The sequence below is a fragment of the Crocodylus siamensis genome, chromosome 1 (assembly GCF_052110815.1).
Source record: "Crocodylus siamensis isolate JL-2025a chromosome 1, ASM5211081v1, whole genome shotgun sequence".
Classification (NCBI taxonomy): Eukaryota; Metazoa; Chordata; order Crocodylia; family Crocodylidae; genus Crocodylus; species Crocodylus siamensis.
The window spans coordinates 75,299,321-75,371,409 of record NC_143395.1 but is presented as its reverse complement, the minus strand read 5'-3'; positions in this window follow the sequence as shown (position 1 = coordinate 75,371,409).

Sequence of the window (72,089 nt, the reverse complement as noted above, 5' to 3'; positions counted from 1 at the left end):
GACAGTCAAAAAGCCTGAGGCTGAATCAATTGAATCTTCACAGGTTAATCTAAGCTGCATAGATTGAACCGATAAGCAAGGGAACAGATGTTCACTTTTGATCCCAGAAATCCAGCCACCTGCCTGCAGTCACCCAAGCCAGAAGCCAGGGAGTGCTAGAGGAGACCTCACTGCTCTGCTGGGGCAGACAGCTTGGGCCAAGGCTAGTCTACCCCCACTGCAAGGGGGGCTTTTGGGGAGGTGCAAGGCATCCCGGGATGTTGAAGGACTGTGAGTTAACTTGAATCTGGAGGGGATCTGGGACAGAAGTTCAATAAATTGTTTTAACCAAAATTTATTCTAAGCCTGATACTACATCCATCCAAGTTTATCTTAAACCATTTTTAGCCATTTTGAAACTGTGTTTTTGTGCACTGAACTTCTGTTGTGTTATAGATTTGAACCGGTTTCTGATCACTTATAACAGTTTTTGTGTAATTTCTGTACCTAGCCTTAAGGTACTGGTAAGGAACAGTTAATTTATTTTATAGATTCCAACAGCTGAAACAAGGGTGGTCCTCTCCCAAAACAAACACCCATAATAAAAGGTACACATGGGTTGCAATTACTGATGATCAGGGATTTGGGTTTTCCATTTCCCACAGAAAAATGGAGAAACCCACGTATTTCCTGCTTTTGCAAAAAGCTCTGCAGGCTGGCAAGTTCCAGCCTGCAAGAGCTGATTGCAAAAAGGGGTAGGAAAGCCCAAACCCTGCTCAGAGGGGAAGGGGAAGGGGAAGGGGGAGTGAAAGGGGGAAGGGCAGGTCCTGAGGCTTTTAGCCAGTCCTAAGGGTTGGGTCAGGCTCACTTTCCTTCTGGAGCCTGTAAGGTAAGTGGAGCTTGGAGAGGTCGGGGGGGGGGGGCAGGGGGGGCAGGGCTGGGGGGAAGTCTGCCTGGGGGCTGAGGCATGGGGGAGGTGTTGGGAAAGACACAGAGTGCCTGGCGGGCTGCACATGGAACACGAGTGGCTTGATTGGCTCGACTGGGCTTGATGCCTCCATGTGCAGCTTCCCTTAAGGGCATGGAGGATCCGAGCTGGGTCAGGCAAATCAAGCCACTTATGTTCCATGCACTGCCAGCTGGGCTACTGTGTCTTTCTCCAACACCTCCCTGTTCCCTACTGGAGTGCCCAGACGCAAACTCCCCCCTGCCCTATTTTTCATCTGCCCCTGTCCCAGCCCCTTCCCTTCCCCCCCGCACACACTTACCTGTTGGGGTGTGTGACTGTGCCTGTGCATGTGCCTGCATGTGTGTGTGTACCTGCAGGACTCTTATGCGGGGGAGTGAGGGGCACCAGCAGGGCTGGGGAGGTTGTGTAGAGGGGTGAGGGGCACCAGCAGGGCCAGGAGGGCTTCAATTTTAATCACAGATTTTGGGGGGTTTATCAGAGAATTTGCAGTTGTTTATCAGGGAAAACCAGGATCCCTGGTGATTATTTGTATGCCTTTGAAAGGAAATCAGAAAATACTAGTTTCTACTATGAAACTCAAAGAAGCCAAAAAGAACAGGGCAAAAAAAAAGCACTAGTACAGCATGAACAAATACTGCAAACATGGCCTTAAATAAAGTCATAAGAAGGAGGAGTTAGGAGGGACCTCACAGAGTCATCTAGTCCAGCCTCCTGCTCAAGAGACGGTCATCCCTGATAATCCCAGTTAGATTATCCCAGTTAAGTGTCTATTTACCCTTCTCTTTAAAACTTCCAAGGATCAAGCTTCTCTAGGTAGTCTGTTCCAATGCTTTCCCCCCTCAGTCAGAAATTCATAGATTTCATAGACATCAGGGCTGGAAGGGACCTCGGGAGATCATGAAGTCCAGCCCCCTTCCTTTTACTCTACAACCTAAATTTCCCCTACTGAAGCTTTAGGTTATTGCTCCTAGTCCTCTCCCCTGCAGCCAAAGAAAAGAGTTCATCTCCATCCTCTAGCACCTCAACTATTTCAAGACTGTTAGCAAATCCCCTCTGTCTTCCCTTCTCCAGTTTAAATCATTCTTCATAGGTCATGTTTCTGAATCGTGTTATCAATTTTGCTGCTCTGCACTGAACTCTATCCAAACTATCCATGCTCTTTTTGGAGGGTGGGTCCAAAAACTGGACACAGTACTCCAGTGCCTCACCAGTGCTGTAAAGAGTGAAAGAATCACTTCTCTTGATTTGCAAGTGATACCTCTGCTAATACTGCTCTTGGCTTTTTTGCTATAAGAGCACACTGTTGGTTCACATTCAGTTTATATTTCCTGTAATCCCCAGATCCTTCCTTGTGGTACTGCAACCTAACCAGTCACTTTTCAGTTGGGTTTTTGTGAATTCAATTTTTCCATCCCAAATGTAGGACTTGTCCTTGTTGAATCTCATCTGACTGATGACAGACCACTTCTCCAATCTATGCAGTTCAGTCTGGATTCCAGCACTGCTCTCCATAGTGACCAGGGAGCCAGCAAACAGGGACTGCAAATGGGGGGGGCGGAGTTTGCAAGTAGTTGCAGGAGGCAAGAGGAGAAAGGAGAAGAGAAGGAGAAGAGAAGCCAGGCACCAGATCCTGCCCAGGAAAGGTAAGTGATCTAGCTGCCTGTACCTTCAGTTTTTCTGGGTGTTTCTTTGGTGGGCTGTGTATGTTTGCGGCATGTGCTCTGAGAAGCTCCCAGTCACTGGGAGTAATTGCTGACTTCTGAGTGACTGCTGATTGTTGTGGAATTGCTGGCTGCTGTGTTATTACTGCCTTGGCCTGACAGAAGCCCTAACAAAGGGGTGAGTCAGCCCAGGGCCAGAAGAGTATAAAAGGAGCCAGGTGGCCAGGGAGCCTGTGACCAGGGACTGCAAACAGGGACTGCAAACAGGGGAGGCAGTTTGCAGGCAGATTGCAGGCCAGTTCCTAGGCCAGTTCATGGGTAGTAGCATAGCCTATTATCATACAATGGTGGGGACATGTCATACACCACACCTTCCCACCTTGGCCCCACCTGGTTCTCCCTTTCATGGCACCACTGAAGCCTCCACCTACATGGTACCCATGATTCTGGCCTCCACCCAGATGGAGGCCCTGGCACTGGGCTGCAGGGGATGCCTGGCATGGCTGCCAGCAACTGAGAATAGGAGCAAGGTCACCCCCCACTTGTGGTGTATGCTTCTTAATGATGTCCCTGGAGTCCCAAGTGACTGATCTCCAGGCCCAGGTAGGCAGACTTCATTCCATCAGGGCCCACAAGCAGGAGACTGATGTCTAATACAGTTAGGCTTTTCCCCTGAAGAATGAAGAAGAGAAGAAGACAGAGCAGAAAGTGGCCAACAAGAAGGCTGGCTGAAAAGACCCACCCAGAGCTACCTGAAAGACAGTTGTTTCAGGCTCCAGGACATGCAAGACTAGGGTTCCCCCTCCCCTGCCATTGCACAACAGGTATGCTCCTTTCACCCTGCACGAGGAGGCTCTGATGGATACACTAGAGGAGAAGGTGGGTAGCCAGTGAACTGCCACCCCCAAGAGGAGACACGGGATGGTGGGGGACTCCCTCCTGGTGAGGAGTAATCTGGACCACATCATAAGCAACTACAGGGCTCTGAGGGCTGGGCTCAAGGGTCAGGGGTGCAGGTAGTCCTTTCCTCTGTACTCCTGGTTGTGGGGCATAGACCTAGGAGGGAAGGAAATGAAATGTGTCAAAGAAATGAACTGATGACTCCTGCAGTGATGCTATTGAGAGAGCTTAGTTTCTTTGACCACAGCACACACTTCATGGAGAGAGGACTCCTGGGAAGGGATGACATCCACCACATGCAGTGAGGTAGTCCCTGTGCTTGGCCAGGATGGCTGATCTTCTAGATAGGACTTTAAACTAAGATCACTGGGGGATGGGGAAACAGTGAGTGGAACATGCCCGGGGACTGGCACACAAGAAAGCTCTGAAGTTGGGGACAATAGGAGAGCCGCTTTTGCAAGAGCACATTCTCCAATGAGCATTATAATCTAGTAGGGATTACGGAGACCTGTGGGACTCTTCACATGATTAGAATGTAGCCATAGAGGGCTACACCCTTCATGGAAGGGACTGAGTAGGGAAGAAATGTGGAGATGTAGCTCTCTATGTGAGGAAGCAGTACGCTTCCTTGGAGGCTAATATCGGCTTCAAAGAGGAGTGGCTCAAAACTCTCTGGGTCAAACTATGGGGGTGGAAGGGGCAGTGTGAGAGACCTAACTGTAGGTATTAGGTCTCTCTCATCAAACCAGGGGGAGGAGCTCAATCTGGAGCTCTCTCAAAAACTGGCAGAGGCCATGAATGCAAGGGACACAATCATCATGGATGACTTCAGTTACCCAAATATCTCTTGGAAGGAACACTTGGCTAAGTTGGATCAGTTGTGCTGCTTCCTGACCTGTATCAAAGAGCTCTACCTGATTCAGGAAGTGCACAGGCCAACCTAGGATAATGCTTTCCTAGACTTGGTCTTGGCCAAAGGAGACGATCTGATGAGTGACTTGAATATAAATAGTAGCCTGGGCAACAGCGACCATGAAACCTTCACGGTCATTGTCCATTTGCAAGGCAGGCAAATCAGCTGGCAGGGCTGAAGTTCTGGACTTCAAAAAAGTGAATTTCAACAGGCTCAGGGCAATAGTAGGGGAAGTGCTGTGGGACCAGGGACCAAAGGTGAAAGGAGTGCATAAAGAGTGGTCATTCCTCAAGGACACAATCCTCAAAGCACAAAAGAAGTTCATTCCTATGCAGAGGGAAGGTAGCAGAAGGGCTAGGAAGCCCTCTTGGCTTAATAGGGATATCATGGTCCTTTTGAAAAAGAAGAAAGAGGCATACAAACAATGGAAGTTTTGGACAGTCCCCAAGGAAGACTATTCAACAATGACCCATACTTTCAGGGAGCAGATTAGAAAGGCTAAGGCGGTGACTGAATTTAAACTAGCAACAGAAATCAAGGAAATTAAGAAGTCATTCTTTAGGTATATAGGGAAAAGGAGGTAAACAAATGAATGCATGGGCCATTGCTTAACAACTCAGGACAGCTGGTTACCGACACTCAGGAGAAAACTGAACTCTTGAATGACTACTTTCATCAGTATTTCAGAAGAATAAGTGGAAAATCATACTAGATAAGGTTCAGAATGGCATAGTGGGTATGGGTGCCTTCCTACTGTTGGCATTGAGTTGGTATAAGATCAGTTAGAAAAGTTAGACATTTATAAGTCAGTGCTGGATGAACTTCATCTGAGAGTGCTGAAGGAGCTGGCTGAAGTCATCATGGGACCTCTGGAGAAACTATTCCAAAACTTGTGGAGCTCAGGGGAGGTCTCTGAAGACTGGAAGAGGGCCAATGTTGCGCCCATATTCAAGAAGGGGAGGAGAGAAGACCCGGGCAACTATAAGCTAATTAGCTTAAGTTCTATCCCAGGGAAAATCCTGGAAAAAATCATCAAGAAGCCTATGTGCAATACGTTTGCAGAAGGTAGGATTCTAAATGATCAGCATGGCTTCATCATGGGCAGGTCTTGTCTTACCAATCTCATCTCCTTCTATGACCAGGTAACTCACCACCTGGATAAGGGAGAGGAGGTCGCCTTTGTATAACTAGATTTTTAAAACGCCTTTGATCTGGTATCCCATGATGTTCTCATGGGAAAATTGGAGGATTGCAGGCTTACCTGCCCAACAGGTTGGTGGGTAGGAAGCTGTCCTTGATACATCATGGAAATACATCAAGGACTCCGCAAACTGCTGTTCACAATGGAAGTTTTGGACAGTCCCCAAGGAAGACTATTCAACAATGACCCACACTTTTAGGGAGCAGATCAGAAAGGCTAAGGCGGTGACTGAATTTAAACTAGCAACAGAAATCAAGGAAATTAAGAAGTTGTTCTTTAGCTATCTAGGGAACAGGAGGAAAACAAATGAATGCATGGGCCATCGCTTAACAACTCAGGACAGCTGGTTACCGACACTCAGGAGAAAACTGAACTCCTTTGGGGAAAACCAGGAATAATGGCCACAAACTCCTGGAAGACCATTTCAGGCTTAACGCTAGGGAAAGCTTCTTCACAGTCAGGGTGTCCAGACTGTGCAATAACCTCCCTCCACCTACCCTGGAAATCTTCAAGAGGAGACTGGACGGTCACCTTGCTGGGGTCAACTGACCCCAGCTGTCTTTCCTACCTATTGCAGGGAGGCTGAGCCCAATGAACTTTCAAGGTCCCTTCCAGCCCCTTAAAATCTATGAATCTATGTGTCTGTAACTCTACTCAACTTGGTGTTGCCCATAAATTAGCTAATCCTGGACTCAGTCTTATTGCCCAAATCATTAATAAAGATATTTAATGACACCAAACCCAACACAGATGCTTAGGGAACTCTACCTGATATCTCCTCCCAACTAGATATTGAGTCAATGATGACTACTCATTAAGTATGATGAACCAGCCTGTTATGCATCCACTTCACATTACTTTCATCTAGTCTGTATTAGCTTAGTTTGCCAATGTTAATATTGTGGGAAACGGTGTCAAAAGCCTTAGTCAAGCAAGGTATATCATATCCACTGCTCCCCCCTCATCCACACAGCCTGTCACAACCTTATCCGAGAAGGAAATCAGGTTGGTCAGGTATGGTTTTTTTCTTAGGGGATGCATCCAGATGATCATATTCATGTGGTATGTGGTGCTGCAAACATGTTTGCAATGGCACATACCACACAATCTGATGTTCTCCACACTGCAAGGGGTCACTGGTTGAGTGTGCGCTGTGCCGGGTTTTTTTTCCCGTGGTGTTTTTTTGACTGCGTGGCATGGGCATTCCCCAGGGACAAATACTGGATGTGCAAGGTGTGCTGCCACTACTTGTCCCTGGGGAACCAAACCTCCACGGACATCTGGATGTACCCAGTGAATCTATGCTGGCTGTTCCTCATCGCTTTGTTCTTTAGGTGCTTCACTATAGGTTCCTTGAGGAGTTGCTTCCTGACATTTCCAGATATTGAAGTCAGACTGAATGGTCTGTAATTTCCCCCTAAAAGGGGATCCATGAGCAAAGAGCTATCTATTTGTGTCTGATTCTTTCTATGAACTTTGTACATTATTTAAAGAGAAATAATATTACATCAAAGATACATTCAGGTTCCCCTTGTCATACATATATTTATACATCTATTTCTCTTCCTGATTAAGATCACTTGCAGGACCCCAAACTTGGACTGTTCCCTCAGATCCAAAAAGGTAACAGTAGTATAACTTTTGGGTTTTATAAAAACTTAAAAAAAAGTTGTGAGCTACTAATACGTTCCTGTATACAGTTCAGTCTATGTAGCTTGTAGGACTAAACACTCTCAATGTGCTATAAAGCCAATGCATACTTACTGGGCACATCTACATGTTCATTAATGTTTTCATAGATTTCATAGACATTCGGGCTGGAAGGGACCCCGGAGGATCATCTAGTCCAGCCCCCTGCCCAGGGGCAGGAAGTCAGAAGGGATCATAGGATCCCAGCAAGATAAACATCCAAAAGTGTCTTGAAGGCATTCAAAGGAGGTGCTTGAACCACCTCCGGCGGCAGTCTATTCCAAACCTTGGGGCTCGGACAGTAAAGAAGTTCTTTCTTATGTCCAGCCTGAACTAGTAGCAGAGGAGTTTGTGACCATTTGATCTTGTCATCCTTTGGGACACTCTGGTGAACACACCTAATAAACTTAAACAGATCCTGGTGAACACACCTAATAAACTTATAGGTGGCCACCAGATCTCCCCTGAGCCTGCGCTTTTCCAGGTTGAAGAGTCTGATGGCTCTCAGCCTCTTGTCATAAGGTTTGTTATCCTGACCTCTGATCACACATGTGGCTCTCCTCTGCACCCTTTCAAGCTTCTCCACATCCTCTTTGAATTGTGGAGGCCAAAACTGGATGCAGTACTCCAGCTGCGGCCTCACCAAGGCCGAGTACAACAGGAGAATGACGTCCTGGAATTTACTTGAGAAGCATCCATGGATGCAAGCCAGCATTTTGCTCACTTTACTAGCTGCAGCATCACATTGAAGCTCATGTTCATCTTGTGGTCAATCATGACCCCCAAGTCCCTTTCATCTGTAGTGCTGACAAGCATAGCACTAGTGAGCCTATGTGCCTTGGTTACTGTGCATTTAACTTAGTGCTTGCATAATCGAGTACTAAATAAATGCTCAGTAACTGGAGTTACTGAGCAGTAGCACTAGAGAATGCTTTTTAAGTGATGCTATTGCGCACAGCACTGTGCTGTGATGCGCTACTGCACAGTATTATTAGGCTACTGCACTGTTAGTGCCTCATGTAGACATGCCCACTGATAGGATTTGATTTATACCATTCATAATCAGTTTCAGACAAAATATACTTTTTTAAGAATCCAGGCAAATAACATCCTTTTACTTTAACAACAACTAAATATAAGACTTATATGACTATGCAAACTTAGGTCATTTAGTTGAAAGGACTACAAAAGTCACATGAAAAGGCTACAAAAGTCAAGAGAACATGAGGAAAAGAAAAATAAATGCTAAGTTTTTTTTCCCTTTAACTACCCACAGATATTTTTCCTGAAACTGAATGAAACCTAATGGCATTTGAACCTTCCAATTTTATATCTCTGGCTTTTTTCTTGTACAAACTTTACCTGAATTTTAGGATGGAAAGGCACTTAGACTGATTCTCAATAAAATTCTGTTTTGTACAGAAGGCTGGAAGAAGGCCACCATTTAAATCCTACTTAAAGCCTCAAAACCAGATGCTATAAATGGGACTTAAGTTGAGCATAGGCTGGGCACTGGTTCAAGCACAAAGGTCAGGTTCCTTCCTCTATGATTTCAACCCAGTCAAGATCTTGGATTTATTCCTTTTTATGTTTATCCTTCTTCACATGCCCATCTTCTTGATTTAATCCATCCAAGAAATGGACTATCTTGATAGTCAACTCTTGAATGGATCAAATGCATTATCTGGTCTTGAATAAATAATTATTACATATACACACACGTGTTCACACACATACATATGGTATTTCATAGTTTCATAGTTTCTAGGGTTTGAAGAGACCTGAGTAGATCATCTAGCCCGACCCCCTGCCATGGCAGGAAAGAGTACTGGGGTCAAACGACCCCAGCAAGGTGTTCATCTAACCTTCCCTTAAACCCCCCCAGGGTAGGAGCCTGCACCTCTTCTCTTGGAAGTTGGTTCCAGATCCTAGCCGCCCTGACTGTGAAGTACCACCTCCTGATATCAAGCCTAAATCTACCCTCTGCCAGCTTGTGACTGTTATTCTGGTCATTCCTGGCAGTGCTCGGGGGAACAGGGACTCCCCCAATGCCTGCTGATCCCCCCTGACTAGTTTATAACAGGCTACTAGATCCCCCCTCAGCCTTCTCTTTTGGAGGCTGAACAGGTTCAGGTCCCATAGCCTGTCCTCATAGGGCCTGCCCTGCTGTCCTCTGATCATACAAGTGGCCCTCCTCTGGACCCTCTCCATGTTGTCCACATCCCTCTTGAAATGCAGTGCCCAGAACTGGACGCAGTACTACAGCTGCAGCCTGACCAGTACCACATAGAGGGGGAGGATCACTTCTTTAGACCTGCTCGAGATGCATCTGTGGATGCATGACAAGGTACGGTTGGCCTTCTTGACTGCCTCCCCACACTGCCGGCCCATGTTCATCTCAGAGTCAATGATGACTCTGAGATCCTTTTCTGCCTCTGTGCTGACAAGAGGGGAGATCCCCAACCCGTAGGTATGGTGCCGGTTATTCCTCCCCAGGTGCATCACTTCTCTGTGTTGAATCCCATCCTATTCTCATCCGCCCATGCTTGTAACCTGTCCAGGTCCGATTGTAACCTGTTGCTTCCTTCTAGCGTGCCCACATCCCCCCACATCTTAGTGTCATCAGAAAATTTGAACAGGGTGCTTTTTACCCCCTCATCCAAGTCACTGATGAAGATGTTGAGCAGTGCGGGCCCGAGGACCGAGCCCTGCAGAACCCCACTGCCCACGTCCTTCCAGGTTGAGAAGGACTCATCCACTCCCACCCTCTGGGTGCGGCCCTCCAGCCAGTTGGCGACCCATTTGACTGTGTGGGCATCGACACCACAGTCCTCCAGTTTCTTAATGAGAACGGGGTAAGAGACAGTGCTGGACTTCTGGAAGTCCAGGAAGACTATGTCCACTGCTACCCCTGCATCTAGTGATTTGGTGATCTGATTGTAAAAGGCCACCAGGTCGGTCTGACAGGATCTGCCACTGATGAACCCGTGTTAGTTGCCCCTAAGCATGCAGTCCTCTGCAGGCCCCTCGTGGATGTGTGCCAGAATAATTTTCTCAAACAGCCTGCCTAGGATTGAGGTAAGACTAACTGGCCTATAGTTTCCTGGGTCCTCCTTTTTCCCCTTTTTGAAGATGGGAACCACGTTGGCCCTCTTCCCGTCCTCCAGCACCACACCAGAGCACCACAAGTGCTCGTAAAGCTGTGCCAGGGGTCCTGCAATGACCTCGGCCAATTCCTTTAGAACTCTAGGGTGGAGATCGTCCAGACCAGCTGACTTGAATACGTCCAGTCCCTCCAGAAGTTCCCTAACTAGTTCCTCACTAACCCGTGGCCCAGGTGTGCCTCCCCTGGGGCCTGGGGGGGGCCAGCAGGGAGGTGACTGTTCTGGTCCCTACTTAGGAAGATGGAGGCAAAAAAATCGTTAAACATGTTAGCTTTGTCATCTGGTGTGGCGACCAAATTCCCCAACGCATCCTGAAGGGGGCCCACCTTACCCGGAACCTTCTTTTTGCTCTCTAAGTATTTGAAGAAGGACTTCTTATTATCCTTAATCTGGGAAGCTGGCCCTAATTCCATCTCTGCCTTGGCCTTCCTGACTGCCCCCCTACATCCCCGAGCAACTGCAGTATAGTCATTCCTGGTGATGTCCCCTTCTTTCTGTTGGGTGTACACCTCCCCTTTAGCAAGGAGACATTCCTGGATGCTTTTGGTGAGCCATGGAGGCTTGTGTGCCCTCCTCCTCCCTTTGATCCTCATTGGGATTTACCTTCCCTTGGGCTTGGAGGATCGTCTCCTTAAAGAGTGGCCACTGTCCTTGGACACCTGGCTCCCCTCCCCTCCGGGACCTCAGCGCTTCCCCAATTATCCTCCTTAGCTCGTTGAAGTTTGCCCTCCTGAAATCTAGGGCTGCTGCCTTACTGCAGGGCTTTGCCACCTTGCGCTGGATGGTGAATTCCAGCAGGCGATGATCACTGTCACCCAGGTGGTCGAGCACCCGCAGCCCCCTCACCAGGTCATCACCCGTGGCCAGCACTAGGTCCAGCAAGACATCTCCCCTGGTGGAGCTGTGCACCTCCTGGGTTAGATGGAGGTCCTGCACTCTGTCTAAGAACTTATGTGAGCGGTCAGACCTGGCTGACTGCTCTTCCCAGGAGATGTCCGGGAACTTCAGGTCCCCTATGACTACCACATCCTTAGCCTTCACTACCTCTGTGAGCTGACCTAAGAATTCCTGGTCAAGCTCTTCCCCCTGGTTGGGAGGTCTGTAGTAGACTCCCACTGTTAAGTCCCTTTCCCCTCGACTGCCTTGTACTCTAACCCAAAGCACTTCAGAGTGCCCTCTCTCTGACTCCTTACTAATTAATGAGGATGTGTAATCCTCCTTAATATAGAGTGCCACACCCCCCCACCTCTCCTTCCTATCCTGTCCCTCCTGTACAGCCTATAGCCCTCAACATTCACTGCCCAGTCATGCGTTGAGTTCTACCACGTTTCAGTGATCCCCACTATGTCCGGGCTGGCGTCAGCTAGCAGGATGGTGAGTTTCTCCTGCTTGTTTCCCATGCTACGAGCGTTTATTCCACAGGGTAGAGCACTGTAATGGTTTTGTGCCAGTCAAACCACTGACTGGCACAAAACCATCTAAGAACTAAAAAGAAAGTGCACCTCCAGCTTGAATGAAACTTTGTGTAAAATCTCCAAAGAAACTGAGAAAGCAAATGATGTTAACTTCTTGCCAGAGGGGAGCTGAATGGTCTGGTTCCACTTTTTTTTAAACAAAGGAAATAAATTTTAAGTTATACTGCACTCAGAAGCAACTGTCATTCTTGATGTGGTTTGTGCAAATTATTTTTCCTGTTTTTTCTCACTTGTAATAAGGAGGCTAGCACAGTAAATTGAGGGAAAAAGGAAAGGAATTTGTCGAAAGGATCTCTAATGATTGCTTACCACAGCATTCTTTGCATGATGGCTAAATTAACTGCTTACCATATATACCTATTATCCTTGTAAATATGTTTTGAGAACAGCTTTGAAAATGTGAGGGGTTTTTTTCCCCCCACAATATCTTTCCTCTAAAGTTCTTTGCATTAGGGTCCTAGACCTATTATATTTTGTCCACAAAAGCTATCTGTATGTTATTATAATGCACCACCCAAGAGCTGCATTCCTGAAGTTGGCATGACTATAACAAAAGTTCTGTACTGAAGGCCTGGTCATGGAAGCACTTGTGTACCTGAGTTACTGGTCATGTAAGTAATCTTCCTAGGATAGCAAAATTACATGCTACTCCTAAAGCCTTTATCAAAAAATTAATGTTATATTTCCCTTTGTTTTGTTTACCATCGAACATGTCTTTCTTACCCATGGCTACTTGGGTTTTGTTGAAATTTTATAAGAATTAAACTGATTCCACAATTTGGCAACAGATCAATTTTTCTCTCTCAGACTGTCAAAAGTAGATAAGGATAGGATTCCGTATGGACTGAAAATTAAATAAAAGTCCAAGTGTTTTGCTGAATTCACAGACTCATAGCAGGAAGATCCTGCCTGACTAACCTTGCTTCTTTTTATGACCAGGTCACAAAATGCTTAGACACAGGAATCAAGGTGGATGTCATCTATTTAGATGTTAAGAAGGCCTTTGATGTGGTATCTCATTATATTTTCATACATAAACGGAGTAACTGTGATGTAGATGATTACACAGTCAGGTGGGAGGGCCATTTATAAGGTTAGGGGCCTGCAGGCAAAACCCTCCAAGGAGAGATTGAGGGCCCTAGATATCTTCAGCCCCTGCAAGAGAAGGCCGAGAGGGAATCTTGTGGCTGCCTACAAATTCATCGGGGGGACAGCAAGTAATAGGAGATGCCCTGTTCACCAGGGCACCCCTTGGAGTAACTAGAAAGAATGGCTACAAACTGACGGAGAGCAGATTTAGGTTAAACATCAGGAAGAATTTCTTCACAGTTAGGGTTGCCAGAATCTGGAATGGGCTTCCAAGGGAGGTGGTGCTCTTCCCTACCTTGGGGGTCTTTAAGAGGGTACTGGACAAGCACCTAGCTGGGGTCATCTCACCCCAGTGCTCTTTCTAGCCCAGGGCAGGGGGTCAGACTCAATGATCTGCTAAGGTCCCTTCCAACCTAAACATCTATGAATCTATGAATCAAGGACATTGTGGGAAAATTTAAACTAACTGGTTTGTTCAGAAGAACTTGAATAGCAGCATTCTGTTGAAAAAACAATTATGAGAAAAACAATATGGAAGAGTACACCAATTTGCACAAAGACTATTCCACTTGGCTTTTAGAATTCTTTTATCCTAACTGACATTTTATAATAAGGTTTGGTTACCAAGGTTAAGTATTCTGCTGCAGACACATATTTTATCTCCTTATTTAGGCCTTGTTAACAACAACATAATTTGGGGCTTGAAAATCTTAGCTTAAAGGTAACCCATTTTGAATATCAGATAAATCCTGATAGGCTTTGTATGTGTTGTGTACAGTCCAGGTTGTCTCAACCTTTTTAGACTTGAGGCATACCTGGCTAAATTAGAGGCACCTCTCAGAAAATTCCAATTTTTGCTTTTCACCACTTTTTTCTGACAGAAAAATAAGAGCTGTTTTGTTTTTTTTCCTGTTGCAAAGAACTGAGAAAGACCATAGCTATAGATTTCTATTTGAAATATCTGGGTTCATCTCGTGCTTCATGTTTGTAAACCGAACAGTGCTAACACTGTGTAGCAGCTCACAACACTATTGAAAATATTTCAATGTACCCCAGGGTGCCATGGTGCCCTGGCTGAGAATTACTGCTCTGGATCATTGACACCGGGTATACTTACACTTGCAATTACCCCAGCACAATAAACTCAGGTGCTGTTCATACTGGAGTCAGCTTCTTCTGGGTGCAACATTTACACATGCACTGGCATTACAGCAATTTGAGCTAGGGTGGGGCCAGCCCCAGATGGGCAAGAGGCCTGGGGCTCAGCCCCAGGTTCTGGATGGCAACATCAGATGGTGGAGGGGCTGGCTGGGACACAAGGATGCTGCAGTGCAGGGCTAGGCAGCAGACAGCACCCATATTGTAACACCCTCAGGCCCCAGCCAGCCTCACATGCACTGTGGCAAAGTAAATTACTCCACCGTAGGATAACATATAGCCTGGATAGTACTATCCCATGGTGGAGTTAATTAATTTACTGCACCTTAATACCAGAGCATGTGGAGAAAGTTATGCTTTACTGCAAAGCTAATTAGTCAGCTGCACAGTAAAGCACTGTACATGCGCACAGTACATGTAGATGCATCCATTAATAGTTTAGTTAATCTCCATAGAAATTTTCCCCACATTTCTATTGTATACTTTAATTATTATACAGAATTATTATTAAAACAGACATTTTTTTCAAGATACTGTATTAGCCCTACCTGGTAATATTTCATTTAGTCCATATTCTAGGAAGGCAATAGAATGGGCAGTACAAGTTACAAACCAAAGCACTGTTAACTTGATTAACTTTGGGGGTTTTTTTAAACCTGAAAAAGTTTTGGAGCTCTTCAAAGACAGACAAATGATGGTCTAGATTTCCAGCTAGTGTAAATAACTATAGTTCTTTTGAAATCAATTGAGCTATGTCATTTTACATGAGATGGGAGGATCTGCACCAGTAACTCTGGTTACTGAACCAGTCTTTATATACAACTGCACTGCACAATGCAGTGCAGTGTTAGCAATTTCCGAGCTAGCAAGATAATTTAGTCTCCATGCTGCTGAGCCAGACCACATAGGTACCCAAGCTTGTTCATTTAGAATAACTCTACACTGTGTATTGTTCCTTACAGACATATCCTTTGTGTCTGCAGCCAGTTTAGTTAAGGAAAAACTAAACTGTACTGAAGAAAGCTACTGAAATAGGGAAGCTGCATTCAAGCTATATCTGTATTAATGACTGTAAACTTGCAAAAAAAGAACTCTGTCTTCCTATTGAAGGCAAAGCTGGAATCCAAAGTAGGTCAAAAGAACACCTGATTCAAACCATAGCTCCAAGACTATAGCTGAAAAAAACCCAAAAAACCAAAACACTGAACTGTGGAATAATCACTAATAAAAATCTGAACTTAGGTGGGAAGGTTTCCTTTTGGGTACCACAAAGGGAATGGGTGGGAGCAGTTAAAAAAAGAATACACTAGCACAAGCCTACGTTAAGAGTTTCTTATGGCTCAGCTCTGATACCCCTCCATCAATCACAACCAATGTCTGTATTACATTCTAATTCCTAAGACACATCTCCTGTCATCTGAAAAGATCAAAGGAAAGGCTTGCTCAGGGACAATGAAACATGTTAATGGCAATCCATCCCCTTTGTTTGTAAATCCTTGCAAGGCTCTGATTGTGGTGAATTAATTAAATTGGTTCTCAGGCAATAAGACACACTGATCCTACCTATATATCCTTTTGCTTTCATTTTTATTCTATTTTTCTTTCTTTAGAATAAATATAAATTACATTATTTTTAGAATGTCAGTGTTTCAAGGATATGAATATGATCTTGAAGTTTAATGATTACAGAGCTGTTTGAACCAACGTGTATTTTCTCTCCTTTGAGAACTACATTAACATTTCACTTATTTAACCTCCCAGTAGAGCTGTGAGGGATCATTTATGAGAATTGTATAGGTAGAATAGAAAGGAGAGAGGACTGATTGATTCAGAAGGGAAATCATATTTCTTTCAGGCATATTCCTAAATTGCCTGACACACATTTGCTTAGATGTGAAGGCTATGCCTGAAGGAAAGTTGATAGCTAAGCAGGAATAAAATACATTGTATGTAGAAGTGGTGCTGATTGTACTGGCGACTGAGATTCACATTGGACAGAGATTTTTTTCTACAAAACAAAGTTGCACCATTGAACATAAACATGTTTTTAATCTAAGTCTATTAAATGACTCAAAACCCGAAGATAGATACATATTTCATTTACAGAGTGGCTTCTATCAGCTTACTTTAAACCTATTCCTCCAAACCTGTTTGAAATTGACTTATGATGCAGCACCAGAACTCAATTACTATGAAGTATTTTGATACTACAGTCGAGTCAATTTACACCCTAGTAAGGAGCGCAGACCGTCAACTCCTCCAGGCTAACTGTCCATGATCAGTGCTCTGATAGTTCCTAGCCACTAGGACTAAGTACAGAGGTTCAAAAGGCCCAAGGTGGAAGTACTTAACTTTTTGCACTTTAAGTACCCTAGGTTAGTGGGAGGGAATAGAACAGACATTTGCCCTTCCATGGTGAGGAAAAGCAGGATGCCTGCGTTGGCTGAGGCCAGCAGGCAAAGGGGACTTGAGCACGCTTCCAAGCAGCTGAGCCACCCCTGGTTGGCCAGTCCAACCCACTCCCCAGGCTCCCCCCCACCCAGAGTGGCTAGCTGCCAGCACAGCGAGGCATGCCCCCCGAGCTGTGCCAGCTGGCTTGTGTGGAAGTGGAGGGCTGGGGTGAATCCTGCATAGTAGGGGCATCTGCCTCCTCATCAGTGCACCATGCCCATTGAAAAACCACAAGGCTGCAGTCTACAGGATCGAGGGGGTTTTGCACACTCTGCTGCTGCAATCCCTAGGGCTTAGGGGTACATGAAACCACCAGATCCTGTGATTGTAACTGCTGAAATCCCTAGGACTTTGGGGATCATGGCTGCCACAATCCCTAGGGCTCCAGGTTGTGGGAAACCCCAGGGCTGGAGAATCATTGCGGGGGTGATCAATTAACCCTGACAGTGCAGGAAACCCCTAGGGAAGGGGAATTGTCCCTGCGGTGATCCTAGGGGTTTCCCAACACCCCTGGGACGGGGAGATTGCCATAGCAGGGCACCCCTGTGACTGAGAGCTCCTCAACTGGGTGTGTGGGGCCTGGTGCTTGAGGGTTCAGGGGACCCGTGCCCTCCTCCATGAGCCAGCACTAGGTAGGGGGTGTTGCCACTGCTGCCTGGCCCCCTGATGAAAGGCGATGAAAGGCACAGGCAAAGGCATGTCTGTGGTGCTAGGGGGCAGCAGCTGCGGGATCATTTCCCTCCCCTCTCCTTCCTCCACGGCTGACAGTTAATACGGAGGCAAGGCTGTGGAAAAATGCCTTGGTAGCCATGCAAGCAAGGCAGCGAGGAAGAGTGGAAGCTGCTTGTATGCACCCATTCCCCAATGCTGCTGCTGCTGCTGTGCTGGTTGTGGGAGCAGAACAGGGGCAAGGCCTCCTTCCCCATCCTGCCCAGCCATGCAAGCAGGCTCCTGTCCGTGACAACCTGGGGTGGGGATGTCCAGCGCTTGCACAGAGCAGATGAGCACCAGCTGAGGCTAGCACACCACCCTGTGAGGGGGACTTGGGATGCTGGAGGACAGTGAACTAATGTTATTTACTACAGGATCTTGTATAGAAGTTCAATAGACTCATTTAACCTAGTTCAGTTAAGTCACACGCTGTATCCATCCAGGTCTTAGACCAAGTCCTCTCATTTTAACACTAATTTATGTACTCCAAACTTTTGTTCTGTTACAGGTTTAGACCCGTTTCTGATCACCTAAACTGAAAAAAGTGCAATGTCAGCACGTGGCCTAGGTGACTGGACAGCTAGTTTGCACTGAACAAATGGCTACCCTGGAGTTATAATGATCATGGTAGTGGGTACACAACTTGTATACTGGGATAACTTCCTCAGAAAGAAATTTACTTCTCTCTTCTTCAGAAGTAACTTTACCACTGTGTGAATACCACAGTGCCAGCATGTGGGCTGGCCCCAAAAGCCTTACCTGGGGTCCTAGGGGCCTCCAGGGGCTCCAGCAGCAGTGAGCCAGCAGCAGGGAGCCTGGCCAGCAGCTGGAGTGTGGCTTCAGCCAGCCAGGCTCCAGTTTCAGGCCTCACATGCTGCAGCCACATGTGCTGTCCAGCTTTTTTCTGCTGCAGGGTTTTTTTGACACCAGGATCTCCCAGTGTCATAACCGCACCCTGCACTGCAAATTAGCAGTGCAGGGAATGCCTGCATGGGTCTTGCTCATCTGGACATACCCTTTGAGAGTAAGCTTACTCTGGAGTAGAGTAACTCACACTATTTTGTAATAGAAGTAGACTTCACATATCAAAGTAATTTATACTGTAGTTGGTATGCCTATACTTTTAGGCTGTGTCTACATTAAAAATATCTGCCAGAATAGTTATGTTGGTCAAGATGTGATCCCTGAATGATCTAGCTATGATACAGGAAGCCTCTATGGTATTCCTCTCTTGCTGGTATAGTTTGTTTCATCCATGGGTAGTAATTTGTGCCAATAAAGCTTTGTTTCCTTTTGTACGGGTGTAAAATACTAGTATCTCTATACAATTAAGTAGTACATATGTATTGTACCCAGGGAAGATATGGACTAAAGCTAAACTGAAATGAATCCAAGGTAAACCTAAATAAAAATCCTCATCTTTTTTTCGTTGGTTTAACTAAATAAGTTTAAAAATCACAGCTTAAATTAAACAAGGGCAATATAGGCAAGTCCTGATCACTTATGAAGACAAATACTTTGTTAATAATGAAGAGGACTAGCTCTGAAAGACCTACCTTTGCTGATTAAGAGCTAATAAATATTAAACCTGACTTCTACCATTTCTGTTTGGAGCTATAGAAATTTTCCTTTCAAGCTGCTGAAGATAACATCAACTGCCTGGAATTGTGGAGCAGTACCAATGATTATCAGTGGAATATCTGGTTCCACATATTTCCCCCACAAACCATGGTGCGTTGTTGTTAAATTTGTAAACTGAAGTTTCATTATAAAGAACACTAAGGTTTGCACAACGTTTTTACAGGTGTACCAATATGCACTTTTCAATTTGTTTCTTCATATCAAAATGTTGGGAAGTGAAAGTAGAAGAAGGGACAAGAAAATGCCCCATGTGAAATAGGTAAATTAACTCTAAAAAATAAATTCTTACTCTTTCTTAAAGTTTAAAAGGATAGCTTCACTTTGTTAATCATTTGTAGGTACTGACATATATTTTAAGGGCTTGGTACAATGCCTATAAAAATACACATAAAGCCTACCATTGACTTCAAGGGAAGATGGTGCAGACCTCTAGCTTTTATAGTTCTTTTTAAATTACAGCCAGAAGTTTCAGGGGTTAAATGAGTCAGTACTAAGGCTTTTCAAGTTCCTTTGTATATCCACTAAAATGACTTTTTCCAAGCAATTTCACCCCTACATTTTTCTCTTCTTTGGGGGGATAGAAGAGGGGCAGCAGTTATTTTATTTATTTAAGTATTTATTTATTTTGTCATGCTGTCTAGACTATTCCTGATTTCTAGAGCTTTGAAACAAAAACATGGCTTTTACCTTTAGTAGGTGGCACATTGAGCTAAATACCTGAGGTCAATGAGGTAATCTCTTATCCTAGTTCAGTGTCTATTGCAAACATCTTGCCAGATGGATGTAGAGAATATCCAGAAGAAAATAAAGAGTTACAACATCATACAGAACAAACACTGAAATGCAGGCATCCGACTAGGATCAAAGACACGTCTGATAAGTGGCATCATCACATGTTTCAGAACCATGCAATAGGAAGGTATGTGGTAATTGTCCTTCATTTTAGGTTTCACCTTGATCTCCAGCAAATAGTTTAAGCTCCTAAGCACAAAATTTAAAATTTATTTCAGTATTTTCATTATTATTATGATAACCCTGAACAGTATTCATAGCTGTATAAATGTTCAAGCCATGTTAGACTTATGTTAACATTCCTGGCTTCAGTGGCTTCCTGTTGCAACAAGTTCCACAGATATTTATATGTAATGTGAAAAGTAGGGTTTCCTGTATTTCATCACAGGTCCCCTTATCCTTGGGTTATGGAAAACAAAAATTTCCAGTCCACCTGCTGTTAAACATAATGTTGAACTAATTCATTATTTATCACCAGTGGTCAGATAGAAAATCTGGCTAAATTCAAACTAAAATAAGGTCCATATTTTTATACACCCATATTCTGTGGATACAAATTTTAGGAAAATTGAAGTAAAGAATGATTTCTTTAATATATGTCCAGTTATAAATAAATACTGGGATGCACTTCATAACCATACATTGCAAAATGTTGGTATTATTTACCATTAATAAATTTGCTTTGATTAGACTGATTGAACACCTTTTGCAGGTGTTAGTAGAAATGCTTATAATAATAAAAAAATCCTACTCTTTTACTCCTTTAGTAACAAGGTTATTGGTAGCTTCTTGACAAAAAAAAAAGTCTGAATACCTACAAATTATACCAGTAGTTCCAAAATATGTAAGAAAGAATGGTTTTGGAAAAGATAACACATGAAATACATGCACTGAAGTAGCCAAGTGATATATCAATATTTAGATATGTGTCTTTATTTAGCAACACTTACATGTAGAACAATCACCATTAATTTATAATCCCATAACAAACTTGATAGAATAGGTTCCTTTAAAATGTGTGGTCTGATGTGATCTGTTGAGGACCATGGTATATTTTGAGGGGGGGAATTAAAAGGTAAGTGGGTATGGTTACTGTAGGATTGTCGTTAAAAGATTAACTTGGATATGAATCTTAAAGGTCCCTTTAAATACTTAAAAAAAATAAACTCTTGCAAGGAATCTCCTAGATTTTTAAAGATCCTCATTCCTCTTTTAAGTAACATAGAATAGTTCTTTTCTTGGTTTCTAAATGTCCCCTATGGAATTTCCATGGCTCAGGGCAACTGGTGTTTATAACTTCCCACTTTCGGAAAAACACTATTACTTCCTTTTTTATTTTACATACGGTTGAATGGGATGCAGTATTTCAATGAGTATGTAGAATCTGCTTCCCTTGTCTTCTCTTTCTAAAAGTGAATTTGGGACTGACAACTGAGGCTACAGCAATAGTAGGGTTTTTATGTGCAATATTAAGGACCATCAGGTGCAAGAAATATTCAATTCAGGCAGTTTAACTATCCATTTCCAGTTATTCTCAAGAGCGCCACGCCCTATTTAAGAGCATTAGAAGTATTCTGATACTATATAGAAAAGGAGTACTATAGACTTGCTAAGCAAAAGCAAAATAGGTGTAACTGCTATGAGCAGTTTAGTGTTTGCATTTTAAAAGCATCATAATTTTAAGATTTTTTATCTCTATCAAGTTTCAGTGTGTTTTAATATGTTTTTTCTAGTATGCCTGAGGTGATTTTGCAAGTTAATTTTATAAGATTAAAGGGTCATATCCTATTTTCTACCAACAAAGGAGTGTGGCACTGGGCCCAGGTATTTTATAATATAATTTGAGAAGAGAGTGAGTAGCAAAATTCAAATCCAGATCTGGGTTTGCTAACATTTCCCAAAATGAGGTGGTGCTCCCATTCAGGATGTTGACCAAGTCCACCTCTCCAATTCAGTAGCCCTCTGTTGTTAAAAAACTTTACCCCACATTTTGCTAGTCAAGTTACAATGTAGTGAGAAGCATATACAACCAAAAAGTACCAAAAAACATATTTGAATATGTCGTCAATCAAAAACCAACTGGAAGTTAATGCACAGTTATTTCCTACTCAGGGGGGCACATCTACATGAGACCCTACTGTGCAGTAACCAGAGTTACCGGGCAGTAGAGCCAGTAAACATCTTCTAAGTGATGCTATAGAGAAATGGCCTAATAGTACTGTGCTGTATTGTATTAGCACTGTCCATGCTGATGCACTACTGCATAGTATTATTAGGCTACTGCACTGTCAGTATCTCATGTGCACATGCCCAAGGAGGTAGTATAACATACAAACAACTTACCTTAGATATAATTGTACATCTTGCCTTTGAGAAGAAATCTAGAAGAATGTAGACAAACCCTAAAACAACAAGAGAAAGGACCACATGGAGCTTTAAGCATCATTGCTTAAAAATTGAGCAACATTACTCAAACTGGCAAAATGTAAGTGGTTATACCTGTATCACCTTGGTGAAGTAGGATCTACTTACTTTCCCTGCAAAAAGTTTCAGTAACTGGACTCTTTTTGGATCATAGCCAACCCTCCAGCTGTGATGGTCTCTGCAGACACTAGAGCTTTGTAAATATAGATCGCAAGTCTGTAATTTAACCTGTTCCTGGCTACCTTCTATATAGGATTAGAAACAAGACCTTTCCCGCAGCACACAGCATATTCTATGTGGTTCATTTTCTTCTCCAACTCTTAATGTGGGGCTTAAATAGTGAGGAGGGCTTTGAGCTTGCTGTCTATAATTCTAGTGAATTCCATCTACATCTATTGACAACAGAGTAAGGGTGCATTTGGTTATTTCATATACACAGTTATTAATCCATTTAAATCTTCTACATTTCAAAAGAATGCATAAGTATTTAGAAAGCCTTTAACAATTTTCTTACCTCCTTGGGGCTCGTAAAAGCTATGTAGTAGCAATAAAAAGCTCTGTACCAGAGGGATCCCTATAATTAAGAAAAGCAGAGATTGCCTAAGTTAGCTGGGTTTGAAACATTGGCTTGCCGCCTACTCAAAGCTAAACAAAAGCCTACTCTGGCTTTTAGGTCAGCCCAATACAGGCCAAGCTTGAGGTCTGATTTGCCCCATGCAAGGAAATATAATGGAGTGGAAGCAGCAGCCTCTTAATATATGGGTTAAAATTACCCGTGACTGAAGTGAGCACATCAATCAAAAGTTTTGGCATGTAATGAGCTAGACAAACTGGTGTGGTGAGCGTGGGGGCAGGAAAAGCCTTCACTCTTTATTCAACGGTTTCCAAATTACCATGACATCCCTTTGCATAAACCACCCGACTTCCAGCAGGTGGATTTTACAGGCATTGTGCTGCCAGCACAAAGATGGATCGAATGGGAGCATTCAAGAGAGTTTCCTGTTTTGTGTTCTTAAAATCAGAATTGCATGAAGTCTGCTAAAATTCTTAACGTTTTTATAAAATAAGCTAGGAAAGAATCAACTGAACAACATCTAGGTGAAAGAATGTAAAACTTTGAAAATATTATCCAAGTTGCTGTGCTGAATTTCTGTGGCTAAAGAAGTCTAAATTTCTACTGAAAAGGGCTACAGTAAAATAAAACAGAGATAATTTTTCTAATAAGTAGAAGGATGCTTACCTAATCCATTTATCTGCCTCATTCAATGCTTTCTATAGTAACATAGAGTTCTTCCCTCTTGTCATGCCACTGGAATGCCTCCTACTAAATTTATTCTTGTCATGATGTTTTTCTAAAAGATGCTCACACAGTTACATGTATCTGGAGTCATTAGCAAAATACAAAACAAAACAAAAAAACTCTGTTCTTAAATATATAATGATTGCAGACAAACAGTAAGACACTTCTCTTCAAACACCTTACTGAGAACTCCGTATATATATATATATACGTATGTATGTATGGGAAAAAATTCTTCTCTCAGATACATGCCTTATACCCCAACAGAATTTGGTGATAAAACCAAAGGATCTTACAAGGAAAGATCATAAAACCATGCTTTTTTTTTTTAATTCATCAGATGCCCACTTTAAAATTAGTCTTATATTTTTGATCCTTTAACAGTAGAATTTAAGGTTCATCCTCAGTTATACCAGGACCTTATGCTCTTAAAATAACCATGTCTACACTGCCTTCCACCTCTTAAAACAAGCAAAGAGACAAAACTAATAAAGCAATGTAGACATATCCTGAAACTAGCTTTAAAATAAGCTGTTAAATTCATGTCTTGAACTGTTTATGCTAGATGTGAGAAGGCCATTAATCCATCTGGCTAGATGTTTGCATGGCATCATTGCAAAGTGTGTAGTACAGAAGTTTCTATAATTGCTCTCCAATAGAAAAAATATGGTGTTCAATAGTCCTACAATTCACTTTTTCAGTTGCATAGAGTGATGGGATGTTAGTGATGGGATGTTATGATATGTTAGTTTATAATAGACTAATAGAGACTATATTGGCTGGCTCAAAATGTTTCAGGTGTTCGGTTTTTTTTTTTTAATTCATTCTTTTAGTTCATACAAATTAGTTTTCAGTAATAAGACAAATGTATGCTCCATGAACAAGTGAAAAAGAGCAAGTCAGCCTTTTCTAAAGTGCACTTTTTAACTGTTCTGCTTCAAGATTTTTCTGATGTTTTAGTTTAACAAATCTACCGCTAAAGAGACTTGAAGTGAAAATCAAATTTTCCCAGACTTCAAATAACTAAAGGGGGACCTTTAGAAACTATAATACTAACTAGCCACCATGAGGTTTCCATACACAGAAATAACAGAATGAGTCATTGTGAGAAGTCTGGAAGTCTTGTGGTTGGCTCATTGGATTGTGACTCAGGGTATGCCACGGTTTTTGGATATGACTTTGGGAAAAGCACTTCAGCTCTGTGCCTTTAGCTCCTTATCTGTAAAGTAGAATACCAACTATGTCCTTTTACCACTAATTATTTGATCTACCATATTTCACAGTGTATAAGTCAGGTTTAAAAGTCCAATTTTTGGGTTGTAAAATTCAACCTCAACTTATACACCATACCACCTTCCCCCGTGAGTGGTGCCAGGCTGGGTATTTGACGGCAAACTTCTTGGAGCAGGGGTGTGTATCACTGAAAACCTATTTATTTTACAGGCATTTTACTATATTTAAATATTTTACTATTTATTTTATGGCATAATTAGGAGATCATCTTTCACTAAAGAGTGACATTTTTTTTTCAGAAGCTACTGCCCCAAACTTAGAACCGTAAGTCCATTTTTAGATACCTAGATAAGGATTGAGAAGCTTACTATTAGGCATCTGTATTGGAAAAGTTTGGCAGGTGCAACCCTCCTACCTAATTGGTAATGGTTGGTTTATCCAGAAACAACATTAGTGGAACTTGGAGAGAGCAGAAAAGTGCTTGGGGGAGAAGGAGATTTAGTAGATAAATAGAAGTCAAAGTAGGCGGATGCAAACCCCACCTACAATGAATAGGACAAGCACTTTATATCCTGACCTACAAGTCTCAGCCTTAACCTGTTTGGTTCTTGTTACTAGGCCAGTGTCTGTTTGTTAATCAGCTGTGGTACAAGAGTGACAAGCTAAATCCATAATTCTATACATACTTATCCTATTTGAGCAATTTGCCTCATAAAAATAGTTTGACTTGCACACCTGAAGCTGCTCATGTAAAATAACACACCTGTGTGGTTGCAGGACACAGCCTCGATATCCCATCACTAAAGGATTCAGACTCAGATGTAGGGAAACAAGTAAAAAAAACTGCCAATGCAAGATCAGGATCTAAACCAAAAAGTTATACATCTGTTTTCCAGCAGGTAAAAAAGAAGTCCTTGATCAGCAGGAGGTTTTTAACTGAAATCAAGTATGTTTATCTGGGATATTTTAACATGGTCTAGACATGTAATTAACAACTGTAAAAGACCTAGGTTGAAATCCTGACCCCATTTTAAATCAATAATAGTTTTTTCATTGATTTCAGTGGAGGTCAGGACTTCACCCCTGGCATCGTCTGCTCTGTATATAATTCAAAACAATCATTCTGTTGCTTCTTTTAAAGCAACAATGCAGATGTCAGGACACGGGAGACAACTGGCTTTTTGCAACTGTTTCAGCTATGACTCACTTCACACTATCATTCCTGTCTCTACCGAAGGAAATTGTTTACATCCCCTTTTCCGCTTGAAAAAAAATGCATGCAAAATTCAAAAGAAAAATACCATTTCATCCATTCAATTGCTATATGGCATAGGAAACCAGAAGCTTGAGATAATAGTTTTTAAAATACAGAAATTTACAGAAACAGCTGTAAAAACTATCTTCTCTTCAACATTAAAAAGAAGTTAATCTACTGGCTTCTTTTGTTTTCCTAATTATCCCCTTTATTTGGTCCAAAATAGAATAAAAGGAAATCTTCCTTAAAAAGTCTTGTGTGTTTGAAGTTTTGCACTCAAAATAATGTATCTGGCTCTTGATCAAGAAGAACCTTATAATTTTTCTCCTGATTTAAAAAAATGCCTCTAATAGGATAAAATGACAGTATGACCGTATGATGTTCTGACTTAAAGCCAAATTCTGTTAGCATTTTGTTGTCAGATTGCTTCCTTTTAAGATCTGATGGCAATTTGTTGTTCAGCATATTTCATGCAACTTAAAATGGAATCCAAACAAATATAATATTTTAATATGGAGCTGTTGGTTGAATCCACATATGAGCCTGATCCTGCTTCCAATGAAATGAGTGGGAGTCCTTCCCTTGTTTTCAACGAGAACTGGATTGGGTCCTTTGTCCCTGGTGCCTAAAACCTTTTGTGAGTCTATTTTATCCACAACCCTAAAACAGTGGCCAGGGTGTTACCAAAAAAAGAAAAGAAAAGAAAAGAAAGTAATCAAAATGTATGTGATTTTAAGAATCAAGGTCTCATTGAAAGTCTAGCACACTAAGTGTTATGTCACTTACATTAAGTCTCTTTTGAAAATGCATGTGAGTCTCCAAAGTTCCTCAGATATCTTTGAACAATTTACCTTTAGCCCTTAATGGAGTTTATAAAAAGACATGTCAAGAGGTAATGATTTGAGACAAGTTATGGTTGAGCTCTGCCGAAAGGAAAACAGAGGCTACCTACACTGAGTGTGAAAGTCAGTTAAAAAAAATCAAGGGACTAATTAAAAATATAGTTAAGGATCAGAGGGAATTTTAAGCTAAAATTTCAAAAGAGAAACTCTCAAACAAGACAGGTCAGATAAATCACTTCTTCATTTTCTTTAAAAGAAGCTAGAATGTTATAACTTATTTTTTCCTACAAGCCAGGGATAATGTCCCTTTAAGCTAAGGGAATTAAATGTCTGTTTTTATCTGCCTTTTTTTCCCCCTGCAGTACATAATCACTGTCTGTCACACTTTGATGTCATAATCATCCACTGAAGCTCCACTGTTAAAGAGTAAATCTGCTTAACTCACCAAAAAAAAAAAAAGAAAGAAAAAAAGAAAGAAAGAAAGAAAGAATTGCAAGGAGACACTTGCTTTCCGTGCCTCAATGGCAACAAATTTGAATTATAGAAGAGTGGTATTATGTCAAGCTGGCCTTATTGATACTCTCAAAAGAAAAAAATATATAAGTATATATCTTAATCAGTTTAAATAATGTCAACTTTTACCTATTAAGCAAACATAGGAGGTCTTTTCTTGTGTGTAGTAGTAATCACTCTCCATCCAAGGAAGAATTCTAAGTTGTGTTATATATTTCCTCCATGGAAGAATTGTAACCTTTTATGTCGCTCTCTTTTTTCAAAGATTAGTTTACATTTGGTCCGGTTTGTCCAGTTATTTTGTAGAGCAATGTTGGCAAATTACCATCAGTTTGAATCTACACTTTAGCTTTAATACCAAGATAAAGGGCTTATTCTCATTTAAAATAATCTCTTATTAAGTTGCAGCAGTCACTGCTCATTTGTCTTTTTTAATTTCCATTCGTGGTTTATCTAACCTATTGAGCCATTTTAAATCTCACATATGATATGCTGCATCCCTCTGATAAGATTAATTACATAATCAATAAAGGAAAAGGCCTCTCTCATTTCCAGTAATACTTGGCCATGCTCCTGCTGCTGGGAGCCATAGCATCTAGTCTTCTGGTGCTACTGCTTCCCCTCCCCACCGCCAATAAAAAAAATACATTCACATGCCCAGCATCAGTGATCTAGTTCTTCTCCCAGTATGTTGCTGAATTTTTATATGCTCTTTTCAATTTCCCTATGAGTCAACAAACACAGTACTATTGCATTTTTGCATCATAATGCATCATATCTAACGAAGCAAATCCCCATCCTGCAGCTGGTTTTCTGTTGTTCCACCTCCCCCAATTTATTCTATTTCACCAAACTTTACAAAAATGATGTAAAAGTACTATATTTTCAGTCATTGTGGATGAGCACTCCTCAGCCAGCATTCACTGTACAGAGAGAGTTTGCAGCTGCAGTTAAGTGCCAAAAATACCTTTTTGCTCCATAGAACCCCTGATGTTCTTTTTATTGTGTTAAGAAGTTGATCATTTCAGTTTAATTATCCCAAGGTAGTGTAATAGTTACAGTGTAAACTGCATTCCCTAATATATTACTCTAGTTTTCCTGCCTACTGGGTTTTCAAATGACATTTCTTTGTACAATACAGTGGAAGAAATCGTGGCTCTATCTTTACATTCAGCTCAGTTAGTGGATATAAAATCAGTTGGTTCACTCAACAGAGTAAGTAGAAAAGATTGTTGCATTTCATTACCCTTATTATGTAGCAATTTTAGCCCAGTTTAGGCTGTAACTACCTTAGTAACAGCAGTCACAGCCAAAGGAAAGAAGCTCACTTAAACATAGACCTTATATTTGATCAACTGCATTAAAAGAGTAACAAACAATTCAAAGGAGCAAGGGAGAAAGTAGATAGGTATATGTACTTGCACTAAATACATGCTTCTAAATATTTATTTCAAATACATTAAACTCCAATATAAACGCAAAGTGTTTTTTCATTCTGTGTTTTCCAATACAAAGCATGAAAGAGATTATATAAGAAGCATGACCACTATAAACACAGATGATGATCTTATGCTTTTAATAAAATGACGAAAAGTTGAAAGCATAATCCAGCACCTTATGGATCAATGAAAGAAGCACTGGTTGTCCTCTGTACAACTGCCTGTCAGATGGAATATGATGATCTCATTTTCTTTCATGTTATTCTAAATGCACCAGTTTAATAACGTTATGGACACTTTAATGCATAAGAATCTATAAAAGGAAGGAAATAAATTATATGTGGGTATTTTTAAGATCCAGCAACTATTGTTTGATTTCTATGCCTGTACTTTCATTATACCAAAGTGGGTTTCTATTCAGAGACAGTGGGATGATTTGACACAACAAACAGCTTTCTTCCCTCTTCTATTATGATCATAAGCCACGTGAAGGTCTGCACTGATGCAATAACACAACATGTTCATAAATCAGTCAGCTCTTGTTTTTCCAGAACAGCAAACTCTGAGCTTACTGGTGAATGTTACTTTAAAGTTAGAATTTTTTTTCTTAGTGCTTATGAATGTGAGGTTTGATTAATATCTAGCATAATGTAAGTAGGCATGCATTAAGCAAACTTGGTCACTGGACATTTAACCCTGATTTGAACGGTTCCTTAGATCTTAGCATCAGGCCTTTTCCAAAAGATGAATCATCTTGATGATTGTTTATGAACTGCCTGGAAACTTGTAACCTAGCAAAGGAGTCAGCTTCTACCAACTGAACATATATATCTGACTCTAGTTATAGCCAAAACAACAATGTAAGAAGTCCTGTACTGTGTCAGGCCAATGGTCCACCTATCTCAGTATCCTCACTAAGGCCCAAGCCAAGAGCTTAATCTACCAGACCAGGAAGGAGACACTGGCTGGAGGAAATCTGAGTTACTGCATCTTCCTTTCCCTTATCTGTGCACATGTACTGGTAGAGTTTAACTGAGTAGTGTCTACATCCTCTTTAAAAATGTTTGGGGGACAGTGAGTACTTGCTGGTTTACTCTGCCTGGTGTGCCACTTTGGAACCCCAGGGCTTCTAAACATGTGCAGGGAGCCTGTCCTGACTTGCTGTAATTCCAGTGTGTCAGAGAATATTTGATTAATCAAGTTTGCTGGAGCATGGAAATTAATGTGCCTCAGCAGCCTCCAGTGTCAAGTGTATCATCCTCCCCCCACTCCCTTAAAATTGCAGCAAGGTGTTTTAAATTACAGGTCCTTCAATAAGCTTCAGTTGAAAGTGCCCTGTCACTCTTTTTCAGTGTGGGGACATTCTGGGCACTTTAATTTGGCATGGCTCTTGGAGCTACGCTAATTATAGCCTCCACCCCCCGCCTCCCCCGCCTTCCGCCACACTGTCCAGAGCATGTGTATAAATTCCCCCAGTTATTAACCTTTGTCCTGTATTCCCATTCCTTTTTTATTATTATGCTTTGTCCTGAGAGTGAATTTGCTGTACAGTTAGTGGTCCCCCTCTAACCACGGGGGCAGGTTGTAGTTTCCAGAGCTAGGCTCCACTGTACATGCCTAACGAGTAAGCCTGTCTCCCTGGCATCTACCGTCTTTGGTTTAGGGATATAAGATATTTTTTACTGGTCTGCTTAATAGCTTTTAATAAATAGATCATCCATGAATTTGTCTAATACTTTTTTGAACCTGACTTTACTGTGTGTTTCTTCAACCTCCTGTGGAAATGAGTTCCATAAGTAAACTATGTACTGAGAAAAAAGTACTTTCTCTTGTTTGTTTTAATCTACCTCTGGGTGTCCCTTAATTCTAGTATTCTGGGACCTGGTTAATAATAGATCCCTATTCACTTTGTCCAAACCCTTCATGATTTTATAGACCTCTAAAATATCCCCCCTCAGCTTTCTCTTTACTCTTTTTAGTCTCACTTGGCATGGTAACTGGTCCCTAATTATCTTGGTTACCCTTCTCTCTACTTTTTCTAATCATTTTGCATCGTTTTTTGAGAAGTGGGTACAAGTACTCCACAGCATTCAAGATGTGAGTGCACCACGGATTTATATAGTGGCATGATGATGTTTTTCATTTTGTTTTCAATTCTCTTCTGAACAATGACCTACATTTTAGCGGTTTATTTGATGACTACTACATACTGGGATGATGTTTTTAAAGAAAAATCTACAATGACTTCAAGATTACTTTCAAGAGTTGTAAAAACTAGTTCAGAGCCCAAAAGTGTGTAGTTATGAGGTTACATTTTCCCTTTTGCCTTAATAACAGAAGCTAAAGTCCACCACTCTGTCCCCCCAGAACATCCCCATTTCTCTTTTACCAGCTATGGAACTCCACCTACAAGTGGTGAAAAGAAAGATAGGAGATGAAGGAATCAAATGTTGACCCTTCATCATATCCACAAAAGTTTTTACTTGAAATTATTCAAACAATTCTTTTTACACTGACAGTGAATTCTCCAGATGAAATTTCCAGTTGCTTGGAGTTTACTTCTGTTGTTACACGGCACAAAATAGACTTAAACAGACAGAGAACAAAATCCGTGATCCTCAGGCTGTGCAAGTAAGCCCTGTGTTTGAGTGGGTGAGAGCATAGAGAAGTTATCAGGAAATGTAATGTCTTAAAGGATGTCTGGCAATTTTAACCTTCCTGCTGAAGCCTATATCATTACAGTACCATCCCTTTCTAATTTTTGTTTCTAAATTCCTGATTCTACAAATTCAAATAAACCCAAGTCGGATAGCTGGGTACAAGCTTAGTGAAACTATTCAATGTGTCTTAAAGTTTCTGAAGGGCTCTGTTGTTTTTGACTCTTTACACATTCAATATCTCTTGAATCATAGAATCATCAGGCGTTAGTCCCACTGGGGATAATCTGTGTCCTAACTAGGTGATTTCAGTTGTTGGAAAGGGACATGTAGCCTTGCTCAGTTTAATGGTATTTTTTCTTGCAATTTCAGCATTCTCCATAATCAAGCTTGATATTAAATAATAGTGCTGATCTAGGCTACTTGTATCATCAGCTTCCATACTTCCACTCAATGGAAATTTTACACACTCAGGGGCGCTGGGTGTGTCTACACATGCACTAGATCTGGGAGCAGTTTATCATAGTCTAGAAGACTGGCAAAAATTCTGCTCTGCTTTGCTGAATAATTTATCTCCTGCCCCTTCAGTAAACATTTCACTCCATGTGGATCAGTGGAAATGTTCACTCTTAATATTCACTATCAGCACTTCACGGTCAGTTGGAATCTAAATCCTCCATTTCTCTGTAATTGCAAAGATCTTGCTGTCTTTATAACTCCTGGGATATGCAGAGAGTCACCTCCTTCTTGAATGCTGTTGACTTTTTTTTCTTGCTTTTGTTGACTTTTTTTTCTTGTTCTGTTAGTTTCTTTTTTCTTTCCTACCACACTGAAAAAGGTAATTGGCCAAGTTTGTTCCTGGTTTAATTCCTGTAAAACATAGGGTCTGGCAATCTTGAATAATATCAGATATTAAGTTATGGTTATTTGTAGAAACCATCTCAAGATTGTCAAAACAATACCATTTTGATGGCTTCTTCCCATCGACATTTATACCAAAGACATTTCTAAGAGACTCGCTTCAAAGAGAGCAAGACTGGTTCCAAAATAACTTCAGAAATTTAAATAATTTTGGTGCTGACTCGTTGAGGTAGTAAAGGACTCCTGAGAAATATAACTAAGAGTTCTCAGCCTAAAGGTAAAAGCTCCCTGTAGGAGTTGAGAACCACACAGAAGGCTCTAGACATCTTTCAAAACTAGATCCAGTGCCTGAACAGTTCATTCTCACGTAAATGCCATTTGTGGAATAAATATAATAAGGATATGACTGATGTGGGTAGGATCTTCAGATTTAACACATGACAAAATGTATGAAAAATTAAAGCCTTTCAATCCTGAATACTTCATATACAGTATTTAAAAGTTTGGAAATAGAACATTGTAAATATTACTGCAAAATAAATAATAGCAGTGGTTAAAAATTTGCTATAGTGTATTTTGTATAATTTTTAGAAGATTTCCTTACTTGTTTCCATAAACTAAATGAATGTTGCCCAATCACTAGAGTTAATAGATTGCACTGATATACATTAAACTATTTTTTTCAGACATTAGATCACATGTTCTTAGTAGAAGAACACCTTTTAGGGGTTCTGAAATCAACAGAGCCTATAGTCTTGTTAATACTGAACAGTTATACATGTTAACAATATTTCATAGATTTCATAGACATTAGGGCTGGAAGGGACCTCAGAAGATCATCGAGTCCAGTCCCTGCCCCAGGGGCAGGAAGTCAGCAGGGTTCAAAGGATCCCAGCAAGTTAAACATCCAAAGGTCTCTTAAAGGAGCCCAGAGTAGGTGCTTGCACCACTTTTGAAGGGAGTCTGTTCCAGGCCTTGGTGGCTTAGACAGTAAAGAAGTTCTTCTTTATGTCCAGCCTGAAGTGGTCTTGGAGGAGTTTGTGACCGTTTGACCTTGTCATCCCTTGGAGCGCTCTGGTGAACTGGCATTCCCCCAGATCCTGGTGTACACCCCTTATTTACTTATAGACAGCCACTGGGTCCCCCTTGAGCCTGTACTTTTCCCAGCTGAAGAGTCCCATGGCTCTCAGCCTCGTATCATAAGGGCTGTTCTCCTGCCCTCTGATCATGCGCATGGCTCTCCTCTGCACTCTCTCAAGCTTCTCCACATCCTTTTTAAATAGTGGAGCCCAGAATTGGATGCAGTACTCCAGCTGTGGCCTGACCAAGGCGAAGTACAGCAGGAGAATGACATCCTGGGATTTGCTCGAGAAGCATCTATGGATGCAAGCCAGAGTTTTGCTCACTTTACCAGGTGTGACATCACATTGGTGGCTCATATTCATCTTGTGATCAATCATGACCCCCAAGTCCCTTTCAGCTGTGGTGCTAGCAAGAGTAGCACTGCCGAGCCTATAACCATGCTGTGGGTTTTTTCCCCAAGGTTGAACACCATCAGCTTTTCATCTGCCAATTTTCTGAGCCTGTCTAGGTCAGCCTGGATCACCATCCTGTCCTCAGGTGTGGAAGCTTTACCCCAAAGTTTGGTGTCATCAGCAAACTTGGCCAGTCTGCTTCTGATACCAATGTCCACATCATTAATAAAGAAGTTGAAGAGAAGGCAGATATCAAAAGAACAGGGCAGAAATTATAGTATTCAAAGAGAACAAAACCATTATGTTTCCCAAAACTCACCTATCTAAACGGAAGCGTAGGTATATGATTAGATTCTTCTGTTCTGAAGCTAGAAACAGACAACCTCTTTGATGTGGCCCTGATAAGACTGGGATATGACTCACATCAAAACAGGTAGAGCCCAGCTGTTTAACACACTAGGCTAAAATGACAAGTCAGATTAGGCACAATTGTTCTGAGGTAAAGTTTTAATTCAAATAATTCTCAGGTTTTTAATGGACAATGGACTTGCTGTCTGTAAGGTATGGGTTTGATGTGGCACCAAACACTCTGAAGAGAATCAAACCAGTTGCCTATTTTTCAGCCTGATATACCAGGGGTATCAAACACATGATCTGCAGCCTAGATCTGGCCTGTGGAGCAGTATGAACCAGCTCACGTGTCTTGGACTGACCCTGTGTGTGTGGGATGCAGAGCCAGTCTGGTGCACAGGCTAAACCTGGCACTGTGGACACTTGATGCAACTCAAAGGCTTGGTCCAGGGTATGCTGCACCTTTGCCAAACTGACCTTGCTCATTGGTTCCGGGGCCAATCCAGATTGGGCCCCAGCATGCAGAACCACTCTGGCATGGCACCACATGCAGAGCACACCCTGTACTGTATGTAGCATTTGCAGCACCACGTCCAGCCCATGCACTCTGTGCAGCATGTGCTGGCCCTCCTCCAGGGCCTGTGGGCTATAGTGCATGTACTGGACCCGGTACCATGGGGCCTACCCACAGTGCAGGGGGCTGTCACAGGGCTCATGCTGCATATGGCAACCCATTGGACCAGTCCTGAGCACTGGCTCAGGTCCTCAAAGGCAGCCTGGGAGCCAATCCAGACTGGGCCTGGAGACAGTGCACGGGGCTGAGCTGGTGAAGCAATGTGCCGGCCCACGCATTGCAGACAAGATCAGAGACCCTCATCCAGCTTGCAGGGCAGGATCAGTGTGACACTTCTGTGATATACAATGCCAACCTTATAATAGTCCATGCAGAATATAAAATCTTAGGTTTTTTTTATGTTTGATCCCAGGTTTTGAATTAATATTTTTTGCAGACTGAACAAGCTTCTTTTATGAAGTATTAGTATACAGCCCTATATCAGAAACACCACTTGTTCAATTAGTTTATTTTCATGACTGAGCAGCATTTATTAGAAGTTTTTTTCTTGCATTTCCTGTAAGAGTGATTCTGTAGCCACCAGTTCCAGGAATATATATATACGTATACATACACACACATATTTTATTCATGCTACTCTTGCAGCTTTGCTAGATTAGAAGATAGCAGTTTCCATGTTCATATCCTGGAAATCTTGATTGGCCTTTGTGATCATGTACAGTAATAGTCTAGCCTGACATTAGTATAATCAGCTGTAGTTTCAGCATGCCAATCATTTTTCTTCAGTGCTTGGATTTTCTCCTTGGTTTATGTTTTTTATCCACCTGTTAGCATATCCATATGGTAAAATGATGAGCTCTTTGGGGCATTCTGTCTTTTTACTGAGCATGTGTACAGCATCTGGTAAGATGAAGCCTGTTCTCTGACTGAGGTTTCTGTCTGTTATATTGCAATAATGTAAGTGATTGTAATAATAGTCCCTTTGCCTATGATGCCTGATTCTACCTAAGCAAAGTACAGTTTGCCTCTCCCCTCTCCCCACAAATAAAGAAGTTATTTTTCATTTCCTGCATGCCATTAAAATACATACACACAGAGCCTCAATAGCATATGCATTTAGGAAGAGGTGAGATAGAAAGATTAATTTAGGAAAACAAATTTAATTATCTGAAGCCAAGGGATTCTGTAAACTGCATTTTATGGATATTGAGTAGATAAGCACTTGCGAACTGATATTGTGCTTGCAGAACACAAGGATCTACAGGGAACTGATGGGGAAATTCCATACTGATTAGCTGAATTATCCCCTCTCCATTTGCACAAATTGCGAAACAGTGTATACAAGATGGAACTTAAGTAATCACTAGAAATGACTCTTATGTTTTACACTCTTAATACCAAGGTGCAAAAGCTAGTGACCAGACTCACTAGGGCCACAGTTGGGGCCTGATTAGCTCAGTGTTTTTATAACACTGAAAAGGATATTATTTACAACATGGTTCACCCTTCAATTTTATACCATAGGGAAAGCTCAGCTTATTTAGTAAGGATTCCTGCATGTGAAGAAATTCTCTGGATGTGAAAGCTGACATAGAATCCCATGTACACATCTGACAACTGACACAACTTTGTTAGTGAACAGCTCTGCATTAAAGATGGCAAGCTGGTAAGATGCATATTTGAACAGTCACCAGTTTTTTTCTATTTCTTACCAATGTTACTTGTATATTGTCCTGGGCTTTTAAAATTCCATATAGCTTACTACTAAAGTAACCAATCATTTCTTTGCTTTTTTTTTATCATGATTCACTATAGTTTATTCCCTGTTTTTGTAAGCAAATGGTATAGAAATCTAACAGTCTATATCATGCAGTAAGAAAGGGAGAGATCATTTTTTACAGCAAATTAAAGAAGCCAAGTGATGAGGACTGTGCAAGTTTTCAGCAGTATATAATGCAAGTTTAAGTTATGAGAACAATGGCCATGTACAGACTATAACACTTACTGTGCAGCAAGCACACAGAAAGCATTCTACGGCCATAACCAAACATGATCATGGCACATAAAGCCCATGAAATGGCAGAGCCCACTCTAAGGCAGGTAACCATGGATGGATGTGGTATAAGACTACAGCACTGTATACTGGGCTGCTGTATCACTGTATGTTAGGGCATATATGCCAGATCTTGAGTTAAGGTAGACTGCATTCTGCCAACATCCCATGGAGCATTGCGGCAACCTGCTCAACCCCCTTGACAGGGTAGTGGTCTAGACTAGGCCAGAACTCATCTCCTCTGCCTAAGCCCCACCCCTGGGCTCTCACTGACCTAGGTTAGTGAATCCCTGGTTTCCAAACCTCCCCCTCCCCCACCCCACTTGATCCGTCTGGCCAGCTGTGAGCCACAGTCTAGCTACGGGGGAAAGGGCAGGGGTCTGTGTCCCAGCACCAGCCCTAGAACCAGGGCACCGACATCCCACATCCCACAGAAAGCACTGCTTGACCTCGTACTGGCTACTGGGGATGACCTAATTGGCGACCTAGTGATTGATAGGAGGTGATCACCTTCACGATCCACCGTAAAGCTGACAAGTCAGTCAGCAACATGGAAGTCCTTGACTTCAGGAAAGCCGACTTTGACAAGCTCAGGAGGCTTGTCAGTGAGGCCCTAAGGGACCACGACCCCAGGGAGAGGGGAGTTCAAGAAGAGTGGTTGCTCCTCAATGCACAAGCTAATTCTATTCCATCTCACAGGAAAGGCAGCAAGAGGGCAAAGCAGCCCCCCTAGCTCTCCAGGGATCTAGCAGACCTCCTGAGGCTATAAGCAAAGGCCTACAAAGGATGGAGGATGGGATTCACCTCCAAGGAGAATTATTCTGCACTGGTCCGGTCCTGCAGGGAGCAAACCAGGAAAACCAAGACTGCAACTGAACTCCAACTAACTTCAAGCATCAAGAACAATAAAAAGTCCCTTTTCAGACATGTGGAGAGCCAGAGGAAAAGCAAGGGCAACACTGGCCCCCTGCTGAACCAGATGGGGCAACTGAAAACTGACGCTGAGGAAAAAGCCAACCTATTAAACGGGTACTTTGCGTCGGTCTTTCGTCAGTCCCATGGGATACCATGCCCACTATGGGACAAGGAGGTCAGGGTGAGGGAGATCCCCTGCCCTCCATTAATGTTGACCTTGGGAAGGAACACCGTGAGAAGCTGGATACCTTCAAGTCAGCCGCCCCTGACAATCTACACCTCAGGGTACTCAAGGAGTTGGCGAGCATCAGAGCCCAGCCTCTGGCATGGATCTTTGAAAACTCCTGGTGCTCTGGTGTAGTGCCCAAAGACTAGAAGAAGGCCAATGTAGTGCCTATCTTCAAGAAAGGGAGGAAAGTAGATCCGGCTAACTACAGACCCATCAGCTTGACTTCTCTCTCGGGAAAGACCTTAGAAAAGTTTATTAAAGAGGCCATCCTTAATGGACTGGCTGACGCCAACATCCTAAGGGATAGCCAGCACAGTTTTGTTGAGGGTAGGTCTTGCTTGACCAATCTCATTTCCTTTTATGATCAGGTGACCTACCATTATTGTCCTGGATGCTTTCAACTAGCATCTCTGGGGGAGGGGGGCCACAGGAAGACAAAGAGACACCACCCGAGCAAGACAGGTGACAAATACAAGGAGTGCCCAGGTAAGAAACAGGGCTCCAAACAGTCTCCCAAATCAGGTGGTGGCACACGCAGCTAGGCAGGGCCTTAAATGCCTATATACAAATGCTCGTAGTATGGGGAATAAACAGGAGGAAGTCGCCCTCAGAATAACCAGTTCAGACCCAGACATAATAGGGCTTACAGAAACTTAGTGGGATTCATCCCACGACTGGGCAGTTAGCACTGGGGGCTATAGGCTTTACAGGCGGGATAGAAAGGGAAGGAAAGGCGGCGGTGTGGCGCTTTATGTCAAGGAGCAATATACATCCTCTGCCATCAAAATGGGGTCAGAGAAGGGGCAAGTGGAAGTGGTCTGGGTCAAGATACAAGGGGGCCATAGGGAGAGGGATCTAATGGTAGGAGGGAAGGAGCCAAGAGAAGGAGCTGGACTGGGAATTTTCAGGCCAGCTTGCAGAGGCACTTAAGGAAAGTGTTGTAGTTGTCATGGGTCATTTTAATTACCCGGATATGTGCTGGGAAGAACAGTCAGCCAGGTCGGACCATTCCAGGAGGTTCCTGGCTGAGATACAGGACCTCCACTTAATTCAGGAGGTGCACAGTCTCACCAGAGGAAATGCCCTGTTGGACCTGGTCCTGACCACAGGCAATGACCTGGTAAGGGGCCTCCAGGTTCTTGACCACCTGGATGATAGCAACCATCGCTTGCTGGAATTCACCATCCAGTGCAGGGTGTCAAGGGCCTGCAGCAAGGTGGTAGCCCTAGACTTGAAGAGGACCAATTTCAATGAGTTGAGGAGATTAGTGGGAGAAGCACTGGGGTTCTCGAGAGCAGGGGAGCTCAGGGCCCAAGATGAGTGGTTGTTCCTTAAGGAGACAATACTCAGGGCCCAAGGGGTGACCATCCCAACAAGAAGCAAGGGGGGCAGGAGTTCCCGAAAGCCCCCTGGTTTCACCAAGTGGTATGGGAATGCCTGATTGCCATAAAGACGACAACTGGTGGAAGGGGGGTGCTATCTCCAAAGAGCAGTACAGGCATACCTCATTTTATTGCGCTTCACTTTATTGCGCTTCGCAGATATTGCGCTTTTACAAACTGAAGGTTTGTGGCAACCCTGCGTCGAGCAAGTCTATTGGCGCCATTTTTCCATCAGCGCCATTTGGCTCAGATGATGGTTAGCATTTTTTAGCAATAAAGTATTTTTTAATTAAGGTATGTACCTTGTTTTTTAGACATAATGCTATTGCACACTTAATAAACTACAGTATAGTGTAAACATAACTTTTATATGCACTGGGAAACCAAAAAATTTGTGTGACTCGCTTTATTGTGATATTCGCTTTATTGCGGTGGTCTGGAACCGAACCCGCAATATCTCCGAGGTATGCCTGTATAGCTTCTGTGCTCGGCCCTGTAGGGGGGCTGTTAGGGAAGCTAAGGCGGACATAGAGCTAGGACTAGCATCCAAGATCAAAGATAATAAAAAGTCCTTTGTCATATATATGAGGTGGATGAAGAAAGCACTGGGAAATGTAGGGCCCCTGCATGATACTCTGGGCAATCTGGTGGTTGCGCCAGAGGACAAAGCAGATCTCTTTAACCAATTCTTCACCTCTGTTTTCTTGTGCAGGGACCGGGACTTCCCCACCGTGATGCAAGAAGCACTTGAGGGGAAGGCCTCCAGACCTCAGGTTGGGGACGACCAGGTTAGACAGCTTCTGGAGGAGCTGGATGTGTTCAAATCAGTGGGTCCAGATGCTCTCCACCCAGGGTGTTGAGGGAGCTAGCTGGGGTTATTTAGTGCCCCTACCACAGCTTTACAAGTGCTCATCGTGCTCAGGTCAGGTGTTGGATGATTGGAAGATAGCCAACGTGGTCCCCATCTTTAAAAAAGGGAGGAGGGGGGACCCGGGCAACTATAGGCCTGTCAGTCTTACCTCAATCCTAGGGAAACTCTTTGAGAAGATCATGATGGAGTGCAACTGCGATGGGCCATCCTCAGAGATGATGCTCAAGGGCAACCAGCACGGTTTCATTAGGGGCAGCTCATGTCAGACCAACCTGATTGCCTTTCATGATCAGGTCACAAAAGCATTGGATGCAGGTGTTGCCATGGATGTAGTCTTTCTAGACTTCAGCAAGGCCTTTGACACTGTCTCCCACCCCATCCTCATTAAAAAATTGGGTGACTGTGGCATTGATGCCTACACAGTCAGATGGATTTCAGATTGGCTGAAGGGCCACACTCAGAGGATGGTGGTGGATGGGTCATATTCAACATGGGTAGAAGTGGGCAGTGGAGCCTCTCAGGGATCGGTTCTTAGGCCCACGCTGTTCAATTTCTTTATCAGCGATTTGGACAATGGGGTGAAAACCACCCTATTTAAATTTGCTGATGATACCAAAGTTTGGGGTGAGGTGAGCACGCTAGTAGGGAGGAAAAGACTGCAGCAAGACTTGGATAGGTTACAGGGGTGGGCTAGCAAAAACAGGATACGCTTCAATAGTGACAAGTGCAGAGTACTGCACTTGGGCAGTAGTAACCAGCAGCACACTTATAAGATGGGAAAGGGATCTTGGAGTCATTATTGACTCCATGATGAACATGGGCCAACAATGCGAGGTCACGGTTGACAGGGCTAACCGGACCTTGACATGCATCCACAGGTGCATCTCTAGCAGGGACAAGGAGGTGATCCTCCCACTCTATGCAGCACTGGTCAGGCCACAGCTGGAGTACTGTGTCCAGTTCTGTGCGCCCCACTTCAGGAAGGATGTGGACAACATTGAGAGGGTCCAGAGGAGGGTCACCCACATGATCCAGAGACAACAGGGCAGACCCTACAATGAGAGACTGCAGGACCTCAACCTGTTCAGCCTTCACAAGAGAAGGCTGAGGGGGGACCTGGTGACCATCTATAAACTCACTAAGGGGGACCAGAAGGGTTTGGGAGAGACCTTGTTTCCCCTAGCACCCCCCGGGCATAACAAGGAATAACAGCCATAAGTTGTTGGAAAATAGGTTTAGATTAGACATCCATAAGAACTACTTCATGGTCAGGGCAGCTAGGATCTGGAACCAACTTCCAAGGGAAGTGGTGCTGGCTCCTACCCTGGGGGTCTTTAAGAGGAGGCTTGATGCCTACCTAGCTGGGATTATTTGAGCCCAGTTTTTTCTCATGCCCAGGCAGGGGGTTGGACCTGAAGATCTACAGGTCCCTTCCGACCCAACTTCTATGATTCTATGATCTGGACAAGGGAGAAGAAATTGATGTCATATATCCTGACTTCAAAAAAGCCTTTGATCTGGTATCCCATGATCACCTCTTAGAAAAACTGGCCAATTGTGGCCTTGGCTCCAGCACGATCCGCTGGCTGGGAAATTAGCTCCGTGGTCGGACCCAGAGGGTAGTAATTGACAGAAGTCAATCATCATGGTGTCCTGTGACCAGTGGGGTCCACCAAGGCTCTGTCCTTGGACCCATATTGTTCCACAACTTCATTAATGATGTGGACATTGGAGTCAGAAGTGGACTGGCCAAGTTCACCGATGACACCAAACTCTGGGGCAAAGCATCCACACCAGAAGACAGGCAAGTGATCCAGGGTGACCTGGACAGGTTCAGCAATGGGTGGATGGTGTTTAACAGCAAAAAATGCAAGGTTCTCCACCTTGGGAAGAAAAACTGCAGCATCCTTATAGGCTCGGCAGTGCTACACTGGCTAGTACTATGGAAGAAAGAGACTTGGGGGTCATCATTGACCACAAGATGAACATGAGCCTGCAATCCGATGCTGCAGCTAGTAAAGTGACCAAAATGCTGGCTTGCATCCATAGATGCTTCTCAAGCAAATCCGTGGACATCATTCTCCCCTGGTACTTGGCCTTGGTGAGGCCGCAGCTGGAGTACTGCGTCCAGTTTTGGGCTCCACAATTCAAAAAGATGTGGAGAAGCTTGAGAGAGTGCAGAGGAGAGCCACATGCATGATCAGAGATCAGGAAAACAGACCTTACGATGACAGGCTGAGAGCCATGGGGCTCTTTGACCTGGAAAAGCACAGGGGTGATCTGATGGCCACCTATAAGTTTATCAGAGGGAACATTTGTTCACCAGAGCACCCCAAGGGATGACTAGGTCAAACGGTCATAAACTACTACAAGACTGTTTCAGGCTGGACATAAGGAAGAAATTCTTTACTGTCTGAGCCCCCAAGGTCTGGAACTGCCTGCCAGCGGAGGTGGTTCAAGCACCTACATTGAACACCTTCAAAAGCAAATTGGATGCTTATCTTGCAGGGATCCTATGACCTCAGCTGACTTCCTGCTCTTTGGGCGTGGGGCTGGACTCGATGATCTTCCGAGGTCCCTTCCAGCCTTAATGTCTATGAAATCTATGAAATCCCCTTGGCCTTCCTACAGGGCCAGGCACCCTGCCAGTTGGACCCCAGCATGCCCCCACCCCAAGAAGGACGTGGTGTGGGTGGCTCATGCCTGCTGGCATGGGGTATCAGGGGCCAGAAGATCAGGCCTGGTCCTTTACAGAGGTGACCCCATGGCATCTGTGGGGGCACTGCCAGTGGGTAACCAGCTCACGAGCACCTGGCATGCTTCAAGGCATTTCTTGGCCTGTAGCTCCAGGGTCCCACTTCTTCTTTCAAATAGCATTAGATATCAGCTTCCAAATCTATGAGCCATTGTCTGGTATTATCACTCAGCGTGTGGATTTCATCTACCCTGTTTGGGCATTTGTCAAGATTGCAGCTTTCAATTATTCTGCCACCCTTACATTAATGAAAGAAGTCAAATACAAAGAACTGTATTATGTAAATATGGATAGAGACATTGAAATCTGACCAACCCCAAAAAAACTAAAACCATGCACAGCAGCCTTGTCAAATATAGAACTTTAATTTGAAGAGAAATGTAGTTAGCCATGTAAGACTGAAGGCAGGCAGAAGGCAGGGTACATTTGCACCTTGTAGACTAACAGATTTAGAGATGAATAGCATGAGTTTTGTGAGCCAGAGCTCATATAATCAAATGCCATGAAAGGATACACACAGAACAGCGTATCAAATAGATAGAGTGATTAGAATATACCAGACAGAGAAGGCAGGGAGAGAGGAGAGAATGAGGAGATGGGGCAGTACTGAGAAAAGCAAACAAGTAATAAATACAAACAAAGAGGTCAAAAAACCTAATCCAGATAATGAGGTAAGATTCCATAGGCCCTGTCTGAGGGCTGTGTACAGAGCACACAGGACTGGGTCCTGTCGGGACCAAGCTTCGGCTCAGGCAGTGCCCAGTCTAGGCTTCCTCAGGAGAGTCTTCCAGTGGCAGTTATCTGCGATGATGTTGATAATGATGTTGATAATGATGGAAGCGAGTGTCGCTACACTCATGTTGGAAGCATGAGGGCCAGAAAACCAACAACAGGTAGCACAGTCAATAAGACCTTAAGCACCCGAAGGAGGGCCATAAGGGCATTTGTAGAAGATGTGGTCAGCCATCTGAGCTTGAGCACCACAGTTGCATCCAGCATCACTGGAGAGGCCCCAAGAGTGCATGCTTGCCTTTAAATGTTCAACGTTTGTCCAGGCCTTACGGGGCAGTTACCATCCTGATGGACAGAAGCTGGTGTTAGGGATGTGGTTCTTTAGCCACAGTTCTTGTGAGGCATAGGTCTTTGTTTTGTGGTGATTCAAAAAGGATTTTCACCCATAATCCCATCCCAAACATAGCTCTTTATTCCATGCAATGAACAAAACACACAGGCCTGTGGTCTGTCAGGGGGCAGGCTAGCATGCAAAAACTGAGTTTTGGGTCAGGCAACACTCTGCCCAGGATTCCTCATGAGGGAGTAAGGAGCAGTGTTTGGGCAAGGATTTTGGATGAAAAAATTTTTCAGGTCACCCCAAACCACGTGTCTCTGCGATTGGGAGACTCCATTGAAGAAGTCTGGGCAGGGCATTGCACAACCTGAAGCTTGGTTTTTGAGCGCCAGCTTGCCAACTGACAGTGCCCCAGGCCTGTGTGCTATGTATATAGCACCAAATAAGGAGCTATGTTTGGGCTGGGATTATGGGTGAAAATCCTTTTGGGGTCACCCCAAATCATACATCACCATCACTGGGAGACTCTTCTGAGCTCACTGGTCATCTCTGCAGGTAATGAACCTCTATGAGGGGTTCAAAAACCTCTGGGGGGTGTGAAATTAAAATTTAAAGGAGTTGCAGTAAATGAAAAGTAAAAAGCAAATGCACATATTCAAAATGAAATGAAATTTCCTGGGTAGCAGTACTGCTGAGTAAGGCATGAGAAAGATACCATGAATAACAAACTCAATGTGAGTCAATAATATGATGCTGTCAAAAAAAGAAAAACAATTTTGGGCTGCATTAACATGAGTATTGAATGCAAGACATGGGAACTGATACACTGCTCTACAGGCTGCTGGAATACTGTGTCCACTTTTGGAAACCATTATCTTTAAGTCGTAAAAATGGTCAGAGGTGGAGTGTAAGATGGCTGAGGAAAGGTTGAAAAAAATAAGTAGACTGAATTTGAAAAAAAGGAAATAAAGAATCTGATACCGATTTTCGGATATTTTAAAGACAAATATACTTCAGCAAAGCAGATTCAGTTCAAATCTGTAAGAAGAATAGGGCAGAGTAACAAACTGCTTAGAGAAACTTCAGAGTTGCCTTCCCTGGAGGTTCTCCAGAAGATGGATCTATCCAGGATGATTTAAGATTAAGAAATCCTGTATCTGTGCAGAGGTTGGACTAGACGATTAGGCGATTTCCTTTCAAACCTATGATTCTAAGTGCATATAAAATTTGTTCAAATACTATTTTACACATGACTAAACAATTTGCTTCTGCTGAAACAGGAGTATGCTTTTGAACACTCTTCACAGAAATACACTCACAAACCTGATATTTAAAAATGTGGCCTGTAATTTTTGTCTTTTTGTACAATTCTTCAGCTCACTCTAGATGGACACATCAGAAACCATAACAGTAACTGTTTTTATGGTGTTTTTAAGCCCCTTTCAAGACCAAAGACAGTAGGATAATTGTTGGCTAATCTTCAGATAAACATCCAGACGTCTAAAAGAAGCCACCGTGCCTTTAGCAGTGTGCCTACTACTAATGTAAACATGATAAATGGTATTGAGGTATTGAAGATTTTCTGCTTGAAATACATATTTATTCATATTAATGCAGAGAGCCAAGGAAATTAACTTATAGTAATGGAAATCCCTTCATCTTTAAATATGACTGATAGGTATTTTTGTTTCAGTTAATTAACAAATCCTAAAAAATGTAGTTCTAACAAAGAATGAAAATGATATTTCACATAAAATAATATCTCTGGTTTGGTTGTAAATTATGCTTTAAAAAAGTAGAAATAATATAAAACCTGTACTTCAAATAAAATTGAAATATATATTAGTGTAGGAGGTTGAGTTGGGGTTTCTAAATGAATGAAGTGTCATGTTCTGCACATTTATCAATATCTGTTTGCATAAACATTTGCATTCATTTAAATTTCACCAAAAACCTGTATGCCTATTATATTTTTATCTGCCATTTCATATTAATATAAGGAATACAATTATGCACATTTACTAAATATACAACCATATTGGTCAAATGTCTTCTTAAATTAGCAAATGAAATGCATAATTGTCATCTATTTTGTATCTATTTCCTTTTGCATGTCAGTCTTAATGCATTTTTATGTAAAAATGAAATATATATTCCAAAAAACTCCCACTTGGAACCTTTATCAATAAAAGTAGATGGAGATAGCTATATATAGGTATGTATGTATAGAAATATATATAATATAGAAGTTTTGGTAGCAAGAATGAAATTCATTTTATGAACACTGCTTTAGCTAAAATTTAGGTGTTATATCTGAAAATTTCACTCTTAACTTGAGAAAAATATAGTGGAAGATTTTTTTGCCACAGACAACGTAACTATGGGATTTTATTATATTGTAATATAAACAAATATTTTGTTTTTGTTTACCCTTTATTATAAACTTAATAGGTTATTTTAAAATGATAAGCAAATACACACACACACACACACACATATAGTTAGCAAACCAATTAACTCCTTGCATTTTGATTATCCTTACCTATTCTTGATTATATTATAAAATCATTTCCTTTAATGTTTTAAGATGCGTCTCATTATGATAAAGTCACCTGCTATAGATGGCCACTAAAACCTATTGTGTGGTCTTCATTCAAAAAAGACTAAGGCTAGGTACATAAAGGCTACGACTAAGACTAGGTACATTAGGGCTAATAAAAAATATCACCTCTATCATGAGCTTTTTTCTCTCAAACAATATGGCTACAACCTATACCTGGCATATGGAAGCTGTTGAATTTTGGCCAATTTTAAAAATGAATTCCTCACATTTTCCCAAGGAAGAATCAGCTTTGACCACTTGAAACCTGGCATACTGCTGCTGCCTTTGTTCAAGCTAATTGGCATCATCACATAACATCACAAGAGAGGTGAGAGACTCTTTACCAGCTAAGAACTGCCTGCCCAGTGGAGTTTTCCATCTATTGACTCCTCTGTCAAATCCTATGAAACATGAACTTTCATTTCTACCCAGGAGGACTTTTATAATCTTCATTCCAATGCCTGATGTACAATGTTTGTATCTGAAAGCTTGCAAATTTTTTTTTTGCAAAAATTTTGTTGGTCTGATAAAAGATATCACCTCTACCATGAGCCCTGAAGGCTAGGTACAGACGTTTAAAAGACCTGAGGCGGAATTGATATCAATTACATGGTTTTCTGTAAGCAGCATAGTTTAGATCAGTAGCAAACAGAACACACATTCTCTCTTTCGTGGGAGGGGCAAATCTTAGGGTTCTGCCATTTTTAAACCTTTTTATGTATGCTGAACTTCTGTTCTGTTATGGGTATAAACTGGTTTTGTATGCTGAACTTCTGCTCAGTTACAGGCATAGACCAGTTTCTGGTCACTTATTCTGGTAAAAATTTAATGTCTGTATGTGACCTAAATGACACCTGTGACCTGAATGAAATTCTTTCTAAATTATATGACCAATTTTTGCCTTAAATCATTGTATGTTGCATGAAATTATACAGAAGACAAAAATACATTATTATAGATGTACCTTCTGGCCTCAAAATCCATAATTATGAATTTCCATTCGTAATTTTCAACATTCATTTGCAGGTGTAGCTGTGGTCTGTGAACTAGATAAGTAGCCTATAGAATACTTCCAAATGGTCCAAATGCCATGGTGGTGAGACTCTTGTCAATCATGAATCAGTGGTGTTTCTTGATAATTGCAGGTGATTTCAGGATACTTTTATGGTAGTATAAGAGTGATGTAGCCATGCTGGTTCATAAATTATGTGAGATGCAAGAATATCTTAAGGTGATATCTCTTATTGGACCAATAATATAGTTGGGATGAAGTTAGACAAGCTTACAAACGTCTAACTTTATGCAAGCTACATAACTGGTCCAATAAAATATATGACCTTAAGAAATTCTAGGATACATTTAGAAATTCAAGGAGAGTTTTGGTCAGTTAATCAACGGGCATAACTCTATTCAGCCCCAAGAGTCAGATCTGGACTATGGGGCTTTCAGATGCCTTAATCTCTACAGCTACCAGAGCCATTGTTTTGGCATGGCTCTGTAACCTCCACCACCTTTTTTCTTGCTGCAGATTTTAGTCCTCAGAGGGGTGGCTAACCACTCACATTTCTGTTGTGCATAAGGATGGGGACAGGTGAGTGGGGACAGTCTGAAGCAGCAGTGATTAATACCATCACTACCAAAACTGGCACCTGCAGTGATGAACCCCATGGGCTAAATCCAGAAATGTTTGTTTATATAGGCCTAAAGACATTAGCTACATATCCTGTACAAATAAATGTAGACTTTTATCTTGAAAGGACATATAAAGACCTGGACAAATGTATTTCTAATAAATTCATTTTTGTCTGCAATTCCGTTAGTATCTTTCCCACAGTGATTTCATCTGATGTATTAAAAACTTTCTAAGTGGTCCACCGCAACCAAGCAAAAAAACATTCTTAACAGATGTAGATCAGATAATGCTCATAGGTTACTGAATGCTATCTACTCAGACAAATCAATGATCATTGCTCTTACAATAATTTTTCTCAAGGCTTTTGAATATAAGGAACAGTCATGTTATTGTCTAGAACTAGAAATGTTTGGTTCAAAAGTCTTACCCAAATAAGACTAATGTAATCTGCTTAATTAGCCAAGATTCTATCAATGCCCTTGAATCCAAGTGTTTCTTATTAACTTTGGCTAGGTACAAACATTCAAAAAGCCTGAGGCTGAATCAATTTAAGTTGCATGGTTAAGCGGCATAGTTTAGATCAGTAGTGAACAGAACACACATTTGCCCTTTGGTGGGGAGGGCAAATGTTAGACCAGGTTCTGCCATTTTTAAACCAGTCTATGTATGCTGAGCTTCTGTTCTGCTGTGGGTGTAGACCAATTTTATGTACCAAACTTCTGTCCTGTTCTGGGTATAGACCGGTTCCAGATCACTTATACTAGTAAAAGTGTAATGTTTTTATTTGGCCTTATAATGACTAGCCCCATGGATGGGCTCTGTGCAAGAGTTGACACAGACATGCTTAAATGAGCCCTTTAAGACTCCTGCTTCAGAATTCACTTAAGAATTTTTTATGAAACAGGAGCCAAGTAAGGAGACAGAGTCCAATGTACTTGATCTTGGAATTCTCCTTGCCAATTAAAAGTCCTTTGCCTTTCTTGGATACTGATAGTCTCTGACTGCACCTGCACATGAAATTAATGCAAATAAACAAAGTTTATTGCTTCCAGCCATCACATCTTCACATGCACATGAAACTGCAGTATGCTGAGTCTGGTCAAAGCAGCTCCAGCTGGCAGGGCACCCCACGGGTCAGCCTGTCAGCCTGGGGCTGCTCTGACTCAGCTCAACATGCTGCGGAGGGGCTGGCTGGGTCACAAGAGTGCTCCAGTGTGGGGCTAGACAGCAGGCAACGCTGCACTGAAGCACCCTTGTGCCCCAGCAGCAGCAGCATCTAAACATGCACTGTTGCACACTCAATGCTGCCACAGGATAATATTTGCATTTAAAAGTAGTAACCTGTAGAAGAGTTCATTAATTTCCTGCAGAGGGCTGGCTGCATGTGTAGATATTGAGACTTTATTGCAAAGCTAAGTAGGCAGCTCTGCAGTGAATGTCTCATCTGAATGTGCAACTTCTGTGTTATAAATAAGATGTAGAAGGTAAGGCAATGTGGAATCTTAGGGCACCTATACACATGCCCCATGCCTGCTCTGGTGTGTGCTAATTAGCCTGTTCCAGCAGCCTCAGCACCACATGCATTCAGTATCCCCATGCTTCAAAATGGCAGTGGGAGTGCTTTAACTATAGCTTGTCAAATGAACTTTAGTTAATTTGCTGCCATCATGACTTTGAAGCATGGGATGCTATATGCAAACACTGCAGGTACTTTAATTAGAGGTCGTCTGTTATTAAAGTGCTCTCCCACCCCAGCGCATATATAATGATGCCCTTAAAGACTAGTCAGTCTATTCATTTTTGTCTGCAATTGCAATACTGAAGAGATTAACCAGTTAGACTCTAAGGCACTGACAGATCTGAAGGTGTCTGCTCTAACTCAAGGTGCTTTGCATAAAGAACCATGAGTTAGAGCAACTCCCCCCGCCCCTTCCCCAACCCAACAGACAGTTAGTTACCTGTTGGATCGGGGGGAACTGAGTCTGCCTGTCTGTCCTATGATTAGGGCTGGGCTGATGCATTACCTCCCCCTCCCCCCAGTTCTGGTGCTGTCTGCAGGAAGGGGAAGGGGGAGCTATGGGCTGAGATTTGTCCAGCCTGACCTGAAGGAGTATGGGGAAAGGGGGATTGTAAAGCAAGGGAGCTCCAATCCACACACCCCTCCAGCTCAGACTGAGTAAACCACAGCCACCAGCTCACTCCCATTCCCTTTTCCTTCCTCCCTTCCTGCAAACAGCCCCAGGGATGAGGCTGGGCTGCATCAGCCATGCTCTGGATTGCACAACATATTAAGCCTAGAGAACACAAATCATCTAAGGCACTCCACTGTGGAGCACCTTCATCTGATCCCTCATTAGATGACAGTTAATGTCATAGTTAATGTCACTGGCCACTCTGCAGCCATGCACGTGTGTCACAGGACAGCTGTAGAGCACTTTCAGGGGGCTGATCACACAAGCGTAACTTTTATCTGTGCCCTTAGGTCATACCTTCTATTTGGCTGCTAACTAACATGTCTAACAACTTTTCTATTCAAATAAGATACAGTATCTCATTTCCTTTCTGTTGCAACATGACTGCTTAGTGGTGCTGCTTGAGTTACCAGAATAATTTTTTCTATAGGCATTTGGGTCAATGAGTTTTCATATTGAGAATACATTGTACTGACAAAGAAAGCAAAAAACTTGTGATACTTTGGTATATGTTAAGTATCACTGATTTTCATACACTTCATCCCACTCTCACCCCAAGCATGTTTTTCAGAATCTTGTCAATAAATGTTCCACATCCATTCTTAATAGAAGCTGTAGTGATATCCATCTTGCATTTACTAACTTTAAAAACAGAAATTAAAAGAGGGATATAGCCAACCTTACTAAGTAAGATTTATTTTTACATCTGCCTTATTTTTTAATAATATTTCTAATTATTCAAGCACTAGCTTTACTGCAGGGAATGAGTAAAAGCTAGACTGGATTTGAGGAAAGGTGACCAGCTCTGTCTTTAACTGTAATTTGTAGTTTGAGAAGTTTCATAGATGTTAAGGTCAGAAGGGAACTATGAAATCATCAAGTCCGCACCCCCTACCCTGGGCTGGAAAGAGTGTGGGGGTCAGATGACCCCAGCCAGGTGTCTGTCCAATCTCCTTTTAATATCTCTAAGGAAGGGGACAGCACCACGTCCTTTGGAAGTGTATTCCATATTTTGGTAACCCCCACTGTAAAGAATTTTTTTTCCTGTCCAGGCTGAATTTGCTCTCTTTCAGTTTGTGGCCATTATTTTTAGTTACCCTAATGGGCGCCCCAGTAAACATCGTATGCCTTATTTCCTGCTGACCCGCCCCCCCCAGTGAGTGAGAACACATCACTAAACAAACTCAAAAACAGTTTTGTGAGTTTCATGCCTGTGAATCTGGAATCATGAAGTAACACAGACAAATGATATTTATGTCTAATTATAAAAAGTTGCAAAGTGCCTTTATATACCACATTTACTGTATATGAATTTATTGCTGACTTTTTTACCTCTTCACCCAAGAAGATAGAGTTTGTTTTAGATTTTTACTTCTGGATTCATTATCTGATTAGCAGTTACTCACTGACATTTTTCTTTAAGAATGAGTGAACTGATTAATCCCTGAAGCTTCAAAGCAGGGAGGAAAAGTTTTCAGATGGTAGAAGCACTGTAAAAAAGTATGCAGAACCAGAGATTCATAGGTTTTAAGGTAAAAAGGGATGAGTATCTCTACTGAGATCCCTCACAACAAAGACATTTCTCCCAGTGATTATTACATCGTCTCGCTCGTCTCTTGAGATCGAAATTAAGGTACATAAAAAAGTGATAGATGGCAGATGTGGGGTCTGTTAACGTTGATCCAAAGATGCAACACTGATAGGCCAAACCCTTGCTCTGAATGTCACCAGAAGAATATTCAAATCCAAGGGAAGTTCATTTCCCACCAAATTTGGCATCACCTTTTATCTAAATTTGGCATCTTCCTTTACTAACTGCACAGCAGGAATGTGTTGTACATTGTCTCCTTCACAGCCATGGGCTTAGAAACTACATGTTTTTTTTCTGTATTTTCCACAATTTGCATGGCCCTTGTAAGTGAAGAACTTACAGATGTGGTTACTGGAAGAAATCTTCAATGCTTCTTGTACTACAGCAAGAAAAAAATGCTCTAATTTCAGAGGCATAGCCGGTTTAAAGCTGGAATAAATAGCTTTAGTACCACCATAATTTTCTGTTTTCAGTCGTCAGGCCTATGTGCTAGCAAACAACAAGATGTGGCTCGCATGTAGGGGAACACTTTAATAAAGAACTTTATTCAAGCTTATTTCATTACTTTTTTCTTGGTAGTGTGAAGTGTGAATTAAGTTGAATACAAAAAGAATTTCACTGCACTGAATTACCTGTTTCACCTTGAAAAGCCACACAAAATGAAGCTCTTAAAGCCTTTTGAAAATGACCTTTTTCCTCAGCAATGATTTATCTTTCCCCTCGAAAATCCCTTTTACAAAAGGGAGTATGATTAAAGGAAGCCAAGCAGCACAAACACTCGCTGAAGATCCTGCTTATCTGGAACTCACTTGACAATGTATGTTTTTGGGGTCGGGAATGCTGCAGGTTCAAGGGATAATTCTGCCTTTCAAGCACTTCAATTTATTTCATGCCTGAGCACTGTCATTGTACTCAGACAAGATGAAACGCATCGTTGTGTAAAGAAATTGAAATGAAATCCTACTTGACCCAGCAGGATGGGGCATTATGTTTGACTCAGTAGTGATTCCTGGGATAATATCTAATTCCAGGAGGAAAATTTCTTGATATGGCCACCTGCTGCGAGTGGCTTTGTCCAGGGATCACAAGTTGTTCTGGGTGACTGGGCTCAGGACATGCCTAGAAGAAAGCAGCCAGCCTCCTGCTGGCATTTAGATCTCTTCATTTTCTCTGTGCTTGCTATTCACTGGGAATGAGTGAAAGAAGACTGGGGGAAAATCTGAAGCACTTCCACAAGCGGACACATGCTTTGGCAGAAATGTGAGTTAAACCCCGCTTGACCTGGATTTCCCACTGTTTTGGTTTTTTAAAATATATTTTGGGACACGTCATTATTTCCTCATGGGCTGGCTTTTAATTTTCATACTGTTGAGAGGCAGCCCTCTGCATGTCATTGAACATTCAGTCCCTGCAAAGTGTTTATTTTTAAAAGGCTGCACACACCAACAGATTCAATAAAACGGGAACACTCCGTGTCACAAGAGGGAATCGTGCAGACAGTTTTATTACTTCTGTCAGAGAACAAAGGTTTTTCCCAGCATGCAGGGGATTATTGAGCTAGCAGCAAATACATGGAATGCACAACGTCAAAACTTCAAATGTGACTAAGGAGGTGGGGGGGGAGTCCATAATTGATTTCCCGGCTATTACAATATGAACAAAATATAACTATTCAGGTGCCGTCCCCAAATCAATCTCAATGTGCCTCAGTTGTTGTGGTGGAATTTCAGTTCGAATACCATGACTCCAAACAATATCTCTTATTATTAAATGATGATGATTTTTGAAGGAGCCTAGCAACAATATCAAGTCACCTTTGCATGTATTGGAGTAATAGTCATTCCTTCTACAAAAAAAAAGTATTTTGCCTTTGGCACTCACTTCTCTGAAATTAATTCTTGTAGAGAAGACAGAATATTTTTTTTTCTTTTAAGTTGAGCAGCAGTTTCACATGTATAGAATAAAAATAAATGATAAAATAGCAGATGTTTTGTAAGGTGACACCTTGCATCTATTTGCCATATCACCCTCCACTTATTATCCCTTGCAAATGTGAATGACAATGTCTCCTATCTGGTTTCGGTTAGGGTCAAGGAGTTAGCACCTTCCCATTTATGCTGCAATGCTATTTTCCTTCTTATGAGTCCTAATCCCCTTCTGGAATGGCACCTGCTTACAGTGCATTTATCCTGCAGCTGAGAGGGCTGAATGAACAGACACCACATATTCCACTGCCTAAATGAGCTTCTGGAGGTGTTGCAAAATGAGGTAGGTTGTGTCTCCCCAGTCTGAGAGACTGGAAATACTGTCTCTGCAGTGCTCCCAGACTTATCTAGCTGATGAACTGAAAGAATGTAATATGACCTCCCTGAGGTAAACACATGCCACAAAACCAATTTTTTTTTCCTGTAAAGAAAATCTGTATTAAGAAGCATGATAGCAATCACATCTGTAGTTAAGTGGGGAGAGGAATGTGTGGAACAAAGATTTATTGGAATGTGGGACAAATTCAGCTTTCAGTTTCATCCCAGTGCTGATGCAAGTGGGAGCACGTAGATGTAACTGAAGGCAGAAGCTAGCCCTTACTATTTCAATTTAAGGCTCTGTAGTTAACACAGCAATTAATAAATGATTCTGTTGCAGTGTACATTGTTTATCTGTTCTGCATCTCACAGATTCAGGCAGTTGTGCTTATGTTTTAAGGCTTTGTATTTCTACATTTGATATTACAGCAGCCTGCCAAGTTAAGAACCCAAAATGTAATAAGAGAGGGAATACGTTTTAAGTTATTATTTTGCAAACTGCCAAGAACAGTTTAGAGCCATGAGTGCCCTAGGCCATGAAGTAATCCTAGGTCCTGTAATGAGCAGCATTTGTCAGACTAAGGCAAGTCAATATACATTAAAAGAAAGGATCTCAGTTGTAGGAGGAGATTGAGCAGTGCGTTCTATAGTTTGGACCCAATCCTGCACCCATTCAATCAGTGGGAGTTTTGCCATCAATTTGAATAGTAGTATGAGCAAGGCCCCTAAGGCCACATTTTTCAGTGCCAGCTTCTTTTGTTTTATGTCAGGGTTTTGCACCCACAAATAATGGTGCCTGAATTTTTGCACCTGCAATTAATGATCTGCATAATAAAGGAGGCCAGGTCAGAACCCCTTTAAAACCTACTCTTTAATGTGCAATTTAAATAATAATAATAATAATAATGGGAATTTCCTACTCAGTCTAGCAATCTGGCGCATTGTCCTTTCCTACTGACTGAGCCTTTATAACACATGTAAGGGACAACATTATTCTAGTGTCACTTCCGACATCCTCAAGTCTTAATAACACTGGAGAGTTCTACATTTGACCATTCAGAATCCTCAGATTATATTGTACAAGTCAAGCCATGAAAGTTTTAATTACTGCACAAATAATCACCTCTCTAAAATACCAGTTCATCAACAGAAACAAACAACCAACCCCTCCCCACCCGCACCCAAAGAAACCACATGAACAACAAATACAGTCTTGCTATTTAATCAACCCACTACAACACAGCTCTATAGCCTGTGGAATCCCCATTGCTGTATATTTTTAAGTGCTGGTGAGACAAATATTTGTCGATGATGGTATAATCATGGATGATCCTGTCCTGAGCAGGGACATGGACTAGATAACTTCCTGAGCTCCCCTTTAGCTCTATTTTTCTAGGATAGTGTTAGGTGATATGAAGACATAGCCCCTGACATTAGCCATTTGAAACCTAAGATGAAAAATTACATGTGGTGTCGAGGTGAAAGAGATTGAGAGAGAAGTACTCTCTTAATATGATTATTATGGTCATATTTTAAATAGTCTAACTACCTCCATCTGCTCCTCAATCTGGTTTTGGATCGCTTCTGATTTCTTATAGGCAGATGGGCAGATAGGGAGAAGATGTCACTGGTTAATGTATCAGTTTAGGATTGGTATTCCATATGCTTAAGTACCTAGCAGTAATTAAGAGTTTTAAAGAGGTCACAGAAAAATTGCAGGCCACATTCTGCAAGTATGCCAGGTGCAAAATCCCTGTTTATTTTACTGGGAACAGTACACATCAAGTGGTCAGAAGACTGACCCCTATACCAGAAAATTACCAGATGCATTCAATGTCAATTTATGGCCAACAGAGTACATAAGAGAAGTAATACACTCTTAAAATACAAGAACAGATTGACTTGTAATATTTTAATTGCTTTTTTCTCTCCTTCCTGCAAAAATAGGGGGGACCAGAAGGGTTTGAGAGAGACCTTGTTTTCCCTAGCGCCCCCTGGTATAACAAAGAATAACAGACATAAGTTGTTGGAGAGTAGGTTTAGACTAGACATCCATAAGAACATGGTCAGGGCGGCTAGGATCTGGAACCAGCTTCCAAAGGAAGTGGTGCTGGCTCCTACCCTGGGGGTCTTTAAGAGGAGGAGGCTTGATGCCTACCTAGCTGGAATCATTTGAGCCCAGTTTTTTCTCCTGCCCAGGCAGAGGGTTGGACTTGAAGATCCACAAGGTCCCTTCTGACCCTACTTCTATGATTCTGTGCTGATATATGCAAACCCTGATCTCTCTCTGACAAATGGTAGGATTTAAACAGATTAGAAATGGAACCTAAGTGGGAAGCAGTGAGACAGAGCACCTCTTCACCTGGAAGGAAGCGATATAAATGGCCCAAAGCTGCAGGGGGCAGAGACAGATTCAAATTTGTCAAATTTAGATAAAAAATGTCTACCCATCTGAAATAAATAGATGGGCCACATGATTTCTTTGCTTATAAAAGTCCCCAGTAATAAAAGGAGGGAGATGAACACATAAATAAAGTGCTGGAACAATATTTTTCTGAGTCTTTAATCTTGGGAGATATTGCTTTTGGAGGCAGGTTTTTTGAGTTGAGCTATGGCAAGCAGGAAGAGAGTGAAATCAGATATCAGGAAGAGAAATCAGTTCTCAGAGTTCTGCCCTGATGGTCATGTTTGTTTGAGATCCCTGAAAAAGAATTGTCTGCAGTCTGTTTGTGAAGACCACAGTCCCATCACTGGTATCTATGTTAAATAAAGGAAGTCATATGTAAAGTACATGGAAACTCTGTAATGCTAGTTTCCACTTCAAGAGGAAGCTGACCAGGAAGTCTGAGTTCAGAGGGTAAACACCTACAAATATAATTGTTTGGTTTTTCAAAAAAGTCCTGTTTTCTCTGAACATGTAGTAGATGAGGGTTTTCCTATGAAAGCAAGACAGGTAATCCTTAGCAATAGTAATGGATGCATGGATACATTTTAAATGGGGTGCTGCTCAGTTCACAGACATTATGGAAGGGTACCAATGGGTTAGGAATTCCCTCATATGACTTGAGTTCTATACTAATTTAGAATATAATCCTAACAGCAAAATAATACCAAGTAGTCCCATTGTCTTCACTAGGAGTTACTAGAACTTTGTATTTCAGAGGATCTAGTGCTCAAAATTTAAACTCCATAGGAAAGAAACCTTTTGTCTTTAATTGTGCCTGTACAGCTCTGTGCACATCTTTGGTGTGCTAATAAGATAATTAATTAATACATCTCTGCTGTTCCCAGTTTAGTCAGGCTTCAGATTGCATAGTGTGAATCAAAAACCCTAGAGTGCCTCAGATTTGAATGATTCTGGGGCTTCAGAAGTGTATTATACACTTTGAAAAAAGATTTTTTAAAAGAAATGTTTGAAGTACCAAGAAATTTGAAAGGCACTGCAGAAAAACCAGGCAGAAATGCTTGCAGACATACTTCACTGTGAATGGTATCAAGGATGGAGGTGTAGGTAGATGGGAAGATAAGAGCCAACCTGTACTGCTGAGCTACTCTAAAAGTACAAATCAGAAAGAGGTTGTAAATTAATTTACAGGGCAAGGGAATATGGCACTTCACTTTTTTTTTTTTTTGCTTCAACTTGTTTCACCATCCTAGTCAATACTATAATTAATCAAGTTTTAGGGCCAAATGCTCATTTTTATCCACTGTAGAGGAAAAGTTCAAGTCTGTTTATAAAGGAAGAATAATTTTCTTTATACAAGGCAGTTGGTCAGTAAGCCACGTAGACATAGTTCAACTGCCTGGCCCCCAAAATCATTTCTCTCTAGAATGGACCAGGAAACCTTACATGAGCCATTTTGAATTATTTATGAATAGGAACCTCTGTGCCATTATCAACAATGTTTTCAACATTGCCTTCCCTCAAGCCAATTACACAAGATAAAATCCATCAATTAACCTCCCCCAAAATTACTAACTTCTTGTTCTAGGCCTAAAACCTTATCTACCCAAGCTTCCTTTAACTCAAAGAAGCACTTCTAGGCCTCTCCCTTCCTTTTATTTCCTGGTTAAGCTAACTGGATTCATGTGCCATCATGACTGATCAGCAAGAGCCTTGATTCTAATACAACTCAGCAGAAGACACATGAATTTATATAAAAGCTGTTAGAGTTTGATGTCCTGTTCCTCCACATTATGCTTGGCTGTATTTGTTGGGGGGGAAAAAAAAAATCAGGGTTTGCTCTACTGATTTTTTTTTTGTAACTATTTTAAAACATTAAGCTTTTTTACTGGCTTTTGGTTTTATACTTCTGTGACTGGAATGAGGATTGGAATTTGGTGTTTCTAACTATATTGCTCCTTGATTATAGGTAACTTTAACTTTATTCAGCTGCTGTTAACGTATGTAGGTAACTTATAACCAAAGACCAGAAAATGGCAACTAATTAAACCAGTGAAATGACTTTCAAACCTTGTCATCAGAGCTACAATAATAATAAAAGTTCTCTATTAACTTTTAACTTTCCTTCCCTCTGTAACTGAGGTGCTTCTTTATCATAGCCAGCTCTAATTGAACAGGATGATGGTGCTAGAAATAAATCTCCTTGTAATAAAATACACATTAAAGTTGTGGTTTACTTATATTAAGAGTGTCATTTTCCTTGGCATTTGTCATGGAGTGTCTATTATTACAGATGACTAGGTCAAACCAGCAGGATGCCCTAAAGCTGTATCAGTGCAGGTGTACACAAACCAGGGTGCACTAAATCCCCCAGCACTCCAATGATTAATGTTACTATGGCTGTGTAGCTGGAAACCCTTATTTTTAAAGCACTCCCTGATTATCTAAAGGGGGTGGGGAGTGTTCTTCTGTACCTGGATACTTTTCAAAATCTATTCTGCAACCAGTTGTTGAGATCCAGTTATTTCCATGTCTGTATATGTATGTATTTCTCGACTTCTGCCAGCTGATGTCCTTGCAAATGAGATAACAGCATATGGCCTCTGCGGTGATACTATAACTGGCATTTTAAAAAAATTGTTCAAACTATTACAGATTTAACTGATAATTAGAACTTTTTTTTTTTTGGCAACTGCATCAATCACAGCTTTGTAACATTTATCAGGAGGTGGGGGGAAGGTAGGGAGGGAGAGAAGTCTTCAGTGTATGAGAGAAGTAAAAAGGTTGTGCAGGTTTAATCACTGAGCTGAGTGTAAGATCACTCCTGTGTCTAAGCCTGAAAGAAGCTGTGGTATTACAGCTGGTATGTGTTCAGCATGTTAACTAGCCTTCAGACTTGACTTGGAATGTGTATGCATGTAAACTTTGAGAGGCTCCTTCAGGAGTTATATTTAAGAAGTATCAGTAGGTGTTTGTTCTCATGATAATGATTAGATTTTAATTAGCATAAGAATAGTCAAACTCCTGGTGTACCAATTATATTCCAGCTTGGACACTGCTGCTATTCATGTTGTCAATATATTACTTGAAAAAATAGGTCTACGCTGAAAACAAAAAAGGCACTTTTAAAATCAATAAATAATAACCTACAATTATCATCATTTTTAATCCCACAGGATCTCAAAGCACTTGACAACCTGCTGTTAGATGTATCATCTCCTTTAAATAAACCAAAAAGCAAAACAAAAAAAACCCACACCTGCAGTCAAGACAAGACTCCATGGATGTGCTACAGATTGAGACAAGGGACAGACATTACACATAGACTGGTCTAAGTGATCAGAAACTGGTTTAACCTGTAACAGAACGGATGTTCAGTGCACATAAACCAGTCTGAGAATGGCTGAAATGGGTTTGAGATAAACCTGGTTGAATGTAGTATCAGATGTAACTGATTTAGCTCAAATCGATTTATGCAATGTTTGTCGCATACCCCTTGCTGGTTTAAATTAAATCAAACTCCTCCAGCATCCCGGCATGCTCTTGGGATAGGCGGGGCTGTCTGGTCTAAAGCAGGGCTGGCCCTTCCCCTCTGCTCCCTGGCTGTAGCTTCAGCAGTCTCTGCAGGCATCTTCCTGACTTCTGCTCTGCCCCCCTCCCCCTACTCTCTGCTACGCAGGCATTGCCCTGTTCCTCACAGACACCTCTCAGTATTAGCTAGCAGACCATATGCTGGCTACCTCCAAGCTGTGGTACATGGGACAAAGGTAGAATCAACACATAGCTGGTAAGGTCCCTCTGTTTTCTTAATGGACTGATAAACATTGAGTTAGAGGTGAAAAACATTCCCTGCTGGGCTGTTCAAGAGTGGGGAAACCCTTCCTAATCAGAGCATCCTGCAGGGACCTGGTCATGCTGCCCTCAGCTCGGCTCTGTGTAAGGGAAGGGAGGGCTGTTCTAACACCTCCAGCTTCTAGCCTGATCCACTGCAGGCATGTGCCTGTCTTTCTGCGATGTCTGTCTGGTTACAAAACTGATCTAGCCTAGCCTGGTTAGATTAACCTGCAAAGATTGAATCAATTCAGGTGAGGGCTTTTTGAATGTCTGTCCCTAGCCTAAGTGGAAGACTTTGAAACAGCTCAGTAGTCTCTTCTATTTAGTATGCTCCATAATCAACACTATAGCAACAGATAGGGTCATGTCCCATAGCACATGGCAGAGGCATATCTGGGCAGTACTGTGCTCTGGGTAACAGTGGGGGCTGGGCCAGTAGTGACAGTGGCTAGTTATGTCAAAACCGGCACCTTAACCTGTTCTCCCATGTCCCCTCCTTGCCCCCTAAACACACACCTTTAATTAGGCTACTTGCATATGGATCAAGATTCTTTAGGATTATAGTACGTAAACTGGCAATAATGTTAGCCTGCTGTCCCAGCACTCTGCAACACTTGACCCTTGGTTTTGAAATGCATCCATGATGGTGGACTCTTGAACTTTCATAGAGGCACAGGGGTCTGTTCACATGGATCCAATCAGAGCTGTGTAGACTAGTTAGAAAACATTTCTATTTTCGTGTGACAAAATGTATGTCTTCCTTCAACTTTTGAAGTAGTATGACACTTAGCAACAGAAATCAAGACCTCGTTTTGCAAATATAGGGACTACTGCACCTGGTGCTGATATCCAAAATTCTGGAGTGAAATAGGATATTTAACACATGAGCAACAATTATAGAAAAACATTAAATAAATAAGAATGTCCAGCAATATCCAAATAAAACCTGAAGGGTAATTTAAGTAAAAAGAATGTGGCTTTTGGATATACCACTAATAGGAAATTGCCTAATCTTATGAAAATTGCCTTAAAACTACAGTATAAAGACCTCAGATTATGAGGGCATCGCTTTTGCATATCAGGTGAGTTTTTCAGAAGCATCTAAGTGACTTAAGAAGAAAAGTTCACAGATTCACAGAAGTTTAGGGCTGAAAGGGACCTCATGGGTGTGTCCACACATGCAAGCACGTGCGCTTGCAGCAGCTCAAATAGAAGTGATGTAAATTTGAGCCTGGGCTTTTTGCTTCAGTGCACGTGCTCAGACATGCACTCTGTTGTGCAGCAAATTGTGCCACTTGGGGCAAAATAACCCTGACTGGTTCGTCCTGGATCTTAAGCCAGGGGGAGCTAGAGCCTGGGGCCAGCACCTGTGCTGTCCCCAGCACTAAAAAAGCTGCCCGGTCCTGGCCCTGGGCAAGTAGCTCAGGGCTACTAACTCTCAGGAGCTTCTGGGGTCCAGCCAATTGGTACCTCTTGTGTTAGTTAGACTGCTGAAGCAGCCCTGAGAGTTCTCTGCACCCTCTACTCACTGCAGCAGTCTGGCAGTGGGGGCTGCTGCCTGGCTGTGACCAGCTGTGCACCTGCCAGACTCAGATGGGGACTGCAGAGCCAGTAGAGGCATCTGCCCCTCTGGGGCAGCTGCCAGTAGGCTGTGGTTGCAGGGTTGGCCTCTGTGTAGCATTACTGCCATGTATGCCCTGTCCAGCCATCAGGCAGCTATCACCTCGAAGATGTTCTGGGTGTGATGGCCTGCTTTGAACTGTCAAACATATCCTCTTGGCCCCACTTGTCCAGGAGGTCAGCCACAACCAGATGGGTCCAAGATGCCAGCTCTGAGCAAGCAGGGTCCTGCCACTGGCCTCCCTAGCAGGAATTCTGGTGTTCCCTATTAGAAAACTGAAAAAATCCCTGATTAAAAAAAATCCCAAAGTCACTCTGTAAAATACCCACAAATCCATGTTCCTCTACAAGGAAAACAAAAGACACCTATAAAGACAGAGAACAAGACAGAGACAGTGATCGGTTGGACAATGTTGTATTGACATATCTTACAGTGTTAAAGCAGGTATCTTATCATAATAATAAAGTGAACTCTAAATACATGTTTCATGAATTCACTAATACATGCTTTGTTGTACTCCCACAGGGTGACGGCCCCCACACAAGGGGTTTGCCCCACCAAAAGGGGGTTCAGCCCACTCACAAGGGGTATGGCCCCATAACAAGGTGTTCAACCCCCACACAAGGAGTATGCCCCCTAATGCCCCCCAACAGGGGGGTCGGCTCCCCCATCAGGGGATTTGCCCCTACACAAGGGGTTCAGTCCCCCAACAGGGGCCAAATGGCCCCCACAGGGACTACCACCCCCACAAGGCCCACATGCCCCACCTGGCCCCATCCCCCACCAGCTGCTGCAGCCCCCCCAATTGTTGCCCCACCAGCCCCACCCCCTGCTCCCCCAGGCCCCCAATGGCAGCCCAACCCAGCCCCAGCCTCTGCTCCCCCCAGACCCCCAATGGCTGCCCCACCTAGCCTCACTCCAAATTTGCACAACCCCAGGCACCACCACTTGAAAAAGAAACCCAGAAAAAGAACAGAAAAAGAATGGAAAAAAGCACCTCTGCTTACCTTAGAAACAGGGGTGGGGATGCTCCAGGGCCTCCTGGCAGAGCCCCCCAGGGACCACAGGACAGTGGGGAGCAGCAGAGCCTGGTCTGGGGCTGCTGGGGATGTCACCCTGCCCCACTCTGTGTGAGTCAGCCAAACTGCAGCTGGAGCTGCTGCTAAGTGCTGGGGGGTGGTTTCTTTTTTTAAAACTATGAGGTGGGGGGCAGGGATGGGAGGGGTTGGGGGGATGGAGCCAGCCAGGGCAGGGCTCAGGGGCCTCAGGGGTGCTGGTGGGAAGATGGGCCAGTTGTGGCAGGGAGACCAGGTCTTGGGGGGGCTGGCAGGGGGAGGGGCTGGCTACAGCATGGTTCGGGGGCCTGGGGGGGGGCCTGGTGGAGGGAGAGGTGAGCTAGGGCAGGGATCAGGGGGACTGGGAGTCTCCTCCCCCCTTCTCCAGCCCCCCCAACCCCTTACTCACCTGCACCAGAGCCCTGGTGCTGAAACATGTGGCCTGGGCAGCTGCATATTTCAGCATCAGGGCAAGGGGCCAAAGCATCTCCATGGAAGACCCAGCCTCCGGTTTGAGGTATGACAAGAGGCATGTGCACGCTCCTCTGGATGCACCCCATGAGATCATCAGTCTGTTGTTATTTTTTAGTGGCAGTTATGTTAAGTTACAGATGCTTTTTGAATAGTCTACCAATGACCTTAAAGGCAGCAGCTGCTAGAACATAGTTCTTCTAGCACAGCACTGAGACACATGGCCTGTACTAACTCAGGAGATGAGAATACAACTTGATAGTACTACTTTCTACAGTACCTAGGTACATGCTTGCTTAGATCTTTCCTTAAAACAAGTAGTTTAACTCAGTTTAGCTTATTAGAATGTGAGTTAGAGATAGAAACAAAGGTAGATACCAGTATACAAAAAAATATGAAATTTGATTATTAGCTTGGTATCTGGATTTAAGATAGCCTGATGTGTAATACTCTTTCCAAATATGTATAGCTGATTTTTGTGGCATTTAGAATTATCATTGGGAAATCCCTTCCACTGTACCCAAAGGGGCTGGTAGGGAACATTAAACTTTCTGAAGCGGGTTGATGTTATATTTCATAAGGAATGTGACTTAAGTTTAACTGAAGCTGGATTGTAATCTTCCAGACAAAAACCTACATTCAGAAAACATTAAAGTTGAGTGTATGTTGAGTATATTTTATCCATAATTTAAAGATAAAAAATGATTTTGTAATTATCCCCAAACCAAACATAATAAATCCAGCAAACCCAAAAATAAAGGTACATTTAAAATGAATCCAAAGATTTCAAGATTGTGAATTCATAGGTACCCAAATGACCTTAGCGCTAGCCTGAAGTTTTATACTATAACCATACATTTAGTACTATGGCATTTTAGAGTTTGATGGGGAGATAAAATAAAATGGATTTTAAAGGCAAATTATATTTCTAAATTTTTCTTTATGATGTTAGTACAGTTTCTGAAAGAACAAATCTCATCTTCTTACTGGATAATATGAAACTCCCTGAAATGGTTTGACCTGGAAATGTGAGCACAGACAGATGGAGGAGTTTAAGGGAAAGCAGGAGCTGGAAAAGGACAGCAGAAGCTGAAGATGCATGAAGGATGTCAAGCAGGCTAGCTATCGGTAGCAAAAGCTGAGGACCCTAATACAGAGCAGGAAGCTGCACAAGATCTTCCTTGCAGCAAGTGATGGAATATCACATATGGAGCAGGTTGTGACTTTTCAGCAGGATGTTACCTAATTGCCCCAGCAAAAAGAACACTAGGTCGAAGCAGCCTTAACTTTCTGTTGGACTCACCTCCAGGCCAAAGTGCAGTAATGTTTTATTATGCTTTACCAAAAAAAGTAGCTGCTTAATCTACAACAAATAAAATAACTGTCCTTTTTCTGTATTTTCACATTAGTAATTTTTCCAAGCATTTCCAGGGGTCTCCAAGTCATAGTGGCATCATTAGCTGAAACATCTACAGTGTTTGCCTTCATGTCTCAGCACTACTTCTTTGCAGTGGGAATTATATTAATCAAACTCCTTTGACAATAAATCATTGTTATTCCAACTCTCTGTCTATTTCCAGGACTTACACCTAGAATCCAACCTAGGTTAATTACTAGAGAAATTGCTTCACTCCCTGCCGTTGAAATTAGAAATAGGAAAAGAGACAAAGGATCAATGATAAGGTTCTTCTGTGAGGAATTTCCAGTTGGTGTTGCTGGGCATGTCTACATGAGACATTTACTGCAGTTGCCTAATTCACTCTTTAGCAAACATCTTGGCATCTATACTTCAGCCCTTTCCAGCATCAGGAAATTAAATTAACTCCACAGCAGGCTAGTACTTGTAAATACAAGAACTATCCTGCTGCAGAGTTTTTTACTCTGCAGCACCACATGTGTAGAGACTGATACAACTGGCTGGGGCATGACAGTGCTTCAGTGCAAAGGCTGCCTGCTGGCTAGCCCCATACTGAAGCAGTCCTGTGCCCCAGGCAGCCCTTCCACAGCATGTTGAGCCAGGTTGAAGCAATCCCAGCTGGCAGGAGGATGGCTTAATATGCTGCCGTCCCAGGTGCATATTCAAACAACGTATCTGGGAGAAATAAACTCTGGTGCACCAGCGTCTATTCCTTTGGATTAATAGGACATGTAGATACAACCACCGTGATGTATTTGTTAATTTAAGAGTAACAGAGCATATAGATAACCAACCTTTTAAAATATGTGTATAAAGCTAAATAAATCAATAAAATTGACAGCCTCTAACTTCCAATGAATTGGTTTGCCAGCATACTGTTTGAACGAAAATGGTGCTTTGAAAGCAGGGTCCCTTTATACATGCAGGTAAAGGTGGGATGGGATCTAATGTGCATTGCAGAAGGCATAATTGTGAGATCACAAATTAGATCTCGTCATGCCTTATCGCAATACAGTAGTGCACCCCCATGGCTGGGGGATCACAGCAACTGCAGTTTCCTAGCTGTGTTGGTGTGTGGGATGCTCCTGCTTCTGGGAGCTCTGTCAACTGATGAGGCTCCCTGCTGCAGGGCCATATGCTCCTATGGCTGGGAGGTAGTATCAGCTAGGAGCTCCCAGGCTTGTAGGCGCATATGCTCCTCCCCCATCCCATCTTGGATCTCTGACTAGCTCACTAAGCACCCAGCAGCGGAGGAGGGGGCAGAGGCTGTACATGCAAATTAAAGTTGGATGGAAACCAGCTATAAAGTTATTATACATTTTACAGCAATGACTTTATAGCTGGTTGTACGTTTTTAAAGCACCATGGTTAATTTGCATGTGTAGTCAGTCTAAAGTAATTGGGCAATTATCCAGGTAACGATGTAATGCTTAGAACATGTAGAGGGAGACTGAGAAATTCAGATCCTTGAATAAATATGCAAAGGGATAACGTAGGAAAATAATTACATCTCAGATCCCAAGTGTGGTAAATATAATAATTCTGAGATTTTCTTATGGAGGACCTTTTCCAAAGCTCCTAGGCTGGGTGTGGTTCTGAAGTGCTTTCACTTTTACAGTTTGTGCTGTGTGCTTGAAAGCTCTTGCAAAGGTTACTTTTTAGTGAGTTGCAGGCAATTTAAGATACTCTTCATCAAAATGGAGACAGAAAAGATGATAAACAGGATAGGATGAATGTTACCAGATGTATCAAGTTACTAAGTATGGCTTATGATAAAGGACATTCTGGTTTTCTGCTATTCTGTCCTCTACTGATATGAAATCTAACACCTTTATGTCCTCTATTTTTCTCCTCAAGAAAAAAAATAAAGGACATAAAAGACATCTGGTTTCTTATCAGTAGAGGACAGATAACAACTGGACTGTCCTCTACAATGGCCACCCTACTTGTGATGTGTCTGTGAAGGAAAAAAAAAAAAAAATCACGTGAATACAGCAAGTGTGTGGGAGAGAAAGAAAGTCAAATGGCCATAGGGCTGTGTAAGAAGGAAGGAGGTTATCAATAGGAGTTCATTGGGGTTTTATAATGGTAGACCCTGAAAAAGGAATTATAGACCTGAGATAGAAATGGAAGGAAGGATATTATGTAGATGTCATCCTACACCCTAAAGGAGACTGTTGGGACTACATATTCAACTCATTTTTTTTTTCACATGCAATCACAATAGTGGTAATAATTTTTTTCATGTTTCTTTATGTCCCCAGTTATTGACATTTTAGAGTAACATCAACAACGCCAAAAAATAATGTTAAGTTATGCAATGTGGTGCATATTTGTGTGAAGAACCCTTTTTAAAGTAGATTAGCCTCCAGCAAGGCACTCCAGGACAAAAGCAAAATATCCAGTATACTTTGTTTTATCTTGTTCTTGTACCCTAGCTTCCAAAAGTTCCTAGCATTGTTTTATTTTGAAATCTACATATATACATCTGGTGTATTTGGGGTTTCCAGGTGCTCACGTAACACGGTGTGCTGTCAAGTGAATTGGAATTCCAGTGGGTGTTGCACTTTGTCACAAACTCAAAGAATTTTTTTTTTTTTTTTTTTAAAGAAGCTGTTTCATGGCTTTGTTTATTACAAGCAAGAAACTTCACATTTGCCACAGGCAAACAAAAAACAATTATTTTAGGCCATCCTTCAATAATTCATTTATATTATAAATTTAATAATAAAAAGAGAGAATCAAATAGATTTTCCCCCTACAAACAAATCTACATCTCTGTAGAGAGACTCTGAAGAATACAATGTGGGAAAATGTAACAAGAATTATGCTGATTCTGCCATATACAGTTGAAGTCAGTAAAATGAAGGAATTTAGAATTAGTTGTAAATGCAAAAGTAAAATATTTAAGACTATCTTTTAATGTTGGATTCAATAGTAAAAGTCAACCCAGCCACAGAAGTATCTCACACCACAGTCAATTTGCCAGTGCGTACATGGCTTTTCCCATTACACAAGACTGACACCATGTTTTCATCCTAACTATTAGAGGTAAAATTCCTGATATTAATTAAAGTTCCTTCATGTTGTAGGTCTTAAGCATATAAATGCAAGGCTGATGAAATCTGACTTACCTCAAATTGACCCCACTGTCCTACCTGTTATAAAAGAGAACAGGGCTGGAACTGATATGCCACTTCTCAGGCTACCGTTAAAGATACATGAAAGACAGCAGGAAATGCCATAGGAGGAATATAGGCTCCTCCCTTCCCCTTCTCCCCATGGTGGAGTTGTAGCTTCTCACCCCAGGTGTTGGCTTTATGACATGGCTACCCAAATTGAAGGTATGGAGGTTGATCATCAGCACAGGTTTCCCACCAGGCAAGAGAACAGTGAATATTACCACCATGCTGGAAGAGGTATGTAACTGTGGAGTTTAAAAAAGAAAAAGATTTAACATAAATCTGAGCCAGACCACCACAGTGACATTTTACTATGTATTCAGATCCAAACTGTGCAAATAACATCTCTCTGAAGTCATAGGTGTGGAAATTGCATGTTATTTCCACACTATGGGAAATAATTGGATTATTATACTACAGCACTGTGCATATCAACTATTTGTTTTATTCTTTCATTGGAAATTCAGATCAGCATTAGGGAAGGTCTGTAGTTCAGCAGAGAGAATTAAAAACTAATTTTAATCATTATATGTTATAAATCTCTGGTTTATTAATTTATTAATAAACACGGTTCATGCTTTAAAAGTTGCTTTTCTTCCTATCAGATCATTTGAAAGTATATAGTTTGCCAATTCTGTTCTTTCGATTTTTGACTAATTATTTTCATTATCAGTCTGGAATTCTGTCATTTATTTTATTTAACATAATATATCTACATTGATAATTATTTCTCTATATACTATATAAGTAACAAGAAACTTATAAGAAATACAAGAGGATGTACATTGTCTTTCAAATTGCTTAACAACATCTATTCTGCAGTCAGAAATATTTTGATGAATAATCAAAAAACTTGTATTTGTATTTGCATAATAGTATAGTTTTATATAAACTGCTACACTGGGCATATTTATTATTATATATGCTAATGTTTAACTGGGCATGTTTACAGTAAGGAAGAATGATTAACATAATCAGGACCCACATCTCCCCCACTCTATGTGAGTGTTCTAAAAACCAAGATCTCTTCCCCAATGGATATGCAATTATTTCATGTAGACAAATGGTCCAGCATTAGTAGGAAGGCCTGGAATGTTCTGATTAGAATACCTTATAGCCTGGTGGTTGAAGTATTTATTGGAGGAGTAGGAAATATAGATTCATATCTACTGAGACAATGAAGAGAATGGAACTTGCATGTCCCATGTCCTGGGGAGATGTCATTAAACTCTCAGTAGCTAATTGATAAAATGGAGAAAAGCAGTATTTCTTCCTCTAGCAGTGTTTTCTGTGCGGCCTGATCTAACAAGTGTTTTCTGAGAATACTAGCAGTTTGGGCCTCACTGGAGAGAGACAGATAAGCCCTTAGTTTGCAGATGTTAATATGGCTTTGGTATGAGCATGGACATGTTTAGGCATTTGTGAACATGACATTGCTGGCTAAAATGTAAGGTTGTTTCCTTATAAAACCTCTAGGTGGCAGCTGAGATTTGAGGATCTATGGAGGCAGGGAGTTGACAAATAGGTACTTAAGGATGTGGATACATGTAACAATTTAATTATTTTCAGATGACACTGATTTGGAACTAGGTCACAAGTGTCACAAAACTGAGGTTTCCACATTCCAGGTAGAATGGGCACCTGTTAGTCATTGAAATTCTGTGGCTCCTACACCAAGAGGTAGAAGTGAGCACCCATTTCAGGGTGCTGCACAGTGGATGTGTCTACATGTGCACATTTAATGCACATTAGCCCAAGTTAAGGTGCATTAAGGACATGCATCTACATGTGTGCACCCTTAGTGTGCCTTAAAAATGGCAATTTTAGGCTATTCAAGCCTACATTTGATAACCACGTAAAACAGGTATCAAATTTATGTTCGGATAGCTAAGCTGCACTGGTGAATGTGTAGATGTGTTAATGTGCATTAATGCAGCGTATGTCCGTTGACTTAGGACTAATTTAGCCCCAAGTTGGCCCACATAACTCCGTTAATGCATCTTAGTCTGGGCATGTGTAGATGCACACATCAATCACTTTAATTAAAATTAGGCTAATGCATATTAAGTTTAGGCATGCATAAAAGCATGTGTAGACACGCCCAGTGAGTAAGGGGAAGGAAAAGCTCTTGTATCCATGCTTTAGGGATCCCAAGGGTAGGTGACCTGCAGTAGGGCAGTTGCATTGTTCTGCTTTCCCTTCTGTCCTAAAGATGAGTTCAGTAGCCTGCATTTGATTGAACTCTTCAGGGTGCTTGTCTGACTTGGGATGTCCAGGAGTACTGCATGGAACCACTTTAAGGTTCTGGAGGGCATAATTAAAACCATTAGATGCAAAACAGGAGGTGATAGTGCCTCTTTACTTAGCATTGCCCAGGCCTCATCTTGGGTACTGTGTTAAGTTTTGGGTTCCACACTTTTAAAAGGACTTGGAGAAGTTATAGAGGGCCCAAACTCAGGAAAGAAAAATAAGAGGCTTAGAAGGCAAGTCCTTCAGTGGGAGGTAGAAGGCAATAAGCATGTTCAGCTTGCAGAGAAGGTGCATAAGAGGGGACATGATAATAGTTTTCAATATCTCAAGGTCTGCCATAAAGAAGAATGAAAACCCTTTTTTTCTTTTTTCTCTTGCTGCATAGAGCGAGATGTGGATCAGTAGCATGAAATTGCAGCAAATTAGGTTTAGATTCGATAACAGGGAAAACGTCTTCTCTGTTAGAACAGTGAAGCAGTGGAATAGATTGCCTAGGCTACTTCTTGACTCCCCATTATTTGAGATGTTCAAGAAGAGCTTGGACATCTGCTGGTCAGGGATGATCTAGGCATAGCTAAGCTGATGTTCTACTATGGTTATTTCCCAGGCTTCTGGTTTTTTGTTAGTTTCTCCATGGGACCAGAAAAGAATCCTGCCTCCCCTGCAACTCCCTCCATAGGCTGGTATGTGTGTCAGGTTTTGCTTTTAGTCTTCCTCAAGTGCATTGGGTGTTGCCTGGAGCCAAGACTGGGGATTTTGACTGGGGCGTGCCAGTTATCCTGCTGGCACTTAAACTCAGAGGTTTCTGGCTAGAGGGTCTTGCTCCTCCACTCAGGGTCAGATTGATTCCCAAATTTGGGGTCAGGAAGGAATTTTATACCAATGGTTAAACTGACATAGAACAGATTGGTTTGGACTGCAGGGGTTTTTGCCATCCTCTTTAGTGGAGTCATGACCTTCTTCCTAGGATCTCTTCAACATATCTTAACAACCTTTGCAGCAGCAAATCCCAAGTTGTTAAAAGATGGTACCCTGCTTTAATTGACTTTCTCTTTGTTTCTTTTTTTAAAAAAGAATTTCCACTTCTTTGTATTCTATCCTTCAGTGACTGACTTCCTTCACCCTTGAGGTGTTACTGCTCCAAATTTGGGCTAGCACCAACACTGATTTGAGCACCAAAAAGTGTAATGTGTAACAAGGCCCCAAGATTGCTCAGTTTCATAGATTTCAGCCAGGTTAGTCCAATCTCCTGTTAAATACCTCCAAGGAAGGGGACAGCACCTCCTTCCTTGGAAACCCATTCCATATTTTGGCAACTGTCACTGTAAAGACTTTTTTCCTGATGTCCAATCTAAATTTGCTCTCCCTCAGTTTGTGGCCATTGTTTCTAGTTACCCCGATGGATGCCCTGGTAAACATTTTTTCCCCTGTTTCCTGCTGTCCCCCCTTGATGAGTTTGTAGATGGCTTCAACATCACCTCTCAGCCTTCTCTTGTGGAAGCTGAAGAGGTTCAGGTCCCTCAAGGGTTTTTACTATAGGCC